Source organism: Acipenser ruthenus, chromosome 15 (assembly GCF_902713425.1).
Source record: "Acipenser ruthenus chromosome 15, fAciRut3.2 maternal haplotype, whole genome shotgun sequence".
Classification (NCBI taxonomy): Eukaryota; Metazoa; Chordata; class Actinopteri; order Acipenseriformes; family Acipenseridae; genus Acipenser; species Acipenser ruthenus.
The window spans coordinates 20511465-20572412 of record NC_081203.1 but is presented as its reverse complement, the minus strand read 5'-3'; the positions used below and the strand labels follow the sequence as shown (position 1 = coordinate 20572412).

At 38.4% G+C, this 60948-nt stretch overlaps 2 protein-coding genes across 5 annotated transcripts; one reads left to right on the top strand and one right to left on the bottom strand.

The window, feature by feature from the left end:
- Positions 1 to 231: 231 nt before the first annotated feature.
- LOC117422294 (KATNB1-like protein 1) lies at positions 232 to 11769 on the bottom strand. Of its 3 annotated transcripts, none has more exons than XM_034037111.3 (10): positions 11511 to 11769; positions 9332 to 9461; positions 8105 to 8145; positions 6556 to 6832; positions 5066 to 5181; positions 4851 to 4901; positions 4679 to 4768; positions 3182 to 3286; positions 2594 to 2687; positions 232 to 1357 (listed from the first exon to the last, which is right to left on the bottom strand). In XM_034037111.3, the coding sequence occupies exons 2-10, from the start codon at positions 9446 to 9448 to the stop codon at positions 1325 to 1327; spliced, it is 924 nt and encodes a 307-aa protein (XP_033893002.1). In that variant the 5' UTR covers positions 9449 to 9461; positions 11511 to 11769; the 3' UTR covers positions 232 to 1324. The 3 variants fall into 3 exon arrangements, with proteins under 3 accessions (XP_033893002.1, XP_058843358.1, XP_058843359.1); XM_058987375.1 differs by lacking the exon at positions 11511 to 11769 and adding an exon at positions 10874 to 10892; XM_058987376.1 differs by lacking the exon at positions 11511 to 11769 and adding an exon at positions 9974 to 10790.
- On the top strand, positions 10957 to 53323 carry LOC117422292 (acid phosphatase type 7-like). 2 transcript variants are annotated; one of them, XM_034037107.3, is made up of 14 exons: positions 10957 to 11196; positions 16190 to 16333; positions 17571 to 17771; positions 19830 to 20012; positions 20215 to 20240; positions 25451 to 25548; positions 44683 to 44745; positions 45985 to 46099; positions 47242 to 47355; positions 47654 to 47720; positions 48480 to 48547; positions 48891 to 48962; positions 50978 to 51115; positions 52450 to 53323. In XM_034037107.3, exons 2-14 carry the CDS (start codon positions 16225 to 16227, stop codon positions 52513 to 52515), a joined length of 1320 nt encoding a protein of 439 aa, XP_033892998.1. In that variant the 5' UTR covers positions 10957 to 11196; positions 16190 to 16224; the 3' UTR covers positions 52516 to 53323. The 2 variants fall into 2 exon arrangements, with proteins under 2 accessions (XP_033892998.1, XP_033892999.1); XM_034037108.3 differs by lacking the exon at positions 10957 to 11196 and adding an exon at positions 15872 to 16064.
- The last annotated feature ends 7625 nt before the right edge of the window (positions 53324 to 60948 follow it).

Here is a 60948-nt window from a genome sequence, read left to right as displayed (position 1 = left end):
CAGTTTGGCAGGTTCCCTCATAATGATTCCAGACTTGTTTCAACCTGTCTTTCTCAAGGGAACCATCTGCAGTCAGCAAGTCATTGAAACACCATTACACAGCATGGTGGTTTTGTATTACTACTATTGTTGGTAATTCCTGAATCCACTGCGGTAGGACCCCTCGAGTTTATAGCACTTTTATTTATGTATTTATATATTTGAAGGTCACAAGAAAATAGTCAAAACTCCTTGTTAACCATTTTTATATATATACAAACATCTTTATTCAAACTTATAAAATATTTTTTGCACTTTGAAAACTCTGCTTCTCAATACATAACATGAATCATTGATTGATGCAACTTTATGCAAAAGGTGGCATTTCAGTCCATTTAAAAAAAAACAGTCATACTCAACATTTAAACAATTTGGAAAAGCTCGAAACACATAGTTTAAAAAGTAATTAGTGCTTATCTTGTATGCTTTGTATCAGTATCTTTAAAAGTGCAAGTTACTTTAAGATCCACGGAAGAAGCAATTCTAAATATATTACATTAAGACAGTTTTGCCCACTCAGATGTGCTGGATCAACTACACAATATTTTGTCCATCCACTTATCCAACATAAAATACTTCATTGATAAGCTATGAAGATAATGTATTTTCTCTTAAAACAAAACAAAAACAACTGTAAAAAATAATTTAGGAGGTAACATCTTTGATGGTCAACTAAAAATAGTGTAGGAAGCACAATCCTATCTTTTTATTTTTCTTTTTTAAGTCATTAATTTGTATTTCTTGTATGACGTGACACCAAACATTTTGCAAATGTATTTAATCTTTGATTGAAAGAACATAGTGGTATATACATGTACAGTCAAGTTTACATGATCAGGAAAATCGTGAATGTCTTCAAATTCTGTTTAACTTAAGTTCAGAGCTGCAAAGTTGAAACCCATGTTACAATAACTAGTACATTCATCTATACAAATGCACTGTATGGCAAAATATGCTGTAGTGAAAATCAATTGGCACTTACAAGGCTTTTATTTTTTTATTATTTTGTTTAATAGCCTAGTTCTTACCAATGTCCTGATAAATATGTATTTATAGTGTGTGCCTCCTGGCAGGTCCACCGCTTCAATGTGAAGCAGTAATTCTCAATGAACTGAAGGCTTTATACATGGCAGGAGAGCAGAGAGTTCTTTGAACCACCCTTGGTAGTGTTCCTGGATATGCGACCATGTGATCCGTTTCAACCGTATCACTGTAGAGCTGAAAAGCAGCTTTGTGACGGCAAGTCCTGGGAGTGGTTACTTCCTCTAAGTGTTTCACATATACTTCAGCGCAGCTGTGATAAATAGGATTCAACAGTCTGAAAAAAGAAGAAAAACAAACACTAAGCATTTATAGAGACAAGATCAGCTTCTAAATGTTATATCGATTGTGAATTACTTCCAATTTTCCAACTGCTTGGATACGTTATAAGATTTCTAATGACAACAAAAGTATGATAAATTCTTTAGTGTTAACTCCCTATAGTTAGAAAACTGGGCAGCAGTGTGGAATAGTGGTTAGGGCTCTGGACTCTTGACCGGAGGGTCGTGGGTTCAATCCCAGGTGGGGGACACTGCTGCTGTACCCTTGAGCAATGTACTTTACCTAGATTGCTCCAGTAAAAATCCAACTGTATAAATGGGTAATTGTATGTAAAAATAATGTGGAAAAAATAATGTAATTGTATCTAAAAATAATGCGATATCTTATAACAATTGTAATTCGCCCTGGATAAGGGCGCCTGCTAAGAAATAGATAATAGAAAAGCAATTTATTTGTTTATTTAGCAGACGCCTTTATCCAAGGTGACTTACAGAGACTAGGGTGTGTGAACTATGCATCAGCTGCAGAGTCACTTACAATTACGTCTCACCCGAAAAACGGAGCACAAGGAGGTTAAGTGACTTGCTCAGGGTCACACAATGAGTCAGTGGCTGAGGTGGGATTTTGAACCGGGGACCTTCTGGTTACAAGCCCGTTTCTTTAACCACTGGACCACACAGCCTCCTATATGACAAGGCTTACAGAAGACTTGCCTAAATGTATACTGCATGGGTCCTGAACATATTAAATCCTATAGAAATAATAATGTTTTAAAAGCAAGCTTAAGAGGGCTCCGATTGGTACAGCATGTGCAAAAAAAACATGAAGAAAGGAGGTGGCAAAACTTGCTAATCATGACGACGCCTAGTTATGTTGAATACATTGCTCTTATTGTCTTAGACGCATGAAGGGAACCATGATCAGGACTAGTGAGCTATTTACAGTTTAATGAATAGTTCAGGTTTACTATGCTTGCATATTCTAGGGGTGGGAATTTTGATACCTGTCCTTTTACAGCGCATTCTTCCAATTGCTTTACAGATTAATTGAATTAATTGCAGCAAAGTAATGTGGTATTGTTTTTTTGAGTAACACATATTTATCAGATTACTTGAAGTGCTATTTATTTAAGCACTCTAGTTCACCCCTAATATATTCTCTCTCAAAACCAGAAACAAATGAACAAAAACAGATTTAAAAAAGTTATCGTATTAGAATCCTGATCTCTTACCTTTGCGATTTCACCGGCAGTTCCTGGAACGAAACTCAAATGACTTCCTTGTTCCCAAAGTTCTTGTAATTGCTGCTTCATAATCTGAATATTCCTAACAGAGAAGCACACACCTCATGAACCCCATGTGACACATATTTTCAAATGAATTGTATACCCATATGCCAAAGTGAACTAACCAACCCAACTATTATACATCAATTTATTATATTTTCCCCAATATTTGAACCAGCAAACTTGTGATAGTATGACTCACTGCACTGGATCAGCCATTGAGGACTCCTAACCTTACTTACTTGGAGAAAAGTTTTTCCTTGTTTTATTTTTTAAATTGGTTTAAAAACATTTACAGTTTGAGACAACCAGCTAACAAAAGTTATCAGGTAAGAATAATTAGGATTTTTTTCTTCTCAGACTGTCTTGAAGATAAAGTTTCCTTCCAGAAGTACTGACAGACAAAATAACTGTTATACAAAATGAGTATAAGGCAAACAGATAAACCAATCACAGCATTATCAAGCAGCTTCAATACTATAATGTACTTTTATTTTATTTTATGCTCATTTGAATTAGCTTAAGTAAACTTACCCATCCTCTGGATGGCTATCGCGGGCACTTGTTCCATTTGCAGATAACTCAGGCCACCATTTCTTAATGACAGACTGCACCCAGTGTAAACCAGCTATCAGGTATCTGAAACACACAGAATAACTCAGCACCTGGTTCATCTTCACCTATTCCACATAGTGCTGAGCCCAACCCCTGAATGTGAAATATTGATCTTCACAAGGTTCATATCCTCTACCAAGGGTATTAAATATATTATACACTGTGACCTACACTAACATTTTCAGGGAAAGGGTTTCAGCCCAGCCAATTAGAGATCATGCAAAAGCATGACCTGTACTTAGATGGCCAAAGAAGTCTCTTCCAGTGCAGCTCTTTGTTCCAAACGTGTTCTAAATTGTTTAATTGAACCAATTAAACCTCCATCTAGACCCTAACGTAGATCATGATTTCATTTGACCTGTTAAACCTGGAGTGGAGTGGCCCCCCAGGTCTCTGTGTGGAAATGCCTGCTCTAGAACTTGTGCAAAGGAGAAGTGGTTCTCAAATCAAACTGTGACACATCAGAGACGCATCCATTTACATCTCTGCTTTCTCCTGAACACAAGCCTTAAAATCCCTATCAAATAGTACTTCAGTTAACATCAGATCATTGTTTTTAGAATATACCAAAAGAGAGCAAGTAAACACTGGCTTTAAAATGTGTTAGTTTATGAAAACTTTTGTATTTTACATTTAGGACACTTAAATAAAAAAAATAAATAAAAGTTTGTCCTGTACCAGCCACTAAGACTGCCATCATTAGAAACATCTTAGTTTAGTTTACCACTAGTGACTCATATCACATGTAAGAGACAGTTGAAGCCATAATGGGGAATCACACGTAATATGAGCACTGATCTCTTGAATATCTATTTATTTATTTTTTTTAAACGGAGACCAGGGATGGAAAGAAAACAGTCAATCACGTTATTACATGATTACATTTCCATGCCTGACGGCAAGTATCAAAAGGAGGGTGGGTACCACACTACAAGGTGTGCAGAAAAGAGAAAAGACCGGATGTCATTCTAGGGCCAATAATCATTAATATATCCACTGCTAGGGCTTTTAGGGTGCAACTGTGACATGGGTGTTCAAATAATTATTTATACCCTTTTACAGTAAAATGTTGTCGTCACATCACCAGATACTCTAAAAACTTTGGCATTATTTTAAAGTTTATACCATGATTTAAGAAACAAACACAACATATATGGTTTGGCTGGTCTATCTCAAATGGAAATGTGATACCCAAATTATTCTGTTAATTTGGGTTTGAAACAGATCTCCCAAATTCACCATTTAATTGAGTCACATCAGCATCCCAAGTACCCCCTGGCAAGGGGTTTAACATCACCGCTCAGTTTCCTGTAGGTGGTTTACATGTGCAGGCCTGGTATGCTGAAAACCCTTTGACATGCACGGACTAGAATATATAGCGGCATCACAATAATAAACAGATGCAGGGATACTTACTCTTCAAATCTGCTTTTAAGAATATCTTTAATTAGTGGTAATAGGTCAACACAGCAGCCAATAGAAATAATTGGTTTCTCCTCTTGAAGGCTAGAAAATAAGAAAAAACCAATATATAAAAAACTGATTTTAAAACAAACGTTTAATAAAACAAATTTCCTCGAAATCTCACCTTTTTGTTATTACAGGTAGACAATCTGCCAGCACACCAATATCTTGAATTCTAAAGCAACAGCGAAAAAAGCTAAAATTAGAAGACATTAGTGTTTTTTCTTCAATACAATTAGATAAATTGTATTCTCTGGGAGGCAGTCGCATACAGCACACACGCTACACATGCAAAACAGTGCCTGCACTTGGAGTTCACGAACATGCTCTTTCAAATACCTGGTGAGGTATGCCACCAGTTCACTTGCATTTCTTCGCCAAAGACTCAGAGCTACATTAAGCCTCAGATTTCTCCCAAAAAGCACTTGTGTCATTGTATCATGATCCTTAGATATCTGTTCAAAACAAATACAAAGACATATATTTTAGGGTGGCTCAACCCTCACAGATCATGCCATTTCCTCTTGAATGTGTAAGATTCCATGTTGCATGGATTCTGGTCCCCAAATATGATTTGAGAAGATTGGTCAAGATCCTTCAGTCCATCTGTTTGGTGCTCTTCCTTGTAGTACCATACCAGGTACAACTGCGCACCTGCCCACCCCCCAATATCAGTAGTACGTCAGTAGCTAAAAGATATTATAAATAAAGTACTGTATCTTTCATGGGCAACTATGCAAATCATTTACAAACTACTTGAAAGAGAAACTCCATTTACATAGCTGAATGCCAGTCATATCAGATTCCCCATATAACCTGTTAATGTACTAATATTTAAACACAACCCACCCATAACACTATAACTACGCTAACTCCTTTATATACATTTCTAAGCAAATATAGAGTTAGAAAAACAAAACTTAATAAATTAAATGACAAAGTTGAGTCTTTTTCAATGTCTTCAATATTTTAAGTGCCATTTATTGAGTGCTTAACAGTTATGGAAGAGACAACTACAGTAATAAAATCTATATCTGAAATCAAAAGATTCTCAGTGAGACTAGACACAAAACATCTGTCCTAGTTAGTTTCACGTAAGAATGTATGAAGTTAGACAAAGATTTGACACATGGGTTTTAAACAGTTTCACTTTTAAGAAGTTAATATAACCTATGCTTTAAAATACATTTCTCATTAGCATAACAGATTGCTAGCTGCAGTCTTGTACATTCAGAAATTTGACAACACAAAGCAGAGCCACCCCTCTGGTGCCTTGCTCCCCTAAAGTGGTGAATCCTGCTGTAAGCAGCTTGCTATTATAACGGAATTAGATCTCAGCATCACAGCTACTATACAATAATATTGCCAAAAAGTTAAACTCAGTACATGAAATAAATTCCATTTTGGGATGAAAAGGTTCAAGAGGCTTAATATCATTATACATCCCTTCAACAGATCAGAACCAATGGGATTAGGTTACAATATCTGACCAATGCTGATTAGCATTCTGTGAAGCAACAGCTAAGGATCATATACTGTAATAGATGAAGTGTACTGTTCTTCACAAATATGTACAATTATGAGATATATTCATTTACACTAATTCATTTACAGTACTCCATCTGGGGGAAGCCATTAACAAAGCAACAAAAATCAAGTAAGAGCCACACATTTAAACCGTGCATTTGCACAAAAAAAACAAAAAAAAAAAAAAAAAAACTTAGTCAGCTAGGTAGTGTAGTACCTGTAAAATCACCTAATTCTTAAGAAACCAAGTTTGTAATAGGAATGCAAAGGCTCAAAATGAAGTGGCTGGTGTGCAGTCTTACCTCTGTGAAATAATCGCTGAACTTCGAAGCAGCACCCTCCATCTTAGTGGAGTCCCCGGAGTTCACTGGGAAGCTGCAGCGGTCCTTGTGTAGTTTTTCATGCAAGCTGCTTGCACATGCCACTTCATTTTCCTTGTTTGCCATGTCACAGCCCCTGCTCAGAGGGGGCTGCTTCCGTCTCCCACAGGGGTTCAAAACCTGGTGTTTGCTTTTCCTTTTGTGGGACACCACCTTCTTCCCCTTACAGGAGCTGTTTGCAGTCTGACCAATTGGAGATCTATGAAACAAACAAAAACAAATGTTCAGGTTATTAATATTGTGCAGACTTCATTATTAAAATAGTGTGGCTTTGAGTATTCAGCAGCAGCTGTGTGAAGGGCAGCAATTGAAAGGACCTGGCTGTGGATCTTATCAGGCAGATTTGGAACTAAATAAGTGGAAAAAGTGTTTTACCTCAGTGCTGCACATATTGTGTTTGCCCTTTTTGTTTACTGATCTACATACAATCCTTAATTGTTGGACGACACTTTCCTGTGCTAGTGCTCTCCACACGTGCGCACGTCTGATTATAACATCCTGCACCGATGGCAGCATTCAATTCATTCAACTTGTCTTAAACTCTGATAAAGCAAAATCAATGGTGTTCACAAAAAATAAATTTCTTGATATGCAAAATGTATATGTTCTTGCATTGAACTAGTAAATAAATTACAAATATTTGGTTAGACAGGAATTTCAATTTTACGATACGTCGATATGCTCTAAAAAAAAAAAAAAGAAATAGAAATTGGGTTATTTTTCTAGACATAAATCCTGTCTAGACTCATTTTGATTACATTTTTGTCACCGATTGACTATGGTGACATTAAGTACCTACTACCACAGTCTTAAGAAAGCTGAATCCTTTGTACCATTATGCATTGAGATTTCTAACCAATGTGGGGTATTCTGTTTATTATTGTGATTTCTATAGTTAAGAGGACAATAACAAAAAAAACCCCAAAAAAAGTAATTTGAAGCTTCGTGCTTATAAAACACAGACAGAAATGGGGGGGGGCACTGTATTACCTTTCCATATCTGGAAAGGTAGGATGGCTAGGACTGGATTTCAAATTAGGCATAGGTATGAAGGGAGTGAGCTGATGAGCTGATCCCCAAGGTAAAACGGGGTAATATTGAGGTGTATTTGTGGAGCTTTTTTTATAGGGCTCACAGACTGTGAGCATGACATTTAAACAAGAACACCAGACAATTAAAGATAAAAGCTTTACAGTATAAGACTCAGTCTCCAGCTATGTCAGCATAGAGACAATACCTAGTCCTCTGAAGACAAAGCTTTTTAAAAAGAGATGGGCAAATATGCAGTTCTAAACCAAAACATGAGATGGCGGCAGTTTGCTTGAGTATCTAGAGTCTTCCCTTCCCTTCAAATGATCTCTCTCAACCCCTCCCATTGTTTTAACTATGGGTTTGGTTACCAGACTACCGACCAGCTCCACTCTCCTTTAAAACTTGTCATGATTGAGAAAGCATGCAAAAATGTACTCACCTCTTCTTATTATTTAACTCTTCCTTTTTAAAAAATGTAACCTACAAAAGAAAAGGAAACTAATTGAATTCACTGGTGCGCATGAGCATCTTTGAAACCAGTTTTGTGTCTAAACAGCCTAAATGTTACTCTATGAGGTCGCCTCATCACCACAGTGCATGTGAACTAGTCAAACCTGGGTCTGGTAACTACACATGTCACGTAGAGCAGTGTGTGTGTGGGGGGGGGGGAGGGGGGGTATTTCACTAATAGAAAATACAAGATCAGAACTAACTATTAAGGCTTGTGTTCCAAAACAACAGCTGTACAACTACACAGACACCAAGGAACTTATATTTAATTATGAACGGAGATATGATCGTGGGACATTGCAGCTTTCATTTTATATTCTATGGAAAATGTATCAACACACACAAAACATCCTGTGTCTGCATTACAGTATGCAATATACAGAAAAGAGAAACTCAAGCATCAGTCACTGTTCCCCAATTCAAACAACAAAGCATTTATATGCAGATTGTTTTCACAAGCTATACGTTTCATTCTGATGAGAACACGTTGTAAAAAAACTGTATTGCTGATAGCCTTTTGTTAAGAAAATCTACAAACAAGAGGACATTCAGACATATTTGCTTGTCCAGTTCCTACAGTAGAAGCTAATGATCTCAGAATTGGGTCTTAAAAGGATACCACTGATTCAGCATCAACAGGACTAGGGTCTTCTACCCTCTGTCACAACAAGTTTATCTCCACTGTGTCCTCAGGTCCTGGTTTCTGTGCTTATAGGGCAGCAGTGTGGAGTAGTGGTTAGGGCTCTGGACTCTTGACCGAAGGGTCGTGGGTTCAATCCCAGGTGGGGACACTGCTGTTGTACCCTTGAGCAAGGTACTTTACCTAGATTGCTCCAGTAAAGACCCAACTGTATAAATGGGTAATTGTATGTAAAATAATGTGATATCTGTATAATGTGAAATAATGTATAATGTGATATCTTGTAACAATTGTAAGTCGCCCTGGATAAGGGCATCTGCTAAGAAATAAATAATAAATTACAGGTATGGGTTAACTTTGTCAACACATTTTAAAGACTTCAATCTAGTCCCCCATACAGCAATTCAGTTATTCAACGCATCTGTCCTATTTCTGTGTAACTTTCTATATATGATATCTTTAAATCCTGCAGCACAAGCACAGTTCTCAGTGACAATACACTTCAACATACTGTACCTCCTTCATGTTCTTGTTGCCAGAAGGTTGCATTTTTTGTTTGAGAAGTTCATCGGGACGACCCTCCTCGACATATTGGAAATCTCTGTTTTCAACATTGTGATCTCCAGATGCCATAATAGCCTAAATCCTTGATACAAAAAAATATTTAAAATGCCATTAAGGTAAGGGACAACCTTTAAGATATTGCGTTACATATTTTAGTGTTTTAGTGATCTTAATTTCACCAGTTGTCATCTGATTGTAATAATTCCACTGCAAAAAGTAATCGATCATTTATAAACAATATTGTAGATTTCATCTTTAATTTTTTTGTACAATTTATGCAGAGGAAGGCCTCTTATGGTCCAGAGCTGGCTTGAAAAATGTAATTTGACATGTTCAATGGAGAGGACATCAATTTCTGCTGAGATTTAAAAGGGTCCCCTGTGAATAGCAGTTAATTTAAAAGAAAAAGCTGACAAAAAACAGCTGTGGTGTTGTGAATTCGAGCATTCGGATTAAAAACATGTGGCTGTTACGCAATGGTCATGTGTTAGTTAAAAGCTTATCCCGTACAGTACTGTACATTGTTTATACAAATATGTGAAAAAGAAATACAAGACAAAGTTAGTAGTTTAATGTAAAACCACCTCATACTACCCTCTCAAACCGGCTGGCTTATCGGATGCATCCCAAGATGAACCAATGTCCATTTTTTTTTCCCAGTGCTGGATAACAAAGAGCAATCAGACAGACTTGAGGAACTCAGATTTCTAGCTGCAACTTGGCAATAGCTAATACTGTACACCCTGAAACTGTTCTTATAAATAGGGTCATTCTTATTTAAATGTCCCCAAACCAAGTGAAAATTTTATTTTAATTAAAATTATGAACACTGAAACTTATGGTAACCATCAATAGTGTGTGGGGCTAATTCACGTACAGTATGAGAAAACCCATTTCAAAACAACAAAGGATGAGCCGACACTACGGTGGCACACGTCTTGGTGCAGACCACCTGTTGACAAGCTAGAGACCGTCTGTCTTAAAGACTGCTTGCCTGTTGTAGGAATCTACATTCATTCATAACCAAGGCTGGTCCTATACTATAGAACAGGTTTAATTAATTAAGTAGCGACTGACTAATATTTACTGTAGTTCTCTTTTAAATGTCTGTCACTTGAAGCATACATTTTGTATTGCAAGTGAAATAAAAGCATTTGGGATATCACAGGCTCCTTTAAGACATGAGTATCTAACTCTAAGTCCGTTTTTTTGCAAGGAAGGATGACAAACTACACTGAACAATGCCGCTGAAACTAACCACGACTGTACAGTGCAGTACAGTACTCGTCAGGAGGACATCACATCAGTAACACGGCACAGGAAGATAGTAACTCAGTATTCCCCTTAAATAAACAAACGTGCTATTCAGAAAGTACACCTGCACCGTGTCACTCACGGACGGCCGTATTATTAGTGTCCAGTAAAACACACATACATTGAATCATAAATCTACTTTTCCCCAGACCTAAATGTAAAAATTCTTAAATAATTTACGGCATATTTACAACAGGTCTGCCCAAGCAAGTACTATTACCCACAATCCCCGTCCCACAGTGCAGATTGTCATGTCACTTGGAACCTATTTCTATTTCTACAACAATATGGCGCAGTTTAAATAAAAAGCTGGATAATCTTCGAGTGCTGAACGATGCAGGGAAATGCACAACGCCCTAAGTGACATAAAGAAAAAGAGTTCATTCACATTGCAGTGACATATTGATTTCTTGGATACGTCTAACTACCTCCTCTGCAGAAACTACACTGGGCTTCACTGTATTATTATTATTACTAGCATTTCAATAACAACATCTACCAAGGTAAGATGTTTTATTATTATTATTATTATTATTATTATTATTATAGACAATAAAATCGAATACTCTACACACCGATTTGCAATACAGTTAGTGGATTCACAGTGAAGCAAGGCCTTCGTCCAAAATACTGAAAAACATATATTCCTTTGTTATTGATTGGGTTGTATTTAAGCTGTCCAAACCAAATTAAAAAAAAAAAAAAAAAACAAACAAAAAAAAACCTCTTAAATAATTCTTATAAAACAAAGCGCAACGCCCAAACCAGTTTGCAACAAAAGACGCAATTGTTTTCTCTTTGTACAAAATCAACTTACCGTTACATGTTGTAAGGTTGTTTGTATTCTAAATAGTAGTGCTTAGTTTAGGATTAGTTCCTCACTGTAGTGTAAGATCTAATTACGAACCCCAAAGGAACACCAGAAATTGTAATTCAATGTAAACGACAAGGAACTAAACTGCAAATTCACAGCCAGTGAGCGAAGGCTGCGCCATTCAAACTAAGGTTAAGGAGCAGCAGAATGTTGGTCCTTGGGATAGATCTGTCAGCAGGCAGAGTCACACGGGCTATTTCGCCCTCTAGTGGCGGACCGTGGGAGCACCTGTGAGTGTGACTGTGCTGTGTTTGATGTTTCCAGCCTTGAAAGTCGGCGCACCTAGCGTTAGAATGCGTTTAGGGCAGCCATAACTGCCATTTGTTAAAGCTGCTGTTTGTTTAATTTTGAACAGAGGGACCTCAAACTGCAAAGTGAGGAAAAGGCAACTAAAAAACAAGAAAGAAAAACTAGGTGAAAGAAAGTAGGTGTGCTATGCATATTGTCTGTACAGCACACAGCAACGTAGACCCTTTATTCACTTGAAGCCCTGTAACAGTACAGTAAATCATAATGTAAATAATCTATTTAAATATTAATCCAATTGAGATCCATATTATTATTTATTTATTTGGTAGATGCCTGTATCCAAGGCGACTTACAGGGCAGGACAGTATTACAATGCAAGATTAATATTTAAATACAGTATAGTTTACAGTAAGTGCAAATAATACTACTAAAGTACAATATGAACTAGGATGCAACAAGTTAGGATAACATGAAGTTATATCTACAAAGACTTATTATTATTTATTTCTTAGCAGACGCCCTTATCCAGGGCGACTTACAATTGTTACAAGATATCACATTATTTTTACATACAATTACATTATTTTTTACATACAATTACCTATTTATACAGCTGGGTTTTTACTGGAGCAATCTAGATAAAGTACCTTGCTCAAGGGTACAGCAGCAATGTCCCCCACCTGGGATTGAACCCACGACCCTCCTGTCAAGAGTCCAGAGCCCTAACCACTACTCCACACTGCTGCCCTATTATTATTAGTAGTGCACTAGTGCAAGGATGGTGCATTAGCTGAGGATCCAGTAACGTAGTGCTCAGGTCAGGCAAGTCCAGTGCATAGGGGTAGATCTGTACGAAAATCTGTAGTTTAGCCTTCTAAGCAGACCTTGTTAAGGTATAATTCCCTCCAAAAGCATTTTTAGCTGTACTCTCATAAACGTTTCTCTGTGTTGTAGCCTACTTACCATCTGGGATTTACCATTTACCTGGGCTTTAACATGCTTTCCCTAAGCTTTACTTTGCTATACTATACTGTATGTATTCATATTTTTACCATGGTAAACCACAGTAACCTTTTTATGAGTAGGTACACAGTTCCATGCTTGTAATATCGGTTTGATAAATAGCTATGCAACTGTTATAACTTACAGAAGTAGGAATTTACACGACAAAGGTCTGTCACTCACACCTCAGGAAGAAAATAGGCTTTCTTTTTTCCAAATAATGTTTTGTTATACTCATAACATTTTACAGGGTAAGGGTAGTGAGATGCTATCATCCACACAGGCTTACAATGTAACATTAAAGCAATCAAAACAGCACTGCATTATAGGATTTGCAACTGGTAGAAAAAGATACAGAGAAGCTTTTTTTAATGTTAAATTGTCCTTTTTATATAAAAAAAAACAGACAATGTAAACAAAAGACAACATTCCTCCGCCCAGGAGAGCAACCACCAAGAAAAGGTGTTAAAACCAATCCTCGCCCAGGACAACTGGAAGCTGCTAGAGACTGGAAAATGCTGGCAGATGTTGGTCAACGGCTTATTTTTCCACCTGAGATTGCCACCACTAACCTTCGACCAGATATTGTCTTGTGGTCTGGATCAGCACGCCTTGTTCACCTGATAGAGTTAACAATGCCATGGGAGGATGCTGTAGATGAGGCGTATGAGAGGAAGAAACTGCGGTATGCTCAACTAGCCACTGAAGCGGAACAGCGAGGATGGAGAGTCCGGGTTTACCCAGTGGAAGTGGGTTGTCGAGGATTTGTGGCACACACTACAACCCGGTTTCTCAGAGACGTCGGATTCAGTGGCCAAGAGTTGCGTCGCACAGTGAAGAACTTATTTCTTATTTGAAGCAGCAGAGAGGAGCAGCAACTGGCTGTGGTTGAGACGGAAAGATTCTGGCTGGGGATCTCAAGCACAATAGAAAGAAAGAAACGCTGATGTACAGGTAAGTAAGCTGGGCTGAGTTGAGTGGGGGACGGAGGGGGGTGATGCTGGGACGCCAGAATCACCGTCGAGCCCTCTTGAGGTGTCGTGGGCTAGTCGACGAAACACTGAGGATGGAAGGTGCCCACTTGAAGACCCCAGAGATGTACCCTACTTAACTCAATCCAGACGGTTGTCATGCTGATGCGCTGGGGAGGCCGCACTGTGATTGATCCCCGGAGCCAGCATCGCAGCCGTTGTGTGTGCTGATGCGCCAGGGAGGCAAAATAAGCTGATCCCTGGAGCCAGCATTACACTTCAGCCATTAACACCTGACAGAAGGATATGGAAGGAAACGTAAATGGATGGAGACACATATGGATCACATTAGTTTACTGTAAAGCTACGTCTTAGTTGGTGCTTATCTTGGCGAGAGCCCAGTTCAAATCAGCATGAAGTTTTAACATCTACTCTCGTGTAATGGAAATCAAGTTTGAAGAATTATGGTGTGCAAATCATATGTGACTTCATAACCATAACACCGCTGTCAGTCTGCTTTTGTTTTTTAACGTTACTGCTTGAAAAAGCTTTTATTATTTTAGCAATTTCTATAACCTGTTATTACCAGATTTAGGCATGGCCGCATTTTACAGCATGCTGCTGTAAATGATTAGATGAATCCTCACATAACTCCAGCTCATAAATACCTTGGAATAAACATCTGTGAGGTTCTCATTTCAATTCAAAATCTGTTTTCTATCTTTGATGAAGAACCTCAAATATTATGCATCATTCACACACAAAATCCGATTCTGGAGCCTGTTCACTATACAGCTTTAGCATTTGAAGACTGATTTTTCAAGAGTCTGTTTGATTATTTAAATCAAGTTAGATATTAACTGTTAAAACAGTAAATATCAAAACAGTGTGTTTTTTAAAGAAATCACACAGAGCTCTATAAAAATCACAGATAAGTGCTAGAATGGTAACACTCATGGTAAAGCACAATCACATTGTAGTTTAAGCACAGTGAAATCATGACTTTTATGTACCAGCTGCTTTCTTTTACATTAAAAAAATGCTTCTGTTACCATTTACAGCAGCAGGTTATAATCAATCTCTCTTCAGTATCTGTGCTATACAGAATAAAAGGGACTGCCTTTTCCCTCACATCGTGTTTTTATTTTACTAAAACCCTTTTTACAGGAAAGCTAATATTTTCAACTTGGCAGTTGTTAAAACATACCCTTAAGATATGCTGATGACAAGGTCAAAGCAGAAGTTGTGTTCTGTGGTCGTTTTGTTTGGTCAGTGCATGTGACAGTGTCTTGCAATATATTAAAAAAAAAGCGGAATATGATTAAATTGAAGCAAAGTAGCAAGTCAAAAGAGGGGTCACAAAGAGATATTACAAAGTAGCCTGTCCTTAAATAAGGACAATGGCACTTAATAGATTAAGATATTTGATATGTTCCCACACCCCGTGTGAAGCAGTGATAGACCTAGAACAGACTAACAGGTTTATCATACACCCTATCTGAACAATGCACAGAAACATGCACTCCTTAACATGAAGCCTTGTGTGGGGCTGCAAGGTAACCTAAGAATGGATACCTTTTGCTTAAGTATGCACAGAGGTCCAGAAAAATATCTAGACTTACAGACCTGCCATTGTAAGTGTTATCCAGAACCTCTGGTCTATAGAGTGTCATTTTGTGCCTCTTGTTAGTACTAACTATATTAACACAGGCCTCCCTTTTATTCTGTTAAAGGTATTTTAAAACTTAGCTTGTTTTTTCATTTAGCAATATGCAGATATTTCGAGTTCATTCTAGCTGTGATCGGACCGTGTGAACTACAGCACAGGTACCGATATGCAGAGGTTTATCTGTTGTGTTGTGTTTAAAATTTTGCATAGCGTAAAAAAAAAAAAAAAAACGAGTGAGGATGTTCGGCACAATAAAAATAAATGTTACAAAGCTAAGAAAGAAGTGAGAAATTGATTTCTAAATGTGTTTAGCACTCCTTTAATTAAAGACAGAAGTAAAAATGCTGCTACAGTAGACAAATGTTTCGTTTAGTAGTTTTTTTCTCCTCCACAACCTTATTTCTGTAACAAAACTTCCTGTTCTCAGAATAAGTGTAACAGCTACAGTAAATTTACAAATTAAACTGTGTCTAGCTTAAATCACTGTGTCATCAACAAACATGTTACATTTGTTGTGCGCGTGCAACATGCAGATAAAAAAGGGAACCAGCATAAGCAACTTTGGAAATGTGCTCTCAGTTCAGCTTGAGTCTGCTGGTTGATACGGTATGTTGTATGTTTTGTGTGTTAGATTGTAACCTTTGAGTTGAGTAGTGGTTGTTAAAGTCATGAGACAGACTGCGCAGGGCACTGAATGTTTTCTAACACTGCACTGTATCCCCAACTGACAGTGAGCTCCTAACACTGGGGAGAGGACAGAGGCGAGATGGGCTGCCTGTGGATGTTCTGGGCTTTCTTCTGTTTGGCAGCCGCACCGGTGCTGTGTGTTCCACCGGTTGGTTTACAGCCAGAGCAAGTGCATGTGTCCTATACAGGTAGGTTTCAAGACATTGTGTCTGGGGCTCAGCTACGCAGCTAAAAGTAATGTAGTTAGCAGACCCACCATGAATACTGGAGACTTTCAACATTGGGGTGTTCAGGTCTGTAAGGGAAAGCTCTCATTACACTACAGTAGTTGGTACTGTGCCAGACTATAGCCAGATTCACTATTCTTCACCTAACATTACAACTAAACATGATATGTATCTACACTCAAAGCTAGTAATCCACAGTGCACACTTTTGGTTACCTTATTCCTCAGAGCTAATATCTAGCTCTAAGGAATATATTAACTACTTAGAAGGATACTGAACCCCCAGTATTCTGTACTAAAAGTTATTGCTTTTTATACTCAGAATTGACAGAAATATGTTATTCAGATTATTTTATGGATATGGATTTTGACTAAAATATAGTCGTATACTATATATTTATACACACGCTACCCACATGTTTCTTTGCTCCTTATCACTCAGTATTTTCAATGTAAGTACAACTTACATTCAAAATGGAGTAGTGGAGTAGTGGTTAGGGCTTTGGACTCTTGACCGGAGGGTCGTGGGTTCAATCACAGGTGGGGGACACTGCTGCTGTACCCTTGAGCAAGGTACTTTACCTAGATTGCTCCAGTAAAAACCCAATTGTATAAATGGGTAATTGTATGTAAAAATAATGTGATATCTTGTAACAATTGTAAGTCGCCCTGGATGAGGGCATCTGCTAAGAAATACAAAATAATAATAACTTTAAGTGACCCTTTTATTTTGACCGCAAATGATCTATGTGGATCTGTTGACTATGGCAAGTGAAACTTTATGAAGTACTTTAATATGTATTGATTGTATACATGTTAACTGGAAATGTATATATTGTGAAAACAACAACATATGAATATATAAAAATATTTTTATATATATATATATATATATATATATATATATATATATATATATATATATATATATATATATATATATATAAAGTCTTAAAAGGTGAGGAGACTGAACAATGGAAGTTAGTGCAGTCTTTTGTCTAATTTTATAATCAAGTTTCTTCTTTGTAATAATAAATATCCAGGGGATTGGATACAAATCATTGAGGAGTGGTCGCTCCAGAACAATATGAATACTTTGCACATGGAGTGCAGACCCTCCTGTGGCTCTACACTCCAGTGTTAATGCAGGGTTTGGGATTTCTCACCTGCGACCGTCTGTTTCTTTATTTTGTATTTAGGAGTCCCACAGTCCATGATCATCACCTGGACAACCTTCAATAAGACTGAGTCGTGGGTGGAGTATGGAGTGTGGGGAGGGAAACTGTTTCAGCTGACAGCTCAAGGAAGCTGCACGTTGTTTAAGGATGGAGGAGATGAAGGGAGGAAGCTGTACATGCACCGAGTTACCCTAACCCACCTCAAACCTGGCACGGCCTATGGTATGTAAACTGGCCAGCAATGGATTAGGTGTACCAAACTGCAGCATGCTCGGTGTCCGTGAGTAAAGGGAAGTGGGAAGTCAACCCGTGACTTCGCAGTGTTGAGAGCCTGCCAGGGGGACGTAGCTGTGTGGTTTGCAGTTCTAGGAACAGAGCTAAAATCAATACTGGAATGAGCTGTGAACAATACTGTATTTCAACAAGAGCTGTATTTCCAATTCTGCTTGCGATGGCAGTGAGTTACTGTTATCATACCATGTATTCTTATGTGGCTTTGTGGAGTATAAAGTTCTCTATATTTCCTTTTTTTGCTTACCTTTCAGTGATTTCAGCAGGTCAGTTTGATGTATTAAAGGTTTACAGTGACGCTTATCTTGTTCCAAGCAGTTTCTCAACCTGTATTTATATATTTTGTATATATTTTCTAAACACAAGGCTGGTAGACAGTGAGTTATATTCGATTGATCTAAACAGTAGCAGATCTAACAACAGCCATCATTTGAATTGTTACAATAACTTGTTAAAATGTATCTAACAGTGCCCGGAAGTCTCATTAATATAGACAGTGTCTCTTGGGTCTAAATGTAGTAATATTCCAGGGTTGGTTCAATTTTTAATATTTCGATCCTCTGCAATGTCTATGGAGTGAATTGTCAATTAGAAATCATAGGAGTCCCAGTCAGTTAATTACTGTCACACTGAACAAAGGAATTTTACAACCTTGCTGGAAAAAGATATTCTTATTATTGCCCTTGAGAAGTGTGACAGACTGGCTCGCAGCGGTGGTGGATGACGTCACGGACCAGGAAGCAACTGACACCAAAACAGTGGATGGGCGGGTGAAGCTGAACGCAATTGCGTTCAGCGTATTTAATAAACAAACAAATGATTTTAACCAAACACAAAACAAAAGGGCACGAGGGCCAAACGAATAAACAAACAAACAAGTAAGTGTTGTGCTGGATAATCCAGCACGCTTTAGCAATTGTTTTTAAATGTTGCTCGCTCTCTCCGCTCCCCGTACTCTCCTCTGTACACCCAACATCAAGTGCAGAGAGCTGCAGGTTTATATACTCTGGCCGAGGGATTAACTAGTTGTTAATTATCCACGCGTTTGGTAAGGATGCATGACTGTCAGCTAGTTAAATAATCAGTAGCTGATCAGCCATGCATCCTCACAGGGTTTTTAAATATATAATAAAAGACGCAGCGCTTTTACCCGCGCCGTAAACAAAAATACAAATAATAATACATAGGGGTGGGACACTCCGCCACAAGAAGATACAGGCAACCTGGTCAATCCAAGGGCTAAGTGGCATGAACTATGAGGACAGGTAAAAATGGTGAAATCTCTTCAGTCTAGGAAAAAAAAAAGACGGGACGTTTTATAAAATCCTAAATGGCATTGTAATAGGGTGTGCGGATCCACTCTGAGAGATTGAGAGATAAGGAGGGATTGTATTTGAAACGCTGCAAGGTTTATTTATAATACTTACACTTTTTAACACAACTCCTGTTGCAGTTTCAGTCAGTCGCCACTAGAGTAACAGCAATGGTACCCCTAGTGAGGGGTTGCCCTGGTGTACCAACAGTGGTACAGCACAAGGGTAACTACAAAAAAGCAAGATAAAAACAGTGTCCGGCTTCCTTTAATATTTTTGTACTATTTATAAAAAAATATGAAAGAAAAGCAAACAAAATGCAACACACATCTGTGTGCAAGGCCTCAGCCCTGCCACAGAAATATATGACGCTAACCCAAGTCACCACTTCAAACTCAGCACAGAGAGAAAGGCGAGAGGCCACACATGGAAGCTGTGTAAAAGTAAGAGCAGAATGAAAGGTTAAGAAGCGCTATTTTAAGCAGAGAGTAATACATGTGTGTAATGGTTTGCCAGTTAACAGCTAAAACCCCGGGAAGATTGAAAACAACCGAATAATGCCCAGGTGTACTTGCAAGGGCATTCCGAATGCCAGTTACCAGCATTCCCATGTTCTTGAGATTGCTTCCTAAGGTTAGTATTATTTTTAAATGTCTGCATGTCTTTGTGTTTTCAGTTTATCACTGTGGCAGCAATGACGGCTGGAGTGACATCCTGTTTTTCACGGCTATTAAAGAAGGCAGTGAATGGAGCCCCAAGTTTGCTCTCTTCGGTGACTTGGGCAACGACAACCCCCAGTCTTTGGCCAGACTTCAGAAGGAAACGCAGCTGGGAATGTATGATGTCATCTTACACATCGGTAAGGTGCAGGAGTCCTTTTTCAGGCTTAGTAACCCTGTCTACAGAGTTTTAAATGATTTACTGGTTTGCACCTAGAATGACTCCAATATGAATGTGCTCCAATTACCATTTTGTGGTTTTATAAAATATTTGTTAAAAGTACAACTTGAAATTCTAAATGATGATATATCTCAAAAGTTTTTTTGTTTTTTTTTTCTCAGGGGATTTTGCCTACGACATGGATGAGGTAACTTTTTAATTTTTAATTTTATTTAGCTGAAGTTTTTGTTGTCAAGAGCATTGAATAATTCCAAATCACTACAACATTACGACACAATTTGGGATTATTGTATATGCATATACATACACTACGTCGTCACTTTATTATCACCTGTACCTTTAGTCGGGTTGGGCCCTCATTTGCCCAGATCCCAGCCTTGACACAAAATGGCATAGACTCCACAAGGTGCTGGAAGGTGTCTTAAGAGATGTTAATGTATTCAGTCATCACTGGTTCACGCAATAGGTGCAGAGAGCTAGTTAGAGGATCGTGATGATGAATGAGTCGTTCAAGTTCATCCTACATATGCTCAATTTGATTGAGATCTGGGGATTGTGGTGGCCATGGAAGATGCCTAAAGTCATGCACCTCAAACCATTCACACACAATTGTGGCATGTGGATGGGTATTTTATCGTCTTGAAAGTGGCAATTGGCATCAGGTGCAAAATAGATGGGTGAACTTAATCCACAATGATGCTTAAGTAAACTACGGCATTTGTCTAGCCTTCCACAGGGTACAAAAAGGAGAATGTGCCCCACAACAGGATGATGCCAAATCCAATTGGGTAGACAGGTCCTAATAAAGTGGCCAAGCCATGCACATTGTACCCAATACACTTCCCAGAATACATTGCTTTTCCTCGAGTACATGTGTAAAATTCATTTAGTTTGTTTAAATAAATCAGTTGAAAAAAAATTCTCGTATCCCATTTCATTCATCTAGACGATTACATTCATGGAAAAAAATCCAAGAAATGAAATGGAACCGCTAATGCTAGACAGCTAGTTTAATCAGTGCATTGATGAGGAATGTTGATCGCCACGCCAGTACATCATGGAGATTAAAATAGACACTGGCAGAGACTACCGGGACACTTAAAGACCTGTCTGCCACAAGAAATCTGTCCCAAACATTACAAAATAGTTGGGCAGATAGAAATTATTTTAGGCAATTTAAAAACAGCTCTTATTTGTTTACTGTATGATTATGAAAGATTCTTTCCAACTATATCTGGGATTATAACTGGTAGTTATAAATCTATTGCTAAATGAATTTGGTTGTTATAATATATTCACTCACTTTTATCTCCAGAGTTATTTAAAAAGAAACACGTTACTTTACCTTTGCTGTGTGCCATGTTGTCTTATTCTCACATCAAAATCAATTGAGGAATGCATTTCTTAACTTTAACTTGGGAGCGTCTGCCAGGAGAAGGAGACTCTCTGTGATAAGCATCTTAGTGTATACAGACCAGGCTTCCTCCTGCAACAACCCTGGTTTGCTGTTTCTACGATACACCTCTTATTTGCACCAGCAATTCTATCACTCCAGGACTGTGTTGAAAGATACATCGCTGTGATACGAAAAACATGGGATACAGCGAAGGTGCATTTCTTGTGAACTGTAGAGGGTTCCGTAGCACTTTAAATAAAGTTGCCTATTTCTCTAACAATGAGCTGTTCAGTGCACTTCATGAATAATCCTATCGAAATGGACTTCTAAAAAACATTCCTTGAATAACTCCTGAGCTTTAGGAATTGAGCCTATTGTGTTATCACAATGGTTCGGATGCTGTAATAAACTAAATCTGTTAAAGCTGAATTCCTGCTGCTAGCTGTTTGTTGTCTTGACTTATTTTAAACTTGAACACTTGTACAGTGCATGACATATATATATATATATATATATATATATATATATATATATATATATATATATATATATATATATATATACAGACGTGCTCAAATTTGTTGGTATCCCGCTACAAAAAACAAAGAATGCACAATTTTCTCTGAAATAACTTGAAACTGACAAAAGTAATTGGCATCCTCCATTGTTTATTCCATATTTAATAGAAATCAGACTTTGCTTTTGATTTTTTATTCAACAAAATATTGTAAATAATAAAACAAATGAAAATGGCATGGACAAAAATGATGGGACCGCTAACCTAATATTTTGTTGCACAACCTTTAGAGGCAATCACTGCAATCAAACGTTTTCTGTAGCTCTCAATGAGACTTCTGCACCTGTTAACAGGTAGTTTGGCCCACTCTTCCTGAGCAAACTGCTCCAGCTGTCTCAGGTTTGATGGGTGCCTTCTCCAGACTGCAAGTTTCAGCTCTTTCCATAGATGTTTGATAGGATTCAGATCAGGACTCAGAATAGTCCAATGTTTTGTTCTTATCCATTCTTGGGTGCTTTTAGCTGTGTGTTTTGGGTCATTATCCTGTTGGAGGACCCATGACCTGCGACTGAGACAGAGCTTTCTGACACTGGGCAGTACGTTTCGCTCCAGAATGCCTTGATAGTCTTGAGATTTCATTGTGCCCTGCACAGATTCAAGGCACCCTGTGCCAGGCGCAGCAAAGCAGCCCCAAAACATAACCGAGCCTCCTCCATGTTTCACTGTAGGTATGGTGTTCTTTTCTTTGAAAGCTTCATTTTTTCGTCTGTGAACATGTGACTTGCCAAAAAGCTCCAGTTTTGACTCATCTGTCCAAAGGACATTCTCCCAGAAGGATTGTGGCTTGTCAATATGCATTTTAGCAAATTCCAGTCTGGCTTTTTTATGTTTTTCTGTCAAAAGTGGAGTCCTCTTGGGTCTTCTTCCATGGAGCCCACATTCGCTCAAAAAGCAACTGATGGTGCGATCAGAAACTGATGTACCTTCACCTTGGAGTTCAGCTTGTATCTCTTTGGCAGTTATCCTTGGTTCTTTTTCTACCATTCGCACTATCCTTCTGTTCAATCTGGGGTCGATTTTCCTCTTGCGGCCGCGCCCAGGGAGGTTGCCTACAGTTCCATGGACCTTAAACTTCTTAATAATATTTGCAACTGTTGTCACAGGAACATCAAGCTGCTTGGAGATGGTCTTGTAGCCTTTACCTTTACCATGCTTATCTATTATTTTCTTTCTGATCTCCTCAGACAACTCTCTCCTTTGCTTTCTCTGGTCCATGTTCAGTGTGGTGCACACAATGATACCAAACAGCACAGTGACTACTTTTCTCCATTTAAATAGGCTGAATGACTGATTACAAGATTGGAGATGTGTGATACTAATTAAAGAAACTATTAGTTTGAAATATCACTATAATCCAATTATTTATTATCTTTTCTAAGGGGTACCAACAAATGTGTCCAGGCCATTTTAGAATATCTTTGTAGAATAAGCAATAATTCATCTCTTTTCACAGCTTATTTGCTTTATTCTATGACATACCAAAGGCATGCAAGTATACATGATAAAATAGCTTTTAATTTCATCACTTTTCAGGAGGAATGAAGCATTATTTCAATGAGCTGTAAGGGTACCAACAAATTTGAGCACGTCTGTATGTATATATAGTTTATCTTGTAAGTGTTCTGGGGAAAACCCTCACTTGTACAACTCGATAACAGTCACTCATACACAGAGTGCATTCTTGTATTAAACAGTTTATCTGCAGGACACAAAGTTGCAAACATCCAAACATGATTTGGGGTCAAGGCCACTCTATTGGTCCATGCCCATTATCTGCTGACTATACACAGCTCCAGTAAACATTTGGGGTTAAAGAGGCAACAATTGTATACTGCATGTATATAGTTATGAAACTCTGAAAGGGGTGACAGCAACATGATAGGGTTTGTTACAATCTTTTTGAAAACGTTTTTTTCTAAAGCAGTTGTGTGGCACAGTGAGAGCTCTGCTGTGTATATTGTGATGTTTGGTGGTGGTTGGCAGGGATGGGGTTAATTCCGGTCCCTGCCAAAATACATGTGAGAATGTGGCTGGAGCCTTAATTGGGTAATCATTTCATTATTGGTTAATTGGGCTCCAGCCACATCCTATAAATGGTAGCCCAGGGTTCCATTAGAGGAGGAGGGGAAACCACATGGAAGGTCTGTTTGTTGGCGTTGGCGTTGGCGTTGGCGTTGGCGTTGGCGTTGGCGTTGGCGTTGGCGTTGGTCTTGAGTCAGTGAAGGCATTGCTCAGCCTGACTCTTTATGTTTGATTTGTATTTGTGTGTAAACCTTTTGTTTGGCCCCGTGCCTACTTGTTTTATTTTTCTGTAATAAATACGTGCTTCGGCTCTTCACTCTGCAGTTTTGCTCTTTGAGTCTCTGTCTGCTTGTGCTATCTCTCACAGGTTGCCTAAACGCATATGTAAATTATTATTATTATTGTTATTGTTTATTTTTTAGCAGACGCCCTTATCCAGGGCGACTTACAATTGTTACAAGATATTGCATTATTTTTACATACAACTAGATGGTAACTTTACAAGTAAAGTTGTGGGGCTTGCTTTATTGGGAAAGTGGTCAAAGTAGCTGATTTGTGTCAAAAGTCACATTGTTTACTAATTGTCTCATGCTTAGAATGTGCTATAATTTGAAATTTCTCAAAGTTCTATGACAGTTAATTCAGCAGTGGTTGGTAGACGCCATTCCTGCTTTGATTTCATATTTGAATAGCAGAGAAGTAGAGGAAGATGTCATACCCTCTAACTTTTTGTCTGGCTTGTTGGGAAAGTGGTCAAAATGTCAGTTGTTTATAAAAAGTTTGAGAAAATTTAGTTAATGCGGTTACTAAAACAGCTGTACCTCTTGATTGGTAAAAGTTATTTCAGTTTTAATTTCAGATTTGAATAGCAAAGAAGTAGACGGAGATTCTAACTTCTATACTCTAACTTTTTGTCTTACTTGTTGGGAAAGTGGTCAAAGTAGCTGATTTGTGTCAAAAGTTACATCGTTTACAGTAAATAGAATGTTGGAAATGTTGGGAGTTTTTAAACAATAAGCTTCAGAATGTTGAAAAAAGTCCCATTAAAGTGGATGAAGATGGACAAAAAGCTTAATAGTTTAAAAAGTAGAAAATATATCAAAAAGTTGTATACAAGCACACTATTCCAGACCGGTCTACACGTTTTAAAGTTAACGGCGTTTCTAGCTTAAACGGTGTAAGAGGAGTAGCGTGCCAAAGAAGAAGAAGAAGAAGAAGAAGTATGTCGAAGACTTAAAGTGGAGACTCTTGCTTCGCAAGCCCCACTAATTACCCATTTATACAGTTGGGTTTTTACTGGAGCAATCTAGGTACAGTACCTTGCTCAAGGGTACAACAGCAGTGTTCATGATATGAATGATATTATTTAATAGTAATTGATGTTTTTTTTTTTTTATTCCAGGACAATGCTCGAATTGGAGACGAGTTCATGAGACAGATTCAGTCTATCGCAGCGTATGTTCCCTACATGACAAGCCCAGGAAACCACGAGAACGCATAGTGAGTACCAGTACCCACGGGCCTGTTTATCCTATTTCTGACGCTTTGAGCTGGAGGTATCTCATTGGCACAGTGCACTGCAGCGGATGTGTGATTGTTTTGAGACGGAGTGAACATGACTTGGTGCCACAAATCAACTGCTTCCATACGTGGGTTTGGCTTTGGAAAGCACCGCAAAACCTTGTGTGTTTAGAAGAAAACGGGAAAGGATTATAAAATTTCAGTCAAAACAAGTATTCTATTAAAATAGAGGTTTTGAATGAAAGATAACACTGTTCAGTATATGAAATATGACAGGCTGCAGGGTTATGCAACAGTTAGAAAGACCACCTTAAAAGGGAGACTTTCTACCCTCTGAATTTAAACAATACAGTGTTTAATTTGTTTGGTTTAGTATTCTTAATCACCATTTATTACTGTTTCTGCACTCTTGGGTGTTCAGCATATTTACTTCTCTGAGTAAGGTGGCATTTCTGTAATGAGGCCTGTATAAAACTGACCACTAGGGGTCACTTGTGCACCTCTCAGCTGCTTTTATATACTTCTTATTTGACCAAAAAACTATCCTTGTATCCCTCTTAATTACATAGCGATGGACCTTTCAGGTTTGCCTTTGTACTTGTATGTTCACCTGAGCCAATGAGAAAGCGATATTACATTGTGTCGCCAATCAGAAAGGAAGTATATCTAATTTGAAGTAGCATTCCATATTACAAACTAATAAAGCAACACAATCTGATCCTGTTATCATGACTAAATGGGTTAATAGATTACTACTTACTGTATAAAAGCAATCACTTTAATTAAAGCACATAAACCCAGCAGGCATGCAGGTAGTTTCTTTATATTTTGTTTGTGTTACTGTATTACCCCACCAGGGGTCAGCGTACCCTAAAGAATGAGGCAGGGCTGCCAAATAACTAGACTGCCAGCACCAGTTCAACATGCATGTTGGGGCTCTGAATAACTTACCATTGGGAGACCAATGTAAAACCAGGGTAAAAAGAGCCACTAACAACCAGCAGTCGCAACCCAATGAATTTCGATTTGCTCCAAACCCTCTGTGGACGCTTACACGCTGACAAAACCAACTGTTTTCATCTTATTTAGTTCCCAGCTCATTAATTCAGCTGACATCAAGCCCAGAATCAGATTTTTTTTTTTACAGAACGTGTGCACAAACTGACACGGAGGTACCAAGAAAAAACAAACAAACAAAAAAAACAGTTACCCAGAGGTGCTGAATGAGACTGAATGGGACATACCTGAGTACAGGTACAGGAAGGCTCTGCCAAGCAATGCAAGACAAAGGAACTACAGCAAGTAGTTGAAGACAACTTGACTTAAAAACAGTACATGACTGAAGTAACAGATCTGCAGTCTGTTTCTTATGCATTCTAATGAATGCTCTTGTTAACTTGTATTTGAATTAAAATCAGTTCCTAGAGCAGAAGGCCAATGGACAGGCGAGGGTTTAAAGGGTTAAAATCTACGCCACTTTTCATTGTTGCTGGCTCCAGCAGAGATGCAACAACCTCGAATGTTTCTTGGAAACAGCTCGTCCCTGTTTTTAACAGTCAGATTGATGAAATACTACCCTACCAAGAGAACGAATGTGGGCTTTGGCAGGCTGTGCGTTTTGCACTTCTTCCAATGAAAGACTAGAAGGAACACTCCATTAATGCCTATTCTGTCTCTCGGCCCAGGAGCTTGATGATCTGAAACCACATTTTCCTTACTTCCATTCTAATTGAAAAAAGATTTAATAAAAGTGTGCATACATATGCTTCTAACTGACCTACCCCAGAGCTTCAGAATGTTAGGAATGTACTGGTTTGGACAGATAACTTGTTTATGATTTTTCTTGTATTTGTTTGTAATACATGCCTATTCCCTATCCCTTATAAAAGTTTACACAGTAAATCTGCATGATAATTTTGCTCTAGGTTTTCTCTTGGTTTTATTATGTGTTTACCATAGTTTACCGTGGACTGCCATGTTTATTAATATACTTTAAAAATCCAAGCTTACCTATTGCTTTAGTATGCTTTCACTTTGCTTTATTATCTCTGCTGGGGAGTTGACAGTATTTTATAAGTTATTAAGAATGTCAGATTGTGAGGATATCTATGAGGGTGTCTGTCTGTCCGTACATCTGTCCATCTGTTTGTCACACTTACATTTTTGAATATACCTCGAGGACCGCTTATCCAGTTGTCATGAAACTCAGTATTAACATAATTTAAGTTTTTGAGTGTCAGATTCTGGAGCTATAGTCAGTTGTCTATGTGTCTGTACATCCGGCCATCTGTATAGATCGGAAGAAACAACTTCTCCAGTTATGAAACTTGGTATAAACACTATTTAGGTTGTTGAGAGTATCATATTGTGGGGTTACATGGAGTTGGCTGTGTCAATCTGTAAGTGACACTTACACATATATCTGGAGAATCGGTAATCAAATTGTGATTAAATATTCCATTGCTAATTCTTATTCTATACTATTCTGTACATACTGTTAAATATTTTACAGTCATCAATTTTGTCATACTGATGGCTGTAATTAATTGCCAGCCATTGTGGGGAAGTATGGTACTGAAGCACTTGTTATCCCTGCTGTGTTTTTACTATGGTAAATGCAGATGTTGGCTGTCTTGATATGCATAATGTTTAAATTTGAAATTGAAAAAAAATACAGAAAATGCAATAGCTGACACTGCCCAAAATAATAATAAAAAAACCTACTGGTTACTTTATTGCTTAAATAGACATTTAGTGATAATAGATCAACATTCCAGAATTATTCAAGGCTGTTCCTTCACCTCTTAAAAATGTTTTTGAAAAATATGAAGTGGTGATCTAGCTTAGCTGGGAATGAGCATTACAGATGTTCTGTGGATCTTAATAACACCATCGTGGTGCCTGTGATTTATTAGATGCATTAATATATGAACTCTCCCCACACTGTACTGCATGACATAAATAAGGGTCCTGTTGATGATTCTGCAAGGTGTTTAAATTGTTCCGGAAGAGTACTTGGCCATTCCTCAGTGATTAGCAGCCTCTATTTCCTTCAAGTTGGGGTGGTGAAGATCTGCAGTCAAGTCTTTTCTACAGTGGCCTATACCGTCACCCCTGTACCTCAGTTTGTGCATACAAAATCATCTTTCAACTGAGCTCCTACTGTCAGTCCCATACAGAATCTATAAGATCAGCTGTCTTGCCCACTGTAAAATGGAGCTTTTAAGAAATACTGAGTCTAAAATTCAATGGCAAACGTTTCTGATAGTTTTTTCTTAATTCAGCACTATTGAGTATTTAATAGTTATGGATAAAACTGAGCTTTTACATAACATTGATGTACTGTATAATTTTGGAATTATTATTTAAAACAACCCGCCTCTTTAATATAACATGTGCATTCAACATGTGCAGTCTGCATTGTATGAGTGACATTCCCATTAAGCCAATCACAGCTCACAGAGGTAGTAAAATAGCCAATCAAATGGCGCACAGGATCCATTTCTTCACGTACACGTGTAACAGCACAACACACATAATTTTGATGAGGATAGCGAAGCGAAGGTTTGTTTAAACTATTTATTTTACTTTGTGTAAAATTTTAAATCAATTGCCAAAAAGTAGTTGGAGATGTCACAGAAGCGAAAGGTGGAGGCGGAACACAAAAGATTCCAAAATCGTTGGACTGATGATTATTGTTTTCACTGAATTTGACGGCAAGGCAATATGTCGGATTTGCAGTGCAACAGTTGCATTTATGAAAGATTATAACATGCAAACAGCACTATGACACGCTGCACAAAGCAACGTATTCTGAATTTACTGGAAAGGCTTGTGCTGACAAAGTCACAAAGATGAAAGAAGCTATGTAGTCTCAACGAAAGGTTTTTCTGAAGATGAGAAGAAAAAATGAAAATGCTGTGGAGGCCAGTTTTATTGTTAGGAAAGAGAATGCATGCGCTGCCAAACCTTTTTCAGATGGTGAATTTATTAAAAAGGTGCATGCTTAATACAGCTGATGTAGTATGCCCTGAAAAAAGATAATTTTTCTAATGTCAGTCTATCTCGTAAAACTGTTGCTAAGCTATTACTGAAATGGCAGGTAATATTAACTTCAATGTTATTGAAGAGCTTTTAAGTTTAAGCATGAACAACACAACCACAGGATAGGACATTTTTTTAAAACTTCAAGAAGCCATGGGAAGTGTATAATTACCTTGGAAGAAACTAACTGGGATTTCAACAGATGGTGCACCATATATGACTGGGTAAAAGAGTGAACTGGCTGGCAGAGTGCTGGAAAAAATGTAAGAAAGAAATGGGAAAGTACCACTTTTCTTACACTGCATTGTGCATCAACAGGCATTGTTATCAAGTGTGTGAATTTCATTCACAGCAGGGGTTTGCAGTATCAACAGTTTTGTGCCTTGTTAAATGAGTTGGAATCACAGTATGATGATTTACTGTATTTTCACATGTACGATGGCTGAGTCGTGGGGCAGTGCTGAAGCAGTTCTTTCACTTGCGTCAAATAATACAGGACTTCATGTCGGAACAAGGAAAACATCTTGAGCAGCTCAGTAATCCCCAATCGCTACTGGATATTGCGTTTCTTGTTGACCTCACCGAGCAAATGAATGTTTTCAACAAGAAACTCCAAGGGCCAAAGCAGATCGTAACACTAATGGATGAAGAGATGAGAGCTTTCAAAGCAAAATGTGTGTCAAACCGAAATTGTGTTCACTTCACTGCGTGCCGAGAGATTCAAGAGTTATACAAAGATTAATTTGATGATGAAGACTACAAGCGCTGCAGTGAAAAACTAGCAAATCTGATCAAATTATTTGATTGTCGATTTCAGGACTTATAGTCTCATCGAAACATCTTTCAGTTATTTGCAAACCCATTTCCCTGTAATGTGACAACAGCCCAGCCAGAACTTCAAACAGAGCTGATCGATTTTCAGTGCAAACAGCATCTCGATGACAAATTCAATGAAGGGTCACAGCAAGATTTCTACCACTATGTTCCAGTCAATGAGTTCCCCAAATAGTCAGAACTTTTGAGTTTATTTGGAAGCACTTACATTGGTGAGCAGCTCTTCTCGACAATGAACCTATACAAAACACGGATGAACACTTGGCCGCTGTGTTGCGAGTGGCCATAGCTAAGGATATACAGCCAGATATCATGACACTGGTGTGAGCGAGAGAAGAAGTGCCAAGTGTCCAGACAGGAGTCATAAAAATGTACATTTCATAGTGGTACTGTTCCATTGAAAGTAAAATACTCGTCTATTTGTGATATTTAGTTTTTTTAGTGTTCTAAGAAAGCTGCTTCTAGTTATATCTGCCTATTTTGTACTATAAAATACATTAAGTAATATGTTGATTGATTGAAACCATGCCTGCATATTTTTTGATGACTAGGAATCGTGCAGTGGGGGTAATGTTGTGTAAAGTAGTATATATTCTTTTTATGGTATGACCCACCAAGTGAACAGTCTTAACTTAAGTGGTCGTTGCTGCCAGATGAGTTTGAGACCCCTGATCTAAAGGGAACGTCCTGGTTAATCCGAGTTTAAATAACTCAAACCAGTATGTTTTACATGAAGAGCTTTAGAGTGTTACATTGTTATTGTCCATTAGAAAACTCATTTAGTTTTGCTAAGGTTGTTGGCATGCTTTCAGAAGACATGTCAAATGATAAATGGCTGTGCATTTCTTTGCCAGTCAGCAGTATAAAAGGGGATAAAAAGAGAGCTAAGGGACTGCTGTAAATGTCATTATCTATAGCAGTCCTCCATCAGTCTTGCCTTATTTGCACATTTAGTAAGGTATTTCAGTAGCTACTGTCCCATGAGGGAGCCAGGTTATCAACAACACAAAGCAATGAGAATTCTGCTTTTGTAATCAACATCAATGCAGCCACTTCATATAAATCAACCTATTGTTCCCAGACGTATGCCAACACTGTGTAAAATTACTTGGAGTTTAAGACTCTTGGTAAAGAGATGATAAATGATTTCCGAAGCAGTCTGGAGGACATGTTTAACCTCACTGGTAGTCTCGGGAAGATGGCTCATGTAAAGCCGTATTAATCCCCTCAAACTTCCCCCAAAGGTGTTTTAAAAGCACTGTGGCTGATCAAATCCATATAGAGTCCCTATTTCCATCCTGCTTTTTCAGGTTTTGTTTGGCTTGGCTGCTGGGACATTTTATAAGCTTACTAGTTTACCTCCTGCAAAATTGCACCATTACCTTGAAAATCTAAATGTTCTTTCATGAAATAAAAAATGAATACAGTGAAATTCTAAAAGGCATGCCAGAGATCCCAGGGGATTACCCACTAAGAGAGCAGTAAAATGGAGCTGTTGTGTCAAGAGTCTGCAGTGCGTTACTGTGGTCAAATGCTGTTTAGGGCTTGTATTAACAATAAACCCATATGAATGGGAAACAATATATGGCAAACCTTTCTACTCTTTAAAGCTTAGAGTTAATGGGGTAGGCTGCAAATGCATTCAAAGTAACTGGTGCCTTTTTCAAAAATGTCAAAAACACCCTTTCAAGTTACAAAATGAGAATGAAACAACCTGACTTACTTAAACGGCCTACATTTAAATACCTGATGTGTTATTACTAGTAACTTTACTAGGTGTTTTTTTTTAAAAAGGAGAGAAAAAAAATGTAGTAATTTACTCTTTGGTAAAAGGCTTTCAAAATCAACGAGGGATTAAGAAGCTCCCAGCCATTGGATAATTGTGTCAGGACTAGACTGGGCAAACCAAACAAGCCAGGTAGACAATCAACCCTGCCTGGACATTGAAACAAGAAAGGAGATCCAGTCTTGCACACGTGTTCCAATGTGCAGACAGATAAATACCAGGTTTCTTACTGGATCCATTACAGGGAATTAGAGGCGATAAGAAATCAACAGAGACAACCCCAGTCACGTCTTTAAACTTCGCCCAGTGACTGGGACCAGAAAACACATTCAAACTGAAGGTAGGTAGCACCATGTGCTGGGTGTGTGGAATGGGTTGCCAAGCCATGTGAAAATATTAATCAAAACCAACTATAGATTAGTGTCAAGCAGACTGGACAAAAAATATTGAAAGAGAAACAGTACGATGATAAAAAAATCTTATTGTAAACACTGATCTACATACAATATGCTGTCTAATAAACTTTGGATATCAAATCGAATGTCTGTTCACAGTGTTCTGGACAAAACCAAACAAAAGGTTAATAAACACCAGATATGTATCCATAACTTCAAACATTCGATCAGAGATTCATCAGTGAAGGCGACATTTTTGGAATATTAAAACCAGATAAGAAACAGTAAAACTAACCCATTAAATGGTTTCCCCAGATGTTCTTCCGTGCATTTTATATGTAACTCGCTAATATGTTGCATATTAGTAGCTTGCAAGTGAATTGCACAGCTCTGCAGAGGAAGGAAGGCATGTTTCAAATAAAATAAGTGGCCTTTGCCTTTTCTTTTTCAACCACAGCTTCAATGAGCCAAGATACTGCAACTGAATTCAAATCTGGTGGTAAGGCTGAGCTTCTCTAAATCCTAATCTTCAATCACAGTAAATTTGAACTAAGTAATTCAAAATCATCTGTGCTACAGTGGATGGTGACCACATCAGATATCTGCCACTAAGCCGTGTTCATCTTGGTCAATTCTTTGGTGGGAGGCCAATGCAGAAGTTCAGAAGGACCACTGATATTTTCATCAGCAGCCCAGAACTCAAGTCCTAGGAAGTTTTTGGTGATGCCTTCTTTTAGGTGAAGTTGAGAAAGGTTTTAAATTCCAGTTAGTTACTTACTGTAGCTTCAATACTGTTTAATCTCTAATACAATTTCTTAACTTTTAAACAACATACTATAGGTACAACACTATACAGCAGCTCTCTGCTCCATGTTGGTCTGCAGGCATTCCCCCAATGCTTTCTGTCCTTTCCAGAAGAAATAATGATAAATGCATGGACAACATGTTTAAAGGTGCGGACAAACACCCCCGACATTATTTCTACAACATTTATGTCCAATGCAAATTTTGTCTGACCCATTCTACCCAATACTGAGCAGGAGGACTGACAAACAGGCAACCTTCATTTATTTGAAACTGCCAAGCCTAAACAACAGATAGTGCTGCTAAACACAAGAACACTGGAGACTGAGTGCCCAGCCTGGGAAGTCTTACCTGGACTCCTCACTCTGACCAGTAGGGGGCACTGAAGCACTATGTGGTGAACTAGCCCCAGTCAACATTCCTCCCTAATCCCCAGGAGTGAAAAGAGGATCAATGAAAACTGATAGACATTACCTGAAATGTCTGTCTACTTGAATTTTTACCTCTGAATTTATGATTGCGTGATTACAGATAAATTATTTATACTTACTACTGAAACAGGTTCTGAAATACTGGTAAACATATTGAGAATCTAATATTGAATGTTGATATTTGTGCGAAGGTGGAAGTAATGATTAATTCAAGGCCATGTCACCCTAATCGAGACAGCAATCTGCTTCACAGCTGTCCGTATTTACAGTACATCCAAACACGTAAACAGAGCCCCTATGAAACATGCACAATCACGATTTAACAATTAAACTGAATGGGGAGCAGAACTTGGGATTGGAATTCCTGCACGGAGGGCAGATGCTAATAAACAATGTATGATACAAGTGCAGCAATTAAATTAATCTGAGGGCTGTAACCCAGGAGTTATTTGAAAGCCCTCTTATTCACAGTAACTTTTTGGACCATCTGCAAACCCTTGCATTTCTCAGCCTTCCTAATTCACATGATTGAACAGCAAATCATTGAAATGCTATGAAAACATGTCTTTAAGCAGCTCGGTCATTCATGGATTCCAAAGAACCAGCGTAAATGTTTAACCCCACTAAAAACTTGGTCAAATGTGAAAAAAAGTATCTGAAGTATTTATAGGTTTCAAGGAAATATGCTGGTATTACAGCGGTGTCCCAATGGTGTCAAGTGAAAAGGGCCAAAGTAAGATAGGAATCTTAACGCTTATTTTATACTCAGATGCCTTGTGCACAGTTTGCATATCGTTGCCAAAAACATTCTAGAAGACTCACTGTAGTCAGTGAAGCCAATATAATTGGTCCGTTAGCTGCAACAATACCCCAGGGCTCACCAGTTTCAGTATTATAAAAATAGGCTCTTTGCATTCAGCATTTTAATTTCGGTTTGGCATGTCAGAAGAGAAATTCAGGTGTTTGACAAAAACACTGGGAACACCGAGGTATATAATGTAGCGCACACACAGACTTTTTAGGAAATAAACTGACCACCACAGGATTGAGGAATTTCTTATGCTAATGCAGGGGTGTCAAACTCATCTGGCAGCAATGGCCATTTAAGTTAAGACTGTTCACAAATGTTATATAATGTTGAATACACGTGCTATATTAAAGAGGCGGGTTGTTTTAAAGAAGAATTCCAAAACGATACAGTACATCAATGCAATTTTAGAAACTAATGTTCAGGCCACCAGTAATGGCCCCGCTGGCCGTATGTTTGACACCCCTGCTTTAGATAAAGGCTTGGCCAAGAGCACGCTGTCCGTCACATTACCAAAATACCATTGTCACTAATTATACATTAAGAATGAGCACTTGTAAGTTATACAATCGAAAGTATATATTTTAACAGTGGCAACACAATTAGTGACTGAAAGATTTATTTAAAAAAGGGGGTTTTAATTTAAGTTGATTTTACTGGTTCTCCATTTTCCCTTTCTTATTTTCTAGCTTTAGGTTCGTGAGGAGGTAGGGCCTAAATGTTATCAGAGAGGAGAGCCAAAACCTATTGGGACACGAATAAACACAGAATTACCTAAGCTAGCCTTCTGGGTTGTTTGCAACTAGTTTTGTAACATTAGCTTTCTGGAATGTGATGCCAGAATTCCCATTAGGCACACATTATAAACTTGGGATATGTGTTTTTGGTTTCTCCTCATGTTCGTGAGTGCCTTTTTTAAACATGTTTTTGCATAATTAAACACAGTGCTATGGAGCATGATTCAATTAGTTTACCCTGCAGCTGCATATGTCTGCCACTGCTACCAGACAAATGTTTACTGCCTGTTACACTGTTAGTGCCCTCAGCCTAGACGCACCCTAGCTCTTCAATATCGCAGGGAATCTCTTCACAGAGGTGCCCTTGCTTTCAAAGGCAGATCCCACCTGAGGTGTTCAGGGGTTTCCCCATGGACCACTCCCAGCGAGGGACCCAAACACCTGTGTTTATATTACAAACAATATAAGCACTGGAACTAAGTAAGGGCTGCATCTGTGTGTATTTGTGCTTATATGTGGGACTATTTTAGAAGAAAAGTGAAGATATAGAAGAAAGTGAAAATCTATTATAAATCAACCGACAGAGCTTTGATGTGATAGTTAAAAACAACTACATCATACCATTATGGTGTATTAATTATAAAGCATTGGTATCTCAGGGCTGGACGCAATCCGCAAACCATCAGCTTAAAGACAAACATCTTGCAATTCAAGTAAAGAGCAATCTGCAGTCCAGAGGCAAGTACAGTATTATTAAGCTGTTAGGAAGAGCTCCAGTGCCTCTACTTTAAATCTACAGTAACAGCTAGTCATACACCTGACACCTTTTTGGTCAGAAATTGCCAACCTTTCCGTGGACGGCATTATTGTTATGAAACAATCTTAAATGGCAATGGTAGAACAAGGGCAACTACAGTGGCATGCCCTGTCGGTGGAATAGTGCACCAGTGTGGAACATTTTGACATAGCAATGGTATATATATATATATATATACCATATACACACTGGTAATCCATTGCAATACCATGGTACAATGCCAGTGTGTCCCAGGATCCCTGTGCAATGTTAAAAATACATCTTCTATTGCTGGTGTTACTGCCGTTGGTTCTGATGATTTGGACAGTTTGTGATTTCCTATTTGCTTGTCATTATCTTTACCAAGTAATTAAAAAAGTCTCAGGGTCTACTTTTATCTCATACCTTTTCCAAAGTAACTTAATTTTTCATGTTCGGTGGCCATACACCAGCCACTTTAAGCAGGCAAAGCTAAAAATAAAAAAAAAATAAAAATATGTATTGATTTCCAAGATGGAAAAAAACAGAAACCATGTCTCAGAATTCAATTAGATGCAATTAGGAAGAGCTTCCTCACTGCTTGGTGGTGAGGTGAGCCAGATAATTATCAAACTGCCAACTGTGCAGCTGGTGTGTGCTGCTCACGGAGAGGGTCTGGCAAGCGATGGCTGTGGGAGCCCAGGCTCGCTAAGCACGACTCATCCAGCATGAGCTGCCGTGAGACCAGGGCTGAAGAGATACAAACACATGGCTGTTCAATTGGGAGGCTAACTGGGGTGCTTAGACATGATGCACTAGTAAACATGGAGATTAGTATTAGTGGTAGCGGTAGTAGTGTTAGAAGTAGTAGCTGTAGTGTATATGCTAGTCTTAAGTGTTAATAGCCAACATGGAGGTCATTTATTGGTATTTAAATCAGGGGCAGTGCTGACAAAAAGGGGGGACAACTGTCCCAGGGTTCCGAGCTTAGGGGGGATTCTTTAAAACAAACAAAAAAAAAAACAACCCAAAAACGGTATTTACATGATAATTTGGTGAGTAAAGTAATAATTGCAAGCTTTCTACAGGCTGGTTAGATTTGTTTCTGTTGAAATCTAAAAATACGACAGAGAGGGTGGGGGTCCCCAGCCAACATGATGTACCGGGGACCCCAATTTATCTCGACGGGCCTGATCAGGGGTATTTGGGCCCAAAACCTGTTGGTTAAGTCTGCCTTAAATTTACCTGGCTTTGAACCTGTCTAGATAGTCGTACTGTAAGTACAAAGCCAGGTAAAGGCAGATTTAGCGAGAAATTATATAAATTCAATATAGCTGCCCCAGAACCATTGCATTGCCTCAGTATTGGCACTTATGAGGGATAAGAAATGTTGCTACTTTTATTACAGCTGTGTCATTAGCTGTCTAGCACACAATGTACCATTCTGCACTTTCACAATGAAGTACGTTGACAATCGAGCTCAGCAGTAGTCTCGCTACACATTTCAAGTTTTCTTTGTAATACACAGAGTACCTGACATTGACCTTGTGGGAGCTGTAAGATCATACCTGACTGATGGCAGCTGTGGATACCTTGGCAATAAGAAAAAGGAGCTGTTTCATTAGTTCATTCTGTTAGCAATGTGGACTGTAGTTCCTTTTGGCATGATGGTGCACTTCAAGGAATGCTGTCTGAAACACTTTCCAATCTGAACCAATGCAGGCAAAGCAAAGTGGTAGCAAGGGGAATGAGAAAGCTATTCCTGCCTGATAGTTATCTGTAACAAAAGCTGTCACCAGTTTTAAATATGGGTTTATTTTTATTTTGGGCAGTGATTTTGAGCAATAAAAATGTGTGTGCAAAAAAAACAAACAAAAAAAAACAATCTGCCATAACAATGTCAATAAGTTGTAGGGCCACCATGGGCAGCCAGACTGCAAGCCGTTTCTTTGTTCTAGTGGAAAAGGTAGCCTGTCCTCAGTGACTGACCCTCATCCTTCTGGGAATTTGGGAGGGGAGATCTGCAGTTTGTTCTCCAGAATGGTCATCGCTTCTAAGACTATTCAGAGAGATTCAGCTGTTGCATGTAACATTATAAAGGTGCATTTAGAGAAAAAATATAATAACTCAGTATTGGAGAACCCAGAAAAACTGACCATGATTGCAAACAGCATAATGTAGTAAGGGAAATGTAAAACAAAAATGCAATTAACATGACAGTTGAAGCTACTTACTCTAACAATTAAAAATCAATCAGCACCTAATGAAAAACAAATAGAAATAAAATTAGGCAAACACCAAGGAATACCTCTTCAAACAAACGTGTCATTTTCAGTAACAATGTTAGGGTTTGAACGGTACCTTTTTTCCAGGATATATCTTTTCCCTGCTTTCCACTGAGCCTTGCAACCAGGCAAGCCTTTTTCTTTTTCTTTTCGCAGTTGGGGGTCGAGTCTGAACTCTAAACAGTAGTATGTTATGCTTGGCTCTCCTTTCTGATAGTTAAAGCTGACATCAACATAACAGCAATGACTGTGTTTATATTACATAACTAGTTTAAAACGGGTTGATGTACAGAGATTTCATTTGTTTTCTGTTGCGTTCAAATGTGCTGCAGCCACAGCAGTCTACTCCAATTTCAACACAGTACATGGCAACAGAAATGATAAGCCACAAGGTGAAAAGGTGTGATGCTGGCACTGTAAACCTCTCCCCTCATATATCCCCTTATATGATGGTCCCTGGTTAGTTTATTCACAACAGGACCTTTACTACTGCTCTACCACACAAGGATTCTCTTCAGAATATAGAAGGCTCCTGTATGCCTTACCAGTCATCTAATTGTGAGGAAACAATGAGCTCAGAGCGACAATTTTTCTGCTTACTCAGACCACAGAGGCAATCTGCTCTGAGCTGCTCAGTAGGTTCTTTCACTGAGCAGCTCACTTACTTAACGCACCCTTGGTATGGACATTCATTAGAACACACTCCTCAGAATACTTCTCTGTTGATTCTGGCTTCTGATTGTTTGTGCTAATGAGTCTATATCTAGTCAGTCATCTTATTTTCATATACCAGACACAAGTGTAACTTTGTGCAGACATTACTTGCACCCTTCTTGCTCTTAATTGTATTATTACTTGTACTGTGATTCTTGAAATGTATTTTTGTTTACAACTGTAAGTCACCCTGGATAAGGGCGTCTGCTAAGAAATAAATAATAAAATAATAATATAAAAATAAATACTAAATCATATAAGAAAGCTTCCCACTAACTCAAGCGGCAGCTTGAACCTTTGGAGATCAGACAAATGTTCCCTGGGGGCCTGCTTTGGTGATAAAAACCATTGGACATGCATATAAGTGCATCCCGGAAATGTACCAAGGTAAAAACTTTTAAACTGGAATCTCCACTGAAGCAGAAAACTGATGTGAATATTTAACTTTTGCCATTCAAGGACCTGGTAGAGGAAATGACTTGCGATTTTGGACTGGGGTTTGGGTTAGCAATTCTCTCAAACAGGTTTCTGGTGACAGACAGGTATTAAGCATCACACAGGGTTTACAAGGTACCAAGTAACATTAATTAGTTACAGGTAATGCAATTGCTTTTCTGAGCAATTTATTACAGTTATGTGTGCTTTACATTTAATCTGATTACTTTTCAGGGCCAAAAGAAACGGATTACTTTTCATTGGAAAGCCCTTCCACAATGTGAAGTCATGGTAACATGACTTCTAACATGTGTAAATTTGAACCAGAAAGTAAACCAGTCCAGGGGGCTAGTCAAGAGAGTGACAGACAGACATGCATAGTTGGTCACATTTTTAATGAGCAACTTAAAATGTTTTAGTTTGTAATCAGGAATAAAAAACACTGGAGTCTATTGATGTAAATTCTGCTGTTTTCTAACTGTGATTTACAGACCCACCTTTTAACATTGCTACATATAATACAAAACAGTGAAATGAGATCAAAACACAGTGTAAAATCAGTTTTGAATGGAGGAGGGTGTGGTATTAAAATCAACCACTGTTTATAGCATCGAAATAGTGTTGTGTGATTTGTTTTCCTTTTTACATTGGCAAATGTAATCTAGAAGTAATCAAGAATGCCAAGTCCGCTAATCATTAATTTGTAATAGATTACTTTTAATAGTGCTATTAACAACTTTGGCAGCATCACACTAACATTTCTTTGGCATTATGATTGCTTACACAGCCATGCTGAGAAATAATGAACCACTGCAGCCACTTTCACAGGGTCCTCAGAAGAGATGTGTAACAGCAATGTGTTATTTTTTCCAATCTGAAAAGTCTGGTGAAATCCACTGTTTTGTTACCTTACTTTGGATACTTTTTCTTGTAACAACCAATTCCTCTTCCAACACACGATGGCAGCATCAAGCTACTATTAAACTGAGTTCCAGCAGATTGCTGTGTGACTGTACTGTGTATCATGTGGAAACAATACAGATAAGATGCAGCTGGTAAAGAGCAAAGACATTATTGTCTTAACATCACTGCTCTTACATTGAAGAACCTTGTGTAACTGTTTTTTTTTTTTGGGGGGGGGGGGAGGGGTTTGTATATCTAGTAAATAAATTGGTTTAAAAATCACCCTGGGGGACACTCCAGCTGGATTAAAGAGTGGTGCAATTTAGATCCGCCACTGTTTAATATGTTGGTTTGACATTTTAGTAACTAGTACTGAGGTATTCTGTCATATTATTATTGCTAGTAGTCTTTTTAAGATTTTAAAGAACAATTTACACTCAGTGTTAAAACTAAGTCATTAATCAAACTATGAAAGGAAATAATATTTTTCTGGTGTTAACTGACATTTTCTTCGTAAGGTACATTTTATATAATGCACATTATTTGCCAAAGAAAATATTTATAAAAAAAGATAGTCCAGACCAAACTACTGCTGTTTGCAAGAAGCCGAGGCGCGAGCCCTTTCTAAAGGCTCCTTGTTCTGTGTGCTTTGGCTCACTCGATGACAAACGCACAGCCAGTATAAATCAGCAACTGTACAGGCAGGAAATACCTGTGCTGGATGTGCCTCTCCTTGCATCCCGTCTAGAGTAATCCACGTGCTAGGATGGTTTTCTGTCAGTAGCACTTTTGATTTGGGGTTGTCTGAAAGGAAAAATATATACTATAACATCTACCCATATTTTCTGTAATCACATGCTGGGTCTTTATAAACCATCTGGGTGGCAAGAAAGAAACCAGTAATGTTCCAGTTCCCAATTATTACTGGTCAACTGGCAAAACACTGCAATGGATGGTTCTTCTACCAATACAATACTGTAATCACAAACTGAATTATCTATGCTGTCACCCAGCTACTTAATTGAATCAACTTCTATAGGTTATGTTCAGTGGGATACAATAAAATCTGTTCAATTGTTTTAATATTCAACAAGGACTTCAATCCCCAAAAATATGATAACTGCTAGCACTACATAAAGTGCCCCATCGTTATTTTTAAAGACAATTGATTTTTATTTGGTACATTTTTATTTTTTTATTTTTTTAAATTTAATAGTTGCCAATTATTTTTTTTTTATATAATTTTCTCCCAATTTAGAATAGCCAATTATTTTTAGGCTCAGCTCACCACTACCACCCCTGCGCTGACTCGGGAGTGGCAAAGACGAACACGAACACACGCTGTCCTCCGAAGCATGTGCCATCAGCCGACTGCTTTTTTTCACACTGTGGACTCACCATGCAGCCACCTCAGAGCTACAGCGTCGGAGGACAACACAGCTCTGGGCAGCTTATAGGCAAGCCCGCAGGCGCCCGGCCAGACTACAGGAGTCGCTGGTGCCCGGTGAGCCGAGGACACCCTGGCCGACCTAATCCTTCCTCCCTCCTGGGCGGCACTCGGCCAGTTGTGCGCCGCCCTCTGGGAGCTCCCATCCATGGTCGGCAGTGGAATAGCCTGGACTCGAACTTGTGACATCTAAGCTATAGGGCACATCCTGCACACCCCGCGGAGCGCCTTTACCGGATGCACCACTCGGGAGTCCCCTTATTTCATACATTTTAAAAGCCATTATAAATCTGGGATGCCACAATTTAAATCAAGGGTTAGTCACAGAACCACCACAATGTTTGGAACAATTGAGATTCAGGACTTTAGCAGGAGTGGTCAGATCAAGGTTATACTATTGCATTTTTTGGTACGTTTGTGGAGAAACCATGAGTGCAGTTTATAGAGTAAAGATTCTTTGCACATGCTAGTTTATTATATTGGGTGACCACAGTGGCGTACAGCTCACATCAAGGAATCTGGGTTTCAAAACATCTGTCAAAAGGGATTCATTTATGTTTTTGATTACAGTTCGTCCCTCTGGTAAACGTCCCAGTGCTTCAACTTCAAGGTTTGAGTTTGTTTTCTGCTGCAGACTGATTTCCATGGCTGCAACTGCCATTGCTGTATCAGAGATGCTTGTGTGTGTAAGCACTGCTATGGTTGACTAGGACTGGTGTGATGCAGGCTGCTTAATGTATTCAACTGGAGGCTTGCTGAATTGCTGAACGGAACTCCCAAATGTCTCAGTAGTTTTCATTAGACAGTTAAACCTTGCTTCATGGCCACCTCACAGAGTTTTCAGTTCATTTTGAAATATGTGGTAGTATGTAGTAGGTTGCACCAATGTCATCGAGGCGCATTGTGGCGAGGGGGGGGGGGGGGGTGTTGACCCTCCCACTGCAATAGTGCATTTTTGCACATTTTTGTATGGTTTAGCTAAGAAATCTAATATTACTATATTATTTCACTCAACTTGAATATAACACACAAGTTATAGAGAGTAGTGTGCAACACTTTGGGACCACCCCACTAAAAATTACCTTTGGATGCTAGAAACAAACTGGAATGTAAGCAAAGTCTGCATTCTAAAGAAGCTGAGTCTACAGATAGCTGAACTATGAAAGAATGCATTAAACATCCATATATAATGGCCTCTTTACACTGGCTCCCTGTGCAGTATATAATTGATTTTAAGATTTTGCTGTTAACTTACCCTGACTAGATTAGCACCTAGTTATTTGCAGGAGTTACTGACCCTGTATCTTCCAAACCACACTCTGAGATCACAGGATGCAGGGCTGCTGGTTATTCCTAGGGACAACAAAAACAACACTGGAGGTAGGGCTTTTTCTTGTAGAGCTCCTAAATTATGGAATGCTCTGCCTTCGCTTGTCAGGGAAGCTGGGACCGTTCTGATTTTCAAGTCAAGACGCACTTTTATAAAATGTCTTTCTTATCTTGGTGGGTTTTCATGTAACTTTAAAATTGCTGCTTTTGTATTATGTGTGTACTGATTGTTGCAGCTGTATGTGTGCCATGCTATACAAATGTATTGTGGTTTGTTCTTTTTTTCTGCTATGTACTGTACAGTGCTTTGCAATACTTTTGTATAAAAAGCGCTATTTTTATGCAATAAATAAATACATAAAAAATAAATAAATAATCAACAAGTTTAAATATTGCCTTTCAGAGATTATTCTTTCTATTTCATTTATTTTCTTTTGATACTGATGCTATTCATAAATAAGTTTGTATTCCTCAATTTAGTTGCATATTATTACACTCTTGTTGCATACTGTAATGAGTAACTTGACGACATATTATTATTATTTATTTAGCTGCTGACTTTATCCAAGGTGAAACATCTATTTATTCTTTATTGTATTTATTTTGCTTCAGTCTGAAATAACTCAATATATTTAAATACATAGACGGTAATATTTGTAATGTTGGATTTATACAACATACTGGGAATTAAGGCTTGGGCTATTTGAATAGGAACGGAATGAAAAAACTAAACACGATTTATACTGTATAGAGAGCAAGTAGCTGAATCTGCTTCTGAACAAAATGCATCTGTACTGTACTGTTAACAGTAAAAAAAATAGTAAAAGAAAAAACACAGATGCAAATCTGTGGCCGAGGCGGCGCATCTAATTAATTATATTTTTAAATGTAATACATTGATAAAGAAACTCAAATGGGCCGCCACTTGCCGACCCCTGACATAACCCACCCAAAATCTCATAAGTCATAACAAAAGCAATACGTTTTTTTATTTTGTACAATAATACCTGAAAATAATCGTAATATTTTTAAATAAAAGTAGCCGGCACAAATATCGTTTGATGGTGGATAGCGCCGGTCGCCAGCTTGTTTTGAAACCCCTGACCTCCGTATATAAACCACCTCATAATTAAGGCTACTTTTTTACAATTCTGGTGTACTGTAAATGTGAAGCTTTCACTATAAATGACACCCTTGTATTCAGTACTAAGGCCACCATCTGCAGTCCCAAACTTATCAAACCTCTGTTAAATGACCACTACATTTAATTGCGATTAGAAAAAAGATTTGAAACCTTTCTTCTGCTAATCACTGTAGCGGAGATATTTCAGGCATGTGTTTTGATTGGCTGTTTGTTTCAACCTCTCTTCTGTTTTGTTTTTGCAGCAATTTCTCCAACTACAGGAACCGCTTCAGCATGCCGGGTGACACAGAGAGCCTTTGGTACAGGTAGGAAAACATCCCAGAGCTCCTCCACTGAATCCAGGTCCCAGTGGAGCCCCTTATACGACGCTCCAAATGGGAAGGACGCACGCTGAGTAATCAGCTAAACACATGGCTCAGTCATTGGGAAAAAGACCCAGGGGCCGTCCTCGTTCTCTGAGGCACATACTGTACTGCACACCTGGAGGGGTGCAAAATCCACATATTTGTAGCTATTACTGAACAAACAGGCCCTTCAGACAGAGCTCAAATTGAGCTGAGCAAAAAATATATATATTGGGTTTATTTTTGCGGCTGGTATTTTGTTTAGCTTTCATATAGGTACAGGGGAAGTGACAGCTGTAGCTGAAATTCTAGGTATGTAGGAGCAGAATACTCTACCCTTTCTTCCTTGTGGAGGCTTGGTGTAAGGGGATATGCTGGAAGAGAGTCCTGCTATGTACAAAATGTTCACAGAACCACACAACTTCCTATGCCAGGATGAAAAGTAATTATAGACTAATTTCTCAAAGTGCTGGACTGAGCTGGTTTGCAGTCGTCCTCTTCTGAGAGTCCAGCCCATTCACAGAGTAGCAAGAACACTCGACAGCTCCCAGACACTTTGGAATTTTCTTTAGAGTGACGCTTGGGGAAGTGCATTGTTAAGAGATCAAGTGCTCTTCTTCAACCGAGATGACATGCAGGCATGCCAGCCCAACCCTGCCCTGCTCCTTCCCTCTCTTAATCACACTCATTTTATCTGAATCTGAACCGAACTGAGGCAAGGGTGTTAGACGGCACAGCGGGTTCATTCTCTGTCCTTCACAGCTGGAGGCACCGATTGACCTTAGGAAATAAGCCTGTTGGTCTTCATCACAAAACCACCACACAATTTGGGTCAACTATCAGTCACTGCTTGTGAGCGTCCTAGGACTGAATGGCAGGCAGGGGATGTTCAGTTCATGATTGTGGTGTGCTCTCTCTTTCTCGCTGTTATGCAGAGATGTGAGGGGAAGCTCTCATGATATCTACCTGCCTGCTGATACTGTGTCTGGTTGTAGACAGTGCCATTATCCCATCTTTTATAAGCACTAACTTTACAAAGTTTAAAAAAAAAGGTTTACTCTTAGAGTACATTTTATTTCTTCAAGATGAAGTTGTAATAAACTGATTATTGTCAACCTAAGCCACTGAATTGTTTCATTCTTGTTGTTTAATGCGCCTATTCGCCTATGCCTTTTTCAGTCTCTCTCTCTCTCTCTGCAGTTGGAACATTGGGCCTGCTCACATCATCTCTTTTTCCACCGAAGTGTATTTCTACCTGGAGTACGGCCTAGATCTAATCTTCAAACAGTATTCTTGGCTTGAAAAAGACCTAGAGGTGCGCAGTATTTCATAATAAAGCTCAATATGAGATCATTTTAATTTGAGTTTACCCTACAAAGACTCTGCTAAGAAAATCTATTTGGATTCAATTTGTGTGAACAAAAAAGGCCTAATTTTACTCCCTCGGACTGACTGAGATTCATAGAAGACACTGAGGTCCTGTTTGTGCTCACACCACTTTTGCCTCTTATGATGCTATATGACATTGAGCTCTTCTGTACAGCTGCCCTCTGTAGTGAGGTATGTGATGGCATCACATTTTAACTGAATCTGATAAAGTTTGAGTATTTATTATGAATACAAATAAAATCTAGGTTTAGGCTCAACCCCTAATTTTTATCTATTATCTATGTGTCAGTTTATCTTCTTATCACATATCTGGATGCGATAACAGAGTTGCCCTGTGACTACTGTAGATGACATTCTGATGAGTCAGAGATAAGGAAAGTGAGAGGGGAAAGCCTGAAGTGACAAGGCAAACCGCTCTCTGTGGCTGCTGGATCAGTGAAGCTCAGTGGAATTCTATTTGAAGTTGATACAGACAGGTTGCAATGGATTGTGGTATTTAAAGGAGTGCTCACCAATGTGTTGACGTCCATTTTATTACCTATTGATAGTTTTGTGGACATTATTACTGGTTCTCTAATTCCAGCAACATTTAAAATATAGTGCTATAGGCCTGGCATCGTGCAGACCACTGGTTTGAACTGCAACACGTGAAGTGATTAGGTGCCAGGAAGCAGCAGTAACTTTTCATCTTTAGTATTGTCTTTGAAATACAGTCTCTGCATCTTTCACAATTGAAGTATTAAACACAGGCTAAAAAGAAGACAGGAACTAGTGATAATACTACAAGTGCATTTAGATATTTCAAATAATCTTTCATTTTACAATATAGTACTGTACTATACAGATGAATGAACACAGGAAGACTATCTAATAAACTTCATTAACAAGGAATAGAACCTGTTAAGTTTACCATCACCTGCTATCTGAAATTGAGGATTCAAATGAATACAACACAGAACTTTTTTGTGTCTCTAAACAACAAGCACTTGATTTGTATTTGCATGAAGAGCTTCAATAATTGCAGAGTTTGTCTCCAGTGTATTCAACTGTCTAACAATCCTGTTCCAGGAAGCCAACAAGCCAGAGAACCGGAGAGTACGGCCCTGGATTATCACCATGGCGCACAGACCCATGTACTGTTCCAATGATGATAAAGACGACTGCACCAAGTTTGAGAGTTATGTACGTACCATTATGTATGTGTGTGTAAAATAGATCTTTACATGGAAATTGATTACAACAAGTTCTTCCTATTATGTTAATGCTGGTCATAATGACTTCCTTTTTAGACAGAATAAAGGTATTTTTTTTTACAGTGCCACATGCACCCCGATGTACGATTTGCCACCATTGAAAATTAAGAAAAAATGTCCCTTCTCTGCTTGTATGTAGTTTACGGTCTGGTGTGACAGTCAGTGCTGGTTTGTTACATGTTATTCCAGGTGCTTGCTTCAGTTCAATTGTTCCTGTTCTATCCCAGGTCCGAGTGGGACGCAATGATATAATGCCTGTGGCCCCGGGTCTGGAAAAACTCTTCTATGATTATGGTAATATGACTTTCATGAAGAATTCATAAAGCGCACATTAGATATTAGGTTAGAAGGCACTTCTTTACACAGAGTGGTGAGTGTATGGAGTGGGTTACTAAGCCACAGGGTTACTGTGGAATCATTGGGATCTTTTTTTTTCTGAGAAGGATCAGCTTCTACGAACGAGAAGAGCACTGTTGGCCAAATGGCCTCCTCTCGTTCATAACTTCTCTCATGTTCTTATTAAACCACTGCACCAACAAAACCACTATGTCAGTTCCATATGTCAAAGGATTCTGTTTTAAATGGTCTCCAGATGATTACAAATGGAGGTCTTTCAGCAAAAGTTTTACAGTTAGTAAGGTGTACAAGTAATTTGAAGAAACTTTAAACCATTTTAAATGGTGCTTATAAGTTAGAATTTAGCTGGAATGGTTCCCTTTCACATGTGCTGAGCTTTGTAAGTGTTCATTTCTTGTTTCTTGTAAGTCAGTGTCAAACAGTACAGCATTGTACCGCCTAGATCTTTCCTGGCAGTCCATGCGAACCATGAACCATTAAAAAGAACGGCTCTGTGCAAATGTACATTTTCTCACCGACAAGGGATTTAGGGACTATTTATAAACAGCTAGCTAAATTTAGAAGTCTGTTTTATGAACATGCATTTCTCTGTCTGTCGTTGCATATTGGGATTTGTTTTCTTGCTCCTGTATAGAATCTTTAATAACTCTAAACTGTAGTATCTGGAACACATGCTGTTATTTGTTTCTCCTGTAGGGGTCGATCTGGAGCTGTGGGCACACGAGCACACCTATGAAAGGCTCTGGCCTGTCTACGGATTTCAAGTAAATTAATATAGCTGACGTGATGCAGCACGATAACTATCTCTGCATTTTACAATAAGGCAGATCCAAATTAATACTTGTAGCGCTACAAAGCAACCACCACAACACTTTCATACCAAGAGAAAGTGCTCATTATATCACAACAGTTAACCCTTAAGGATTTATAGTATGTGAAACAACAAGAACTTACAAATAGTGTTGGTCTGTAGTGAATTTGTGATGTGACAAGGACTCCTTTGTATGTATGCGCAAATGTTTTGTTTAAAAATGTCAGAGTATGGTCCTAGATTTTACAGCCAGTACTACAAATGAATGTTATTAATAGTGTTCTGTTTTTCTCCAGGTCTTCAATGGCAGCATGGAGCACCCTTATGTTAATCCCAGGGCTCCAGTTCACATCATCACAGGATCAGCAGTAAGTATCTTAGTGCTGCTTTATTACAAAGGATGATAGAACTCCGTGAGGCTCTGTTCATACTAAATTTGTTAGGGGGTTTGGTTCCGCACTCAGTAGGATTCTGTTCGTTTGCACTGTAGTGTGAACAACAAAGTTAATTTGGCCTTAGTTTGCTTGGCAAATGAGTTTGGTTCGCTTGCTAAACTTCAGTGTGAACAACAGGGGAACTCAGAAAACAAACCATACATGTGGACCGTTGCAGCTAGATGAGGAGAAAACGTTTCCCGGCTAGTTTTATGCAGTTCATTGGTATCGTTGCACGTCAAGGAAAAAATATGGACAATTAAATCATTTCTAAAAGTATCCCCGTTTTTGTCGGACACCAAAATCCAGACAGAACTTGACAAAGTGAAAGCTCTTCCTCCAGCTCTTGTGCTCTCCCCAGTGATTGCTTCAATAGCGATAAATGTAAAACATTGAAATACATGCTGACAATCCCCCAATCACTGCCATCTTAAAAATATACCAAGATGCATTGCAAACAGTGTAAAGATCTGGTCCACTAATCATAAAAAAACGTGCACATTGCAATGTGAACACAAATTAACTCAGTCCTGAAAAAACACGGAAATGAAAACGAACTCCATTTCACACCCAAACAAGCTCAGTACATTTGCTTCCAGATAACTATAAACAGCCAGCAAATTGATTCAATGTTTTAAACCAAAGGAACTGAACTGAATGTAACGAACCCAATGTTCAAAATCCTCTTTTGTATTCCTTACACTTACAGTATAGAGCACATGTCATTACAAATGATTCCAAGGCATTTCACAGGAAAACCACAGAAAAAAAGAATAAACGATAGGTCCTATCAAAACTGTTTACAAAAAATAACAAAACCCAAAGCCTAATGATTATACCAATATATTATTGTGAAGTAAAAGTTTTAGTACTCCTGTAATGTGAGGGGGACATTTCTCCATCATTGAAAAAGTGAGGGGGACACGTCCCCCATGTAAATTACACCTATGATCGATGCCACACAGCCAAAAGAATGGCCGCCAAAAGTGGCTTGTTGAAATCTTGGCACAAGAGGACAGTTCACAAAATAGTGCATAAATCTGGATGACCTCCAGGAATAGGCCATTTTAAAGCGTCTCTGATAGACCTACGGCTCCTAAGATCAGTAGGACAGGGAAGTGGGGCATCATCTGTGTTTAACTGGAAAGCAGGAGGTAAAGGGAATGTGTTAATGATTAGAATCAAAGTTAGTTATTGTCAAAAGCGGATTGGGGATTCATTTTAAAACAGGAACTTCTCTGTACTTATCGTCTGCTGTGGATTTTATAGTACGAGCATTGGTTACATGCAAAAAAAAAGAATATTTCCAAAATGCATGTTTTAAAAAAACCTAAAAAACAGCATACCTGGCAGGATCACACAGCCATTTCCCTGAGTGGGCCACTCTGGGACCCCACAACCACATTTAAATTTGATACAATCTCCAAGCATGTGCAAAACCAAGCTGTAGCAACAAACTGTTATCAATCTGCAAATCTCCTGCTTCTACCGCTTCACCTCTTGTAGAGATACAATATAAAGTACCTGGAACAGTCCACCCCTGACACAGTGGGGCACGCAACAGCTTGCTGAAATCAGTAGGTACAGATGTGGAGGGTTATCGTTCTGAAACCTTAACACCAAATGGTATGATCAGGTTTCATGAAATGTGTCGCATTGCTTATAGTAAAACCATCAACAGCACAGGCATCTGATTCACTTGAGCTGGAGATAAAGCTGGTGATCAACATGGTTACTTAGAACCAATCTCATGCTGGAAGTTTATGATTAAAGAAAAAAACCTTAATAATAGGGATATATATATATATATATATATATATATATATATATATATATATATATATATATATATATATATATATATTCATTTAGGCATTTTCAGTTTTTTCTGTGAAAGGAATAGGGTATGTTCATAGCAGTACAGTAACATTTCCATTTCTGCGTTGTAGGGGTGTCGAGAGAAACACGATGGGTTCATCCCTGCACCCAGGGACTGGAGTGCTTTCCGCAGCACTGATTATGGGTACACCCGCATGCAGATCCTGAACAGCACTCACCTCTACCTGGAACAGGTGTCTGACGACCAGGTAAGGGGAGCTCAACTGCCCTGCAGTCTGCCTTATGGGCCGTACACAGAACTGAGATCCATATCACTAGCTCAGGAGGTATACTGTATTTGTACCAGTCACTGCTGCCTACAGCGAAAATGGGAAGAGTTATTACAAAGATATTCCTTGAACATCAAACCTTTCTCCAGGAAAAGCTAGGAGAAACTAAGACACATGTTTCAACCCACTGAATTAATTGCAATTATGATTTCACGACCAATGGTGTTGTACCTGTCTTGTTAGCATGTCAGAAACACATTTTTGGGGGTAAAATGAAGAACAAAGATCCCACCCAGTTGTTCTGCATCGCTAGTAAATGAATTATACTGTATGCAGGGTACCACTGCATTTGTTTAAGGGGAGTGTATATCTCAGTGGCAGTCCAGTTTTGAAGCTCCAATATAAACACTACATGTGCAAACCTAGTAACCACTATATACTTATAAAATATGAATGACAGTAACTGCTAAATAGTTACCAAGTAGTGCTGAAATAATCACTTAATTACTACAGTATAATTACCAAAAAATGACACTGTACTTTCCAAACATTTACTCAGCAATCACGGTGTAAAATGTGGCATTTAACTTAACCGACTCTCTTTAAAAAAAAAAAAAAAATGCAAGTTAGTAAAAACAAAAGTTTATTTTTCTTGTCAATTTAGTGCAGGAGGGACTGGCACTAGCTACAGTAAAACAGGGTGCTGGCACCTCAACCCAGACCTGACCCCCTGCCCCAGTCCTGCGCCTCTCTCAAGCACAGACAGCAGACACCCCCCTTGATTGCACTTATTTATAGGTTCTAAAGGCTCTAAAGAAATCCAGCTGAGGCTTATCATAAGAACATAAGACAATCTACAAACAAGTCAGGCATTTGGGCCCATCAATGCTTGTCCGGTTCCTAGTAACCGATTGATCTCTTTGTCAGAGATTCAGCATCAACCACATGACTAGCTAACACACTCCATTCCTCACCCCTGAAAGAAGTGTCTCATTCCCTCTGTCCTAAGTCTTATGTCCACCTAATTTCAAGCTCTGTCCTCTGGTTCTGGTTTCTGTGTTGCGCTTATTGGTTAGGGATAACTTTGCCAACCCCTTTTAACATTTTTAAAAGTTCATTCAAGTCCCCCGGATTCTTTTTGGTTCTTGGCATAATAGATTCAGTTCTTTATAGCTCATTCCTTTAAGGCCTGGTTGCTCTTCATAGGGCTCTCTCCAGGGACACAGTGTCCTTTCTGACATGGGGTGATGAATTCACCCCCCCCCCCATGGAGTTTGCATGTTCTAATAAAGATGTATTCTTGTTCTTTACAGAATGGCAGAGTGATTGACAACATGTGGCTTGTGAAAGAACAACACGGCACTGCTGCCTGGAAATGAATTACCAGCGATAAGAAACCATTTATCCCTAATTTCTTGATGCACTTTGGATTTTAACTGCTGCTGATTTTAAAAACTAGAAACTTCATAGGGATTTAAATTACCTGTGATCATTTTAAGAATTAAGTATCTCGATAGAGAAGATGTGTAGAACTATGTAATTGTTTATTTTATATCAATTGCAGTCACTGCATTTTTGCTGTATAATTTTAAATTTTAGGAATTTGCTTTGCAGAAATACATACATACATACATGCATACATACATACATACATACATACATACATACATACATGCATACGTACCTTGATGTCTATTAAATTGTGATGGGGGTGTTGTGTCTTGATTATATATACATCAACATGTTTTGGTCAGATGACTATAGAAAGAACACAGTGAATTATTATGATCTGCAATACATAAACCCAGTGTTTAACTTTTCAATTATGAATGTGTTATTATTAAGAGTTATTTTAACTGCTTTAGAAATGGCGTCAATAAATTGAAGGGAAGAAAAGGTTCAGTTTCTTCACTCTGGAAATCAGGTGATCCTATTCATCTGCTTTGTTCGACTAGGTAATTAATTACTTTTGTGCTGTGATTCAGGTATTATTATTAGCTTGTGTTTTAATTGTGTTAAAACTGTGTTTGAATTGTTGTATGGTTTTGTATCCCTGTCACTATTCAATCAGACTCCCAGACTTGTCTCAAACACACTTTATTTCGTTTAAGTTTGATTGAATATAACCATGGGCCCTATAATATTGGGGTAAATCTACTGATAAATAATAAAAAAATATGTCAATCATTTTAGGCTGTTGTTTTTGATTTTTTTTTTGCGAGGTAAAAATGTTATTTTTTTTACTGAATCAAATTCTCACTATTGCGATTAAGGTTGAAGACAAATTATATATTCATTTGTACACATCTGACACTGATCTGTAGGTGTTATTTCCCTCTTATTTCAAACGGACCACAATCTTTGCAGAAAAAAAAAAAATCAGGCAAAAAGGTAAAACACACAAGTCATGTAACATGATTCTGTAGTTCAAAATAATATAGTGACCTACATATTTTTGAAGTTACAGCAACACACTGCAAAGAATTATTTTTATTATTTTTTTTTAATATAATATCCTCTTTGGTAAACTCTTTTAATGTAATGTTTAGAAAGGTTTAAAACAGTTTATGTGAATTGTATGTAGTAGAAGAATTTGCCAAAACATTGAAAAAACAGACATGCCCTAAGGGGATACCTTGCTAATTTTACTAAGCCTTCAGGTTTTCCTGAATGCCTTTCATACATTGACATTATGTTCTCGAACCACCCAACAAAATAACCAAACTATTTCATGTTTTTTAATCTGATAACACCTTGAGAGCAATGCGCAGTTATAATGACTATAACATAATCTCGCAAGCCGTACACAGCAGCACATAAATACAGCTCCTGACTTTTCCATGAGCGGTGTTTCATTTTCTAATGGTGGAGAACTATCCTTTTTCTGCCGGAAATGTGGCTGTCAGAACAAATAACACTGAGACATTTCCCCTTTCTCCGAGTGCTTTCTATTATTCCCTAACCTGACACTTTGTTATAGGAACAGTGTCCAGGACCATGCAAATGCCAGTGAACCATTACCCTTTCTGCTTTCCAGTTCCTTGTCATTGTTATCATAAACTATCCTCACATCACCTTTACAGCATGTAATGGTGGTGAAGAGATATTCAAATGCAGGAATGTTTCACCACATTCCTATTTTCAAACCAATTTTTAAATTTACTGTAATTTGCTTGACCGTTCTTCTTTTCCAGGGCAATCACTGAGGATTATTTCATTATAAATGTATGATTCTCACAGGAATGTGGAGTTTTAGTGTTGTTTCATTTGTGTTTTTACACATATAACTTTAAAGTCTGTTTCAAAGCTCTTTTCAAAATGGCCGCTCTAGTGCACTGATAGTGTAAGGATTATTGCCCACATTGTCATACAGGTAACACAGCAATAACGATCCATGATGTGGTAAGGAACAGAAAAGCCAGAGCACTTGTTATGTTTTTTTAAAAAATATTATATCGCTCTTCCTGCAATGATTTAGAGGCCCAGATCCCAAACCCAGTGCACTAGATAGGACATTTTGAAAAGAGCTTTGAAACAGACTTTAAAGTTATAAGTGTAAAAAAGTTGTCAGGATGTTAGCAATTAAAAACAATTACAGGTACATTATTTAAACAGTTGTAGCAACATGCGGGGCGTATAACGCTATATTTTACGGAACCTCGCTACTTACTCTTTAAAATTTCAGACTAGTTAAAAAAACATTCTAATTGTTCACAGCACAACAACTTTCTCAGGTAATTTTGCTGTAAATTCTTTTATGTTTTTCATATTAAGCCCATTTATTCTGCACGCCTCTTTATAGTTTGAACTTACTTTGTCTTAAATGACATACTGAGTATATGACTGTCTTATATACAATATGGGGCTGTCTTTTTAAAAACATTTATTGACAATTCAACTTATTTCTTTTCTAAATAAACATGTTGAAAGAGGGTTCCTCAAAAGGAATTAAAAGAAACAAACCATAAAGCCTAATTCGTCAGGAGATAGTGTGACTTCAGTTTGCACTTCCCATTGTACACCAATATTGTAAACCCAAAATAACCCTGGGAGTGTCCCTTGCTGTTTTGTTTTTTGGTTTAAGTTTACATTCACATTCCTACTGGTATGAGTGTGTGCAGTAAGACGACATTGCTTATTCTACAGCATGTTTGTGGTAGGTCCATGGAAACAGGGACCACTCACACAGTGAAAGGATGCTAAACTCTTCACCTTGTCTCTCAGTTGTTTAGACGGGTGATTTATTCAGCCTTATACAACCTTATATCAGGGTCTTGTAAAATTCTTTCAATATTATTTGCACAGGAAATATTTATTCAATATGTCCATTCATCAAAACCGCAGCACTTGTTTTGCTCATCCCAGGAATGATGACATCACTCCTGCGTGGTGTCATGGGCTATGTATATAAAAACACATTATTGTCAAACAATATGAATCGGCAGCATAACACCAATTTGGTTAGCTCTGTTGTCATAATCACATCAACTCTATGGCTCTATTTTAAAATTGCCAGAATTTTCTATTATTATAATAAAATTCACTACTATTTCAAACTAAAGTTCACAAAACTGACATACCGCTGTTTAAACAACCACACACTGAGCATCGAACCAGCAGTACCTGGAAAGGATCTGCAATTGCTGTTAATCCACGAATCATGCAGTAAACACGAACACAACGACTGCAGCAACCCTCTGCGTTTCATTTTGTGATCGTATTTCTGCTATATGTTGTGCCTGGTTGCAGCACAGTTTGAGAACACAGGAATACTGCAAAGTAATGAGCAATAAGCCCTCAGAAGTAATACATAATCCAATCATCCATTAAAATTATGGGCAAGGCCTGGATTGCTGCCTGGAATCTTGTGTTTTATCAGTTCTATGATACTCATGAGGACTGACCTATATAACAAAGTTATTTGGTCATTCCTCTTTCGTGGCATAAAACCTCAACCTCATTCATTACATGGGGCTCCCCCACAGTGACGGTCCTGTTTACAGGTACTGTATTAGTATTAGTATTCGTTGGCTGCCACCAGATCAGCAGTGTATGAAGAGTTAGCTCTCATAGTTTCCTTGGAAACGAGTGCATCTCGATCCTCCCCTGAATCCCCTGCCATCCAGTCCTCAGTCGTCTCAGAAACAGGGTCAGACAATTTCATAAAAAATGGTGTTGCAGTTTTTTTTAAGTGAATATATGGCTCACTTAGATCACCAATATGTCTCTTTTGATTTAGACATAAAGTCTCTCATTCGGCTCTTAATGGGTATGAAAAGATTGTTTTTACTGAACACAAACAGACTGAAGCTTGGTGTAGTCTGGTTAAACCATCTATATATAGTAAATATGGACTCGAGAGGAGGTTCTATAGTGGAAAATGATTGACCTGAAGGAAGATTATTGTTACCGACAAGGGGCTATAATGCACCCTGGATGTAACAATAGTCTTCCAGAGGGCATTTCATTTTCCACTATTAGCTGAGTCAGCAGTACATATTTAATATATGAATCAGTCAAAATAATAAGAGGCAAGTTTGGATAGTAAATATGACTTTATATACTGTAAAGCCATAAATATCTGCAAGCCTTTTATTATGTCCTTTTATTAAGGACAGTCGCTTAAAGTTTGCAAAATGGCATTTGAATGATGGATATGGTCAAAGGTTCTGGTCAAAGGTTTTGTGAAGTGATGATACAAAAATCAAGCTATATGGTCACACTGATAATTGTTATGTTTGGAGAAAGTCTGGTGAGGCGTACAAAGAAAAGAACACCATACCTACTATCAAGCATGGAGATGGTAATATCCTTCTATGGGGCTGTTTTTCCACTAATGGCACACGAAATGTAGTTCTAATACATGGTAAAATGGATTCCATAGCATACCAAAAGATATTGGCCAATCATCTGAAACCCTCCTCTACAAAACTTGTTTTAAAGCACAACTGGACATTCCAACACAACAACGATCCAAAGCACACATTAAAATCTACTTTAGAATGGTTAAAGAAGAATAAAATTAAGGTTCTGGAATGGCCTAATCAAAGTCCCAATCTAAATCTGATTGAGAATCTTTGGTATGAGTTGTAGAGGTCTGTGCACAAGAGAAGTCCTCGGAATTTGAATAAACTGGAACAATTTTGCATTGAAGAATGGTCAAAAATCACTAAAGAATCATGCTAAAAGCTCATTGACAACTATACTAATCGTTTAAAATAAGTTATTATTGCTAAAGGTGCCTCAACTAGCTATTCATTTCATTTTCCTTGTCAGGTATGAATACTTTTGAATTTGCATTTTTGGAGTTGTGCAAAAAAAATTGCTGAAATAAATAATTGTAGACATCTATTTCTTGTAACGTTTTTTCCTCATCCACAAAAGCAAAACTTTTGCTACAAAAGATTTTTCCTATAATTATTTGTCTTTGAGAAATTTCTAGAAATTATAAATTTCCATTGGGGTATGTAAACATTTGACTACAACTGTTTACTGTTCTCTATATATATATATATATATATATATATATATATATATATATATATATATATATATATATATATATACACACACACTTACACTTTCTATGGCTCTTTATGAACTCCTTGGTCATCAGTATAGCTATTTTTTTTATTATTTGGAATCGCAACTTACAGGCAGGACGGCAGGTGCCTGGCCAGTCTACAGCGGTTTTATTGTACATGCTGAAAGACAGCGGTTACCTTCAGGTCTCTTATGCCCCCTAAGCCTGTGAACCAGGGATTTCAGAAAATATTGTTTTGTAATCAGCAGGGGGCGCACGATTCCCTTAACTAAATACTATTTTAAAGGGCATCTGCAGATAACATGGACAAATAAACACGGTCACCCAAAGGAGTTGAGAGAAAAGAACTAGGTCAGACTGGGCTGGTGTCTTCACCTAACGGCAGCGAAAGCCTGTTTGCTTTACCCCTGGACTCAAACAAAGGCTTATTAGCGAACAGTCCAGAGTCCAGTAATGACAGGGCTGAAAAACAGACAATGACTAAACAACTAAAGGATTTTGAAAACTTAAAGAGGGTAAAGCAAAGGCCTCAACCCCTTACATTACAACTAATCTCGACACTAACAGAACTAAAGGGTCACACGGGTCATCTGCCTCAGGGTTGAGGGTTTTAGATTTCATTACCGCTTTGAAATAGGTGGCGGTCTGACAAGGGCAAGCATGCTTGGAGCACAGCCAGATTTGGTTGATTTGTCTTGAATTGTGCTTTAACGAGTGGCATGCTGAAACAAGCTGCATTTATTTAATTTAATTTTGTTTTGTTTTGATTTTTTGGTAATGCTTAGCCTGCTTTTGATCTTAGAAGTTGGGTCTGGTTAGATGGGGCACCACAAAGGAATATTGTATGCCGCAGTGGACGCAATGGTTATTGGTGACCCAGCAGGGGGCGCTCGATTCCCATTAAGCCCAGCATGGTGTTGAGATGATAAACACAGGGACCCAGACATTCTGTACCACTCTTAAACATTCCATGGATATTGTGTGGCTTTGGCACAGCACGAACATATAATAATCCCAGTCACATGGGAAAACTCAAACACGTCAATAAAAAAGAGCTTCACTAAATTCTCCTCTAAAGGGCCAGTCTCTACTCCCCTCCCCTGCCCTATTTATTAAATAATAATTACCTTCAACTTACATTGATTACACTATAGCTATCATAGTACTTGCTTTGTAATATAGTCCAACTTGCATTACCATTTTGGTATCTTGAGATCTTGGCATCTTGTTTAGAGTAGGTGCACTCTGTAGACTAGAGTTGCAGTATATACATTAAATACATGGCTCTAATAGTCCCTACAAGCATCAACATTTCTTAAAATCTGCAAAGAAGAAAATCTATTTTCTGCAAACCATAATTGTTTTTCAGTATTTGAAGACAAGAAAATGCCTCCTCACAGCATTAACTGGGTATTTCTGACTACAAATTCTGAATTACTGCAGTTGTATGGAGTCTTCTACAGTAATTATACATTCTGTAAATAAAAGCTGTTTTTCTGGAGGGACAGGAAAGGGATAGTACTCACTGGCTCCACAGCCCCCAGCACCACTTCCTGCTGCATCACCCTGGTCCCTTGGTCTTGGCTTTTCAAAGGCCGATTTTTCCTTTGTGAAAGATTTTTTTTTTAAAATATGCCCCTTAAAGATAGCATTATAATACCATTACACATCTAAGAAACCCATAGCAGACCACAGCAGTACCTAAAATCGATTTAGAAATACATAGAATATGCTACACATTGTGCCTGTCAGTGGTTTAAAAACAGTGGCATACCAGTATGGACATGGTATCATGGCATTAGGTGGTCTCAACCTAGCCCCCAGTGGGCATTACTGTATTCCACATCACAAAATAGGCATAGCACAGTTTGGGAAAATTGTCAATATCGGCTTGAGAGAAGTCCAAGACTGAAATGACAGGCAGGCTACACCAGCTTTCAGAGCTGTCTGGAACATGTGCCTGACTGTAGCCATATCCACTGTCCCTCACCTCAAAAAATCTGAGTCCAATGCAAGGAATATTATTTGTATATATTTTGGCAATGCAGACAGTCAGACACATTACTTCTATTTGTAAAGAAGTTATTCACCAGTGAGAAGAATGGCACACTAAAAGCATCTAAGGTTGAGCTGGAGAGATATTTGGAGGAAACACATACAGATTCAAAAAGGCAGGAGCCTATGTCAGTTCCGTCAGACATCCCACCTATCAATCCACCAGAATACCAAATGGAGGATTGTGCACCTAAGTGGAAAGAAATAGAGCAAGCTGTGAAAAAAGCAAGGGCTTCATCATCTCCAGGGCCTAATGGAGTTCCGTACAGAGTGTACAAGAGTGCTTCAGGAGTTCTACGAATTCTGTGGAAATTGATGAAAGTGGCATGGGAAAAACAGGTTGTACCAAGAGCATGGCGCCGAGCAGGTGGAGTCTTTATACCTAAAGAAAAAGATTCTACAAGCATCAGTCAGTTTCGTCCCATTTCCCTATTAAACGTAGAAGGCAAGATTTTCTTCAGCATTATTGCTCAGAGATTGTCAGCTTACCTATTAAAGAACTGCTTCATTGACACTTCAATACAAAAAGCGGGCATTCCAGGTTTCCCAGGTTGCTTAGAACACATCAATGTGATCTGGCAACAAATTCAATCAGCTAAAAAGGAGAGGAAGGAGCTCCATGTGACATTCCTAGATTTGGCTAATGCATATGGTTCAGTGCCACATGAACTACTTTGGGCAGCATTTTATTTTTTCAGTGTACCGATGACAATAACAAATTTAGTGAAAGCCTATTTTGGAGATTTGCAATTCAGTTTTTCAACTTCAGAATTCAGCACTACATGGCAATGCCTAGAGGTTGGAATAATGGCAGGATGCACCATTTCTCCACTGGCTTTTACCATGGCAATGGAAGTAATCATTAGGGCATCAAAATGGGTAGTAGGAGGAGAGCGCTTGGCTTCTGGAATGCGATTACCACCAATTCGAGCATATATGGATGACATGACAACCATGACTACAACAGTAGCCTGCACTAATCGATTATTGGGCAAATTAACCAATAACATTGAATGGGCACGAATGCAATTCAAGCCCACTAAATCAAGGAGCATCTCTATAATTAAAGGCAAAGTAGTAGATAAAACATTCTTCATTAATGGTGAGGCAATACCAACAGTGTCTGAGAAGCCAGTGAAGAGTCTTGGGAGATGGTACGACGGGGATCTAAAGGACACAGTTCGTGTGGGAGAAGTTAGACAACAAGCAGTGG

Bases quoted from the DNA above. Each gene is read 5' to 3' on its own strand.
- LOC117422294 (XM_034037111.3), bottom strand. From the start codon at position 9,448: ATGGCATCTGGAGATCACAATGTTGAAAACAGAGATTTCCAATATGTC. The intron at 4,902-5,065 runs GTATTTGAAAGA...CTGTTGCTTTAG, and splicing joins CTGGTGGCATACCTCACCAG to AATTCAAGATATTGGTGTGC. The intron at 2,688-3,181 runs GTAAGTTTACTT...CTTCTCTGTTAG, and splicing joins GATAGCCATCCAGAGGATGG to GAATATTCAGATTATGAAGC.
- LOC117422292 (XM_034037107.3), top strand. From the start codon at position 16,225: ATGGGCTGCCTGTGGATGTTCTGGGCTTTCTTCTGTTTGGCAGCCGCA. The intron at 46,100-47,241 runs GTGCGCAGTATT...ATCCTGTTCCAG, and splicing joins GGCTTGAAAAAGACCTAGAG to GAAGCCAACAAGCCAGAGAA. The intron at 48,548-48,890 runs GTAAATTAATAT...GTTTTTCTCCAG, and splicing joins GGCCTGTCTACGGATTTCAA to GTCTTCAATGGCAGCATGGA.